This window comes from Onychostruthus taczanowskii, unplaced genomic scaffold, assembly GCF_017590055.1.
Source record: "Onychostruthus taczanowskii isolate IOZ18803 unplaced genomic scaffold, ASM1759005v1 scaffold59, whole genome shotgun sequence".
NCBI lineage: Eukaryota > Metazoa > Chordata > Aves > Passeriformes > Passeridae > Onychostruthus > Onychostruthus taczanowskii.
Genome location: NW_024503568.1, coordinates 2,684,702 through 2,755,308, shown reverse-complemented (window position 1 = coordinate 2,755,308; position 70,607 = coordinate 2,684,702). Strand labels below are relative to the sequence as shown.

General features: G+C 36.9%; 1 protein-coding gene across 1 annotated transcript; it reads right to left on the bottom strand.

Annotated features, from left to right (window-relative positions):
- Nucleotides 1-9,863: 9,863 nt before the first annotated feature.
- Nucleotides 9,864-61,827, bottom strand: MEOX2 (mesenchyme homeobox 2). Its single transcript, XM_041418244.1, has 3 exons — nt 60,882-61,827; nt 22,757-22,929; nt 9,864-11,174 (listed from the first exon to the last, which is right to left on the bottom strand). The coding sequence occupies exons 1-3, from the start codon at nt 61,390-61,392 to the stop codon at nt 10,950-10,952; spliced, it is 909 nt and encodes a 302-aa protein (XP_041274178.1). The 5' UTR covers nt 61,393-61,827; the 3' UTR covers nt 9,864-10,949.
- Between the last annotated feature and the right edge of the window lie 8,780 nt (nt 61,828-70,607).

Here is a 70,607-nt window from a genome sequence, read left to right as displayed (position 1 = left end):
TTTGCACTGTTTGAAATTGAGACCAGTAATCTAGTTAGAGGTCCCAGTGCAAGATAGCATATGATGACTTAATTAAAGACTACTGTAATATATAATTGCTGGAAATGGCTTTTAAAGATAAATGTATTCAGTCTTTGAGTGAATTTCATTTTGCAAGCCTGAAGTTTATTTCATGCTGCACACTTTAATATACCAAAAGCAAAAATAACCATAAAAGTTATTTATAAAAACAAATTATTGAAATTAGTGTGGTCAATCAAATTACAGGTAATATATATGCCACATTTTACCATAGCAAAAGCTTTTTTCTTGCTTTTATTGGTCCTCTCTTTTATATGATGACTGCAAGTGAAAAGCAATATGAAATTTCATTTATGGATGCACATCATTTTGAGAGAAGAAGGACTACTTGCTAAAAAATTCACTTAGAGAATGGCTAATTTTTCCTCCTTCATTCTAGGTTCCCATATATTCATTAATGTTTCTAATCTCTTTTTATGTTTAGGGAATGAAATAGGCTTCAAATTCATATGTCATAAGTATGGAATGTATTCCCTGATATTTAGTTGTGGGGAATCCTTCCTGTTGCAGAGTAACTTATACAGCAGCTGTGATCAAGATGTTTGTATGGTTTTCCTTGCTGTGTTGTTTACCTGTTCTCAAACACTTACTGTTGTAACATCTGAGCCAAAGCCCAATCAGAATCGTAAGGTTTGTATGCATAGTGTTTTGTGGGATGTGTAGGGGTTTTTGGGGATTTTGTGGCAGTTTTTCAAGATAGTGGAAGACAAAACAGTGGAAAATTAGAAAAAGATCTTCAAGAGTCCAGATGCAACTATCAAGGTCAGTTCTGTCTACTTAGAGTAGGTTTGCAATGAGTCAGTTCCAGAATTTTGACATGAATCAGCTCTCTAGATTTTAAGGGATTCATGAGGTACCTGGGGAATGTGTTCATAGTTAAAAGACTACACAATCTACCATAATCTGAATAGTTGAACTGAATCAATTAATAAAATTCTTTAAGTAAATTATATTTAAAATACATTTTTCAGTTTAAAAATAGTACATTTCAATTTTAAAAAAATGTACATTGACCTCTCAACCTGTGAATGTGTGAAGATTTCAGGCCGTGGTTCTCAGTCAGTAAAACTGATGTTGACATTTTAGCTACTTTCATAACCTCCTTAGCGCTTTTCTTTGGGCCATGGATAGGTATATCTTTGAATCTGGCATGCAGTGAGTGTAAGAAATGGGAAGAGGAAACTGAGAATAAACACAGGCTTATCTTTATCAACTCTTCAGAATTTAGAGGAGAAAGTTAATATTAACATCTGGTGCATTGTGAAAGTTCCACTGAATATGGGTGTGCCTTTTGAGTTCAGGTGTTGTCACAAAGCTAAAGAAATTTGAAACACGTAAATCTACATCCCCAATTTAGTTCACAACACTTTTTTTCTTATATAATTTTTAAGTTTTTTTAACTTAACAAACTGCAAATTTTGCTCCAAAGTAGGGAGAAAATTAAACTGCCAGTCTAAAGGCTTCTTAAGGGAATCTTTCCCTTTTTTCCATATTTTTTTTCACAGGCATCTCATGTTACTGACGGTATCATATTAATAATGTCTTTGAGCTTATGCCAACTGGCATGTCAGAAGCTGAGCTTTCATTTTATTTTTTCAAAATATGAGGACAACGAGCTCTACAATATTTTTCTTGGCCATTTTGGGCAACTGAAATTCTCTGAATTGCTCCTTTCCCCTGTAAGTACTTTATCTGAGTTTGTTTTTCTGAATGATACCTATGCAGGATGCCTAAGCCACTGCAATAGTGTGGAGACAGAGCAAAATCTTATCAATTTCCTAATTGGAAAAAAAAAATGAAATATGCAAATAGCATTCTAGCAAAGTGCAGGTGCAGGTGGATACATCATCATTCATGTTCATTTTTTCCATTGCCATTCTCTGAATTGTTCTACAGTTGTGAAGTTTCTCCTCAGAAAGAGCTTCACAGCAATGATAGGCAAAAGCATAGATAAGAGGTGCATATGGTTTGCTTAAAGCTGCATATACCTTTCAACATGATTCCTTAGATGCCAATTTAAATATCACTATGATAATATAATCTTTTGGTGGCAAAATTTTTAAGACAATTATATCTGTCTTTGTCCTGAGAGTTTTATCAGACTCATCAAAGTCGACTCCTTAAAGAGTGCAGTGAAGAAGCCTTTTTTTAAACCATTGTGATTTTTTGTTACTGTGAGGCAGTGGAAGGTGTTTGCACATATTTGCAAATATGTGAGGAGATCATAGTCTGCTTCTAGATTGAAAAGAAATCTTTGTATTGAACTGTCAAATGGTCTATTCTCAAAATCACTTAAAATGCTGTTGTAAGATGGGTTTGATCACAAACTTATAGCTTCATCCTCATTTAATTTACTGTTAACAAGTATGGGATGGGATTTAGCCATTAATGCGGTACTGCACAGAAACAATTTCAGTGCAAATTTCAGCTTTGTTTTCCTTTTTTTTCTAATTGGAATGTGTTTATCCAAGCCTCTATTCTGCAATGAAGAACCCACTCTACAAAGTAATACTGGGATTTTGATAGGTATTCAACATGGGCCAAAAAAGGGGCTTAGGGCTTTGTGGCTTTGTTGTGTAATGAAATTGCAATGGTATATTTCATAAATGTATTCATACAAAGTCTGCTTTTAATTTCATGAGAGCCTAACTCCAGCTTCATCAGGCTTATCTTCGTGCCATTGCTGGATCTTTAATTCTTCTTTTGTTAGTCTCTTAAGAGTCCGTATAACTTTTAACAGGAATCTGGCTGAGCCAAAAAGGAAATCATCTCAATAATGCTGCATGCCAGTGCTTTGTGTACATCTCATTATCACAATATGCTAAGGCCGTTAGAGGCTAAGCCTGATATTGAAAACACGAGAGGAAGTCCTTATGGAAGTAAAACTTTTCTTCATAGTAGAAGACCAGTAGTTCAAAATCATCCAGATGTCTCAGGACTGATCAAAAATGTAACAGCATTACATTCTCTGTTACTTACAGGACTGTTCTTTATCTCAGCATCATATCACAGTCTATTGTAAATATTTTGTCAAGGGTCTGCTTAAGGCAGGAGAGAAAGTGGATTACTTTCATCACTGATAAAGCAAACAATGCAAAGTCTCACTGTCAAAAGGAGTAAATGTGCCTGTGCTTTCCTCATCCTCATTTTTCATAACACTAACAATGTCAGTCATTCTGAACACCAAGATTACAAATAGTGAAAGGACTGTTTATTAAAAAAATCTTCTGGAAACGACATAGAAAATGGGAAGTCTTGCATTTATACTAGTAATCCCTTACCTCCTAACAACACTCATCTGTTAGGGAGAGAGAAGTGTTGTAACATCTGGCTCAGTGTGGTGAGTTTTCATCTTCATTTGGGAGGGCTGATGTCATGTATGGAACAGAGCAGCACACTAACTGCTGCAAATGAGAGGCAGCAGCAGTGCTTATCCAGGGAGCTGAGGCTCATGGATCAGCTGAATGGCTGCCTGCAGCCCTCATGTGTTGATTCTGGCCCATTAACCATCCTATTAATCTTCAAAAAGCTTTAAGGCATGAGTGGTTTGGAGAGTGAGTGTAGGTGAGAATTTGCAGGTGTCATTCACACAAAACAGCCATCTTCCACACTCTTTTCATCAAACAGCTTTCTCAGTCTTCCAGAGCACAGAAGGAAATTCTTTCCTCCACCTTTTACCCCGTCTAAAATTTCTGAGAACATTGGGATTTTTAACATTTTGCAACGTTGCAATGCAAATGTAAAGGACCAGTAAGAATCAGAAGGCCATTTGTTTTGGAAAATTTATACACTTCATTCAACCCACATCCTTTAACTTTCAGTTTTTGAGTGTCACCACAATATATACTGCTGCATGAGTCATCTCAATGCTGTATCAACCCACATTTCAATTCTCCCTTATATTCCTTTCTATTCTTTTGGGAAAGAACAGTACAGAAGAACAGAGCAATTTTAGTCAATTTAAAGTTTATGCTATGCTTGACACCTGACTTCACTTTAGTAACACCTGCCTGAAGAATAATTAGCAGGCCACTTTTAAAGAAAGAACTTCCATACACCACAGATGGCATTTTTCATACCAGACAGGCAATGATGTATGTTGGAAGTGAGCCAAACTGTCTGCAAAAACTGTGAGAAATTCAAGACAGACATCTGAATGGAAGGAAAGTTTTACCTTCCTCACCACCCCTACCCCCCACACCATTTGGGAACATCTGTTCGAACCTACCTTTCTATATAATACACTTTATTTTTCTTATCTACTAATACCACAAATTGCAGAATGAAAGCAGCATAGCAAGATTCTTTCATATTGCTTATGAAACCTACAATTGAATAACATAATGTGACGATTTGCCAGCTATACAAATCCTGCATTATGACTTCTGTTAGAACCAAAACCAGAATTTTCATAACCCCATAATATGGGGTTCTCAACTCACATTTCAATAAAGTGGTCCTAATTTTCACTATGTACTCAAAACTTTGTTGAAATCAGGATACTGTGTGTCATAATGGAGGCACAAAGTCAGCAGTCACTTTGGAAATTATTGGCTAATGTCTTAATCCTGGACTGCTCACTGATTTGTATGAACTTTTGTGTGTACTTTGGGCTAAGTCCAAATCCTTGTGAAATCAATCGTAATCTTTCCATTGCCATCTATAGGCTTCAGATGAGGTCCTTTGCTGCCTTAGAAGAACCTTTACTTCTCTCTTGCAAAAATATTCCATATAAAAGGAATCCTGAGATCTCATAATTATGTTGTCATCAGGATCAAATGTCTTACACAAATATGCTGAAATTAGAAAAGTGGCAGCTCTATGTTGTATTTAATATCACTTATGGAAGAAAAGTTGTGTATTTTAGTTCCACAGTTCCAGCAAATAGATATCTACACAAGAATTATAGAAATGTGTATACAGAATTATTTACAATGTGTTGCAATTCCAAATTTGGCGGCTTTTTTTCTCCCTGGTAGATTTTACTCCCTTAAATGCATGTCTGTGGTGATTTCATAAATTTTTTCTAAGCACACTTTTCAAGATACATTTTTAATTTGGGAAAATGCCCATTTTAGTATTTTCTCAGCTGTGCTTGTGACTTTTTTTGGCAAACAATGTGGTAAGTATTCAGAATAGACATATTTCTAAAAACCCTGAAGTCCATAAGCAACCATAAGTTACATATACAGTGTCCATATGTTCATGGTGACACTAGGGATGAGAGTCCATCCCTAAACACTAAACTATTCCTACAAATATCTGCCATATTAATTGCTTCAGATTGCTTTGGAGCATGCTTTTATAACAGAAATTACATTATATTATCATGTAGTTATGAGACAATAAATTCCTACAGAAAACAATTCTTGTGATGTTTACTTAAAGGATGAGTGAATCTCATGAGTTTGTTGGTCACCAATGTAAATAAAATTTCACAAAATTTTTCTTGATGGATACTAAATTTTCAAAATTTGCCAAAAAAATATCAAAACATTAACAGAAAAGTACTTGTGTACAAATTTTTCCTTTCTTGAGAGATGCCAATCTGTGAGCTAGTAATCTTATTCTGTTAGACAACAGAATTCAATAATTGAGTTTGAGTATATAACCTTAAAAAACATTATGCAGAAAGATTTTTAAAGTTTTTAGTTCACAAATTCCAAACAGGAATTTAAAAAATCATTTACGGAATGAACAGGAATGTGGCAACACACTTTATTCCTGCTAATTAGTACTCTGAGCAGAACTAGTGACATTTTAATAATTATTTAATATCCTGAATCACATTCTTACACCTTACCTTAACTATATTCAATTCTTCTTTGAAGAACCACATATTTGCTCTTTTTTTATGAATCCAGTTAAGGGAAGGAGTGAGGGTTGCAAGAGTTGGAAGAGGTTGTCATAGAAGGCATTCAAAGGACAAATAATACTTTAAAAGAAAGAACCATCGCAGGACATTTGCTAGAGTCCTGAATCTAATCCTACAAGACTTACTTGGCCTGTCATACAAGGTGGCCAGTACAAATTTCTTGATTGCCCTTTTAAAGCCTTTGGAGTTTCCCTAAAGAAAAATGCTGGGAAGAAAAAATAAAATAAAAAAAGAAAAGAAAAAGGAAAAAAAAAAAAAGGAACTATGGTTATTTCCTACTACAGCATACTACAGCATCTATTTAACAAACTCTTCATTTACAATGCTTTGTGGGGTCTTCTCTGTTTATTGATCTCAACCAAGTGTACTGTTCAGGTGATAGTCTGGCATGCACAACTTGGACAGAGGTAATAAAGGACTAAGAAACTGATAAAACATTTGCAGTTTTTACAGATGAATGTGATAACCTCTTATTATGCCATAAGGAGACCCTGACTAACAGCCAGGGGCCTCAGATTACATTGAAACTGATTCCTACACCACAATTATCAGCTGTAAATGATGCCAAAAGACCATGGGCTTAAAATGGAAAGAAATGTGTAAAAGCAAATGAGCTCCAGTGAGTCATTATTAATCTGAGGTTGTCGTGTCCATCGCTACTAAAGCCCTATGCCAGTTACTGCCAGTTACCTGTTACGCTGCCTTTTTTAAATGAATGTAGACATCAGGTTGTGTACCAAATTCTCCTTTTCAATCCACACGCATTACATAATGATATTAAATTACAGTTTGTAAATAGTTAAGTGTTATTCTCTAAAATGTCTTTAATCTTGTAGTTGATCTTAAAGACTGCATGTACTTTCTTAAATACAAGCTCACCCAAGAGACACCAAATGACTGAAGCCAGAAAATTCTAAATGAAGGCTTAAACTGACATTTTGTCCCTAACTTATATGTCTCCTCTTAGCTACTAAGAGTGCATGTCCTAATAGTGCTTCTTTCTTTATTTGTATAAATAATATTATTGCAGCAGTCAGAACCTCCACTTAAGAAAGCAGGAAACATAAACTAAAACTTGGCCTATGGTAGAAACATATAGGTATAGAGTCTCTTCTTGTGCTTCTTTTTCCTGACTACTTTTGGATCCAATGAAAAGTCAAGAAAAGATACTACTTTCAGCATGTGGTTAAATAAGTTCAGGCACCTTGCAATGGTATTATTTTAACAATATCTCAATATCTAAAATAATGAAGCTAAAATAAACAAAATAATGAAATAAAAAACCAACAGTCATAAAGGAAGAGAAAGAAACCCTGCAATTAATGTGTAGCTTTGTATCTGAGAGAAAAGAATTCTTATCATCCATTATGTTGAAAATTAAACTGTTAAACATCACTGTCTTTTTACAGTCAATTGTATTTTCTGTGTATATTTCCTGAGTACATTTTTATGTCTGGCTCAGAGACACACCAACCGAAAATCAATGAGAGGTTGACTCTGGAGAAATACGACATCAAAACTATGGTTCCTCAAAATCCTCATTATTCATCAGAAGCCAGATTCATTGACAACAACTCATGAAAAGTAAGTATCCACTATTTAATAACAGTAAATAATAAAGATAAACCAACCTGACTAGGTTTCATCACATTTACATTTCACTATATATAACCAAGTGTTTTCACAACTTCGGGCAAGTCACAATCTTAGGGGTTGATTTTGTCCATGTGTTAAATAGTAAAGTCTTAGCTCTACCACATGGTTAGACTGGTAGAAGACTTAACAGTGTACAGACAGATATAAAACAGCAAAGATAAAACAAACCCTCAAGTTATAGTTCAAAAGCCTTTAACCTATCTGTTTTCAGTAACAAAATCTGTGCTACAACTTTGATACAAATCCACGGTATCTTACCACACATGGTTGATCCCAGGAGCTTCCATAAGAGAGTTTTTGGGTAATTGAAGTATTCAGAAGAAGATGAGACACCATCTGCATTGATGAGTCCTGAGCAGACCCGCTGACCCGCAAAGAGGTACTAAAGCATGGGGCATTTGTTGCTGCTCTACGTGGCTTGAATACAAGCTAGCTGAGATCTGGAAAAAAACATGTTTGTATTTCTGTGGATCTGAGCATGCAAGGAAGTTCATTCAAGAACCTAGCAGGATGATCACTGTGCCTTCATAGGTTCAACTGCTGCCAGTGTAGGATCTCTGTACCACAGCGTGCGCACCAATGGTGCACCAACAAACAGTTGTTAAAAGCAAACAGAGGTCTTTAAGTAATCTGAGAAATTAGAGTTAGCACTTACAGCCATTTTCAAAGTCTGAACTGCTTGTAAAGCATAGGAAATGTTACATTTTTTTTAGTTGTCTTTTTTTCCTGAAATATAAAATTACATTATTTGGGCCTTTGTTTCAAGTACATTCACTTACCTAAAGAAAAAAACCCACCTCCTAGCATTGTAAATCTATTTGCACATTTCTCTCTCTTCTTTGTGCTCTAAATCTCAGCAGATTCAGTTAAAATTAGGAAAATGGAAAAATACTATCTTTCTCAGTAGAAAAAGCTGGCTGCTTCCCCATGGCAAGTAACCCAGTCCAATCCGTGTGCCACTAACAGAGTAACACACTTTGCAAAATGCCTTGGGCTAGGAACACATTGGTGCATTTCAGGTAATGTAAATAAAGCACTTCCATTTGTTTTGTAAAGTGTCAGCACAAACTTGGTTGATCTGTTTTCAGATGCAGTTGTAATTTTTTCATGAATGACTGCAATAAACAATTCTGCAAACCTTGAAAGGTATTTTTGGACAACAGAAGATATCTTCTCTTCCCTTTATTCGCAAAACAAGTCACATTATATTTGACTAAATCTCTGTGGTTAAGAAGTGTTATTTGAAAATTAAAGATACTTATTTTCAGCTTTCCATTGTAATTTGTCATTTTGAAATGTAGTTATATTTCATATAAGGAGAAGGAAAAAATAGCCAAGAGTGAAAAGCTTTAGTATGAATCACTGCAAGTTTTTTTCTGTTCTGATAATCCCTGCAAACCCAAAAACCTTTCCCATCCACACATAAAATTAAAAATATAAGTGTTCACAATAGTTAGCTTACTTCTCTTATCCCATTCCTGTTCTCAGCACTTTTGTATGACAAAGGCATTTGAAAAAGAACTGAGAAAAAAAATGCAAAGCCCCTTAAGTGCTGGAATCAATAAAATGCTGTGAAGTCTTTTAAGAAATTAATTACCCATTGCTTGGATATTTTAAACTAAAATGGTCAAGACAACAATTGATGTACAAGAAAGATAAAGCTTATGGTGGAAAGGATTTGGAAAATAAACAGAGATTTCTTGATTGCATTTAGTTTGCATGGTGCTCTACTGCTCCACATAGCAGGGTTTCAATGAATGCTCACCAGTAGCTGCTAGGATGTGCACATTTCTTGCTCCTTTTTTTTTTTTTCACCCACTTCCTACCCAGTCCAATTAATCTCTGAATTTCTGGGGAGATGCTTTGAGGTTTTTCTATTGAACAACTTTATTGAACAAAGGCATGATTAATGCAAGTATGCATTCCTTCCTTATATTTATTCCTTCTCATCCACTTCAACAAGTTCTACAAAATAACCTTTATATTTGCTCTAAATCTGGAAAAATGGTGGAACAGACTCTTGTTGGTTTTGGCTGAAGACATCATTAGCTGCTAGTTAAATTTTTCCTGCTAAAGGAAAGAGTTTCCCAAATGGATCGAGGTAGAAGGTTTGTCCAAGATTAAAAGCCTAAATTTGAAAACAGCTTTGAGTTGTCCCCAGATGAAGTTCCAAAAGACACAAAAAGAGACAGAGCTGCTTAGGCAAAAATCACTTTTAGAGTCCCATGAAATCACTGTGGAGAGACCAGCATTATTTAAAAAGGATTATTTATTAAACATATTTCTTTACAAAGTACAATCAATAGTTTGCATTAAATTTTGGGGTTTGGTATTTGCCTGTATGTACACAAAAGCTTATAACAGAAAATATGTCTTGATTTTACACATGGGACACAATATAGAGTTACCTTCATATTTTGATTCCTACCAACATAAGCACTTGATAATAACTTTCAGTTTATCTGCTGTTTTTTCAAACTGAACATGAAGCAACAACATTTCTGCAGAGTTTCAGCATTTATCAATGTACTCAATTATGACAAAGTAGAGATGAATAATCCTTTGGACAGTTTCCACTGAGCATGAGTGGAACATGACATTTTTGGCAGGTTACTGGTCTATCCTTATGATTGTAAAAATCACTTTTTGCAGTTATAAGATAGGAAGAATTGAGGAGCTAGGTAAATTTAATAATACCCTATTAGCAGCAGTTGATAGTAAATGCAACATAAGGTTTGTTTTGTCTGTCATACAAGGATGTGTCCTAGCAGACACTATTGTATTGTTCTCTACTTGAACAAAAGTATCTGCATGTATTGTATGTCTTTGGTAAAACAAAACAAAGATATAGAGACAAAAAGCCATTTATTGTCATGAGTGACTATTGCCATCAGCTAATATGAATGCATTGCTAAAAATTAGTGAAGACAGGAAAATGCTGTAAGGTAAATATATACAGAGTTAAAATACATTTCTTATCCACTAGATAGTGATTTTGTGGCACTGTGGTTTTCAGAATATAACGTCTTTGAGAGCAATGTAATTTTCAGTGCAAGCTTAAGCAACAATACCTGCCCCCTGTCATAAAAACGACAAACAAATCTGGAATGTTCAAAGTAAGTTTGTCTTCCACTTCTCCACTCTTGAGGCACCTTTAAGACATGGCACTTACTGTAAACCATCTAAGAATCGAGAAAAGCAGACACAATAAGCCTGAATTTTCCATAACAACTTTAAAGATCACTGCCAGAGTCACTTGCATAAGTAAACGATGCCTGTGTAAGGCTTGCCAGCAAAGCATCTTTCCTGAGAACGGAGCTGGGACACTCTCTGTGTATCATAAGTGTGCGTGCTCAGAGCTGTGGTCGCTGTCGTGGCTGTCGTCGTTGGCTAGTGAGTCCCCCGTGTGCTGGAGCCCGGCGGCGCCGATGCCGGAGAGCTCGGAGGGGAGCAGTGTGCCCTTTTTCACATTCACCAGTTCCTTCTCCCGGGCTGCTGCCCCTTGCTGGCCCCCTTTTACACGCTTCCACTTCATCCGTCTGTTCTGGAACCAAACTTTTACCTTCACAGAAGAAAGACAAAACAAGAAAATAAAGATGAGGTCACTGAAGGTAAAAATGAACTTTCTACCTGTAGCGCAGCACTTGGGGATTGTATTTTCCTAACGTGCCTTTCTGTCTGGATGGTAAAGAGCTTAGCAAGCTTTCCCTGAAGACCAGGTGATTCAGTTTTGGATAGGATGTGGACACTGGGGATAATGACTGCAAAGGAGGAAAAGGGGTTACTCTTAAGAAGACAGCAGGGTTATCTGCTACAGACAGTTCTGTAGGAACATCTCTGAGCCCTTTAGAAAACATTAGAAAGGTCACATACCCTTGAAAAACATATTAATGCCATTTGTCAGAGAGAGAAACAAAGTCAAAATGTTTCCCATCAAGGGACTGTGCAAAAGAACACACATTTTGAGTAACAGAGAACCCTTCATCAGAGGGTATTTACTCTGCAAAACAACTTGCCTGAAATTTGGCATTGCTTTCTTCTTTGTTTCTGTGAGCTGGTGATGAGTTTCAGGTGCAGCACTTTAAAGGTGCCTTTTTTTTTAAACTTGCTGAAAGACCATTTCTTACTATAAGAGCTTAAGACTTCCCTGTCCATTTCACAAATGTTTTCAAATCATTCTAGTCAACTGGTCCTTTATGCTGCTGCATTTAACCATAGACCCTGATCAAATTTTTTAGACAAATAAATACCCTCAAAGTCAGAAGGCAAGACATTTATAAATTGAGTCAAAATTAGCAAATAATTTCAGATAAGAATGAAAAAAAAATTTGTAACATGGAAGACTAAAAATATATCTGTGTTTAAGTCATATTAAACCCCAAGATTTTACGCCATCTGAAACTCATTCCCGCTCCTCCCCATCTCTGTATGGAAATATATGAGGGAAAAGTGAACCTAAATTATTTGCACTGCAAACCACAATATTTTTCAATAGCCAAAAGAAAAGTAAAGAAAAAAAAAAAAAGATGTGCGTAGCAGCTGTCAAATATATTAGACCAGATTAAAGGCTGATTTAAGATCAGCTTCAAGTACTGTCACTGAGAACAGTATGAATAGAATATTGTTCGGTTTGATTCATTTAGAGTTAATGTTGCTGAAAAATCTTCTGTGTGTGTGTGTGCAGCTCTTCAGATGAAGGTTCCACAGAAAAATAAACAATGCCTGCAACATTTAACTTGGAAAAAAAGCAAGAAAGCTTGCAATGCTGGTATATCCTCTCCTGTGTTTAGCAGAATGTGTTTCAGAGTTTTAAAAGAATCAGCAAGCAACAGGCACAGCAGGACATATTGTACAACATGAGTAATAGAGCCACAAAAATGCTGTTTTGCTGAATCTGTCTTACACATCCAGAAAACCTCAAAGTTTTTAACCTTTACTATTGCTTTGAATTTTACATTAAAATTTTACTACAATTGAACTGATAGATAGCGTCACTATCTTTGTATATGTATATAGGAAGGAAGAGAGTTTATTTATTTTTTTAATACTGTATATTCCTGCTAAATCCAAAGTGAGCTGTTAAAGATAATCACTTGGGAACAGAATAAAATGATTCCAGGTTAGTTAAGAGCCTTAAAGCAGAGCACATCTTTTCCTCTAGTCAACTCATCAGAGCCAAAAAAATCTCGCTTGCCAAGTGAAAAAAGTGTAAAAGGGAAGGTATTTAGTACTGGCTGCTGTGATATTGGAAATTATCATACTCAGAACTGGTATCAGAAGTGTCCATGGAAACATCTTCAAAAGGGTACAGAATTGGCAGCTTTCTGGGAGAAGTGATAATGCTATTGTGTTTAATTTTTGGGGTTTTTTTGAACAGTGAAGTTTCCCTTGCAAAAGGCACTGCTCTACTTGTGCCAGATACTGCAGTAGGTGCAACTGCAATCATTATCTGAACATCAAAAATAATACACTTTGGAGTGGACCCATTATCACTGGATATTATCACACTTCTTATGAAATAAGGGCCAAGATAACTTTCTTTGGTAAGAAGAAAATACCGGATTGGAGTAATTGTTGAAAGGTCTAAGCAATTCTCTGGATATTTTTATGTCCTTGAATATTCACAGAATATATCACATGACTCAAAGCCTAGAACAGAGTAATAATGTACAGAAAACATGGTTTCAAGAAAAAGACAATGGTGAATTTAAGTAAAAGTTTCAGTGCACAGCCTGGATGCAACTACTGGAATAAGAGATATCCAGGCCTTCTGGATGCGATCAATTCATTTGAGGATATTTGAGAAACTGAAGCTAATACTCCTATGACCACTCAGACACTGTTCTGCATGGGACAGGAGTGAACAGGGTGATTATGCCTGGTTTCTGTTACAGGTGCTCATTTCTGTTCTCTCACAGACAAAACTAATTCTCACATCTGCTAAGCTGACATTTTTTGACTGTTTTCTACTGTAATTTAATAAATTATTCTGGTTTTTCATTTTTTATGACAATACATTTTGGTTCTGCTTGTTATAATTCAGGTCACTTTGACAACAGCAGAGTGGAGTCTTGTCTCCTTGAGCATTAAATCCAAAACATTGACCCCAGCTTGCAGGTAATGAGCAACTGAATTCAGGCTGGGGAGTACTTCACTCAGATCACCAACCTTCAGATCAGCTCATAAGATCATGCCTTAAAGTGCCTCCATCAGGGGTTAGTAGAGGTCAGCATCTGCATATTAGTTAATATAAATCAGTTAAAGGAGGATGACTTCCCTTTTCAAGAATGAGTACGAGATACATTTGCATATTCCTCCAAGGATCCAGCATGCAACGCTATGTCTGCATGTGACCCATTGTATGGGAAACATGGAAAGTTGGGAGGAAATTACTCCAGCTACCTTTGCATGCACTCTCTTGAGTGTAGAAGGAAGAAAGTAACCCTGACAATCTCGTGGGAGGAAATATACTACTGATGAACATATAGCCTTCCCGTAAAGAGAAAATTATAACAATGGTAAAAAGGAGGAAAAAAGAGTTTTTTGTTCATTATTTTAAATAAACTCCGTTTGATTTACTTACAGAATATAAAATAAGCAATTGGTTTTTTGGTATGTCAAAGATTATTCTCAAAAGCTCAAAATCATTTATAGTCAAGTTGATAATTGAAAATATTGTGAGTTTGTTTTGATGCCATTTGCTGTGTTAATGTACAGCAGTGTTCTTATATAAGGGAATGCATTATAGATATACAAAATATTTTTTACTGTATATTTAGTAATGTCCTCCATTATGAGGACATATGACATTATGAGTCCATTATGAAGTACTGAAGTCTTTGATCTGATCTGTACTTTTGATCTGATCCAAAGTACACTAATGTCAACGTCAGTTTTTTTCATGCAGCTCACTAGACTTTAAATGAAGACCTTAATGCTCATGTGCTAATAATATGAGACAGGTACTTCACTTGTTATTTCCTCTAGAGATCAAATTTAGATATTGGAATTCTGAACTTCCTTTGGAGCTGAAGGTCAATTATAAAGGGTATAATTGTTACTGATATGTGATCCATCGATATTTTAGTAATGGAAAGGAAGTGAAGCAAACTGTGTGAAGTAATTCAGAGCATTAGTTTATCTTGGTTTATGGAAAAACATGCTTTTTAAACACACAACTCATTTAAATCTTTCAGGTCTTGCATAAAATATGAATCAAAACAAAACACCCTGAGAAACATAAAGGAGAGAGGACAAAGAAAGAACATAGAAAATAAAAGAAGTAGAATAGAATAGAATAGAATAGATCAAGAATGACAGAAAGTCACTGAATGACTGGATGACTGAAAGAAAAATAAAGAAAAATTGAAATAAAAATAGAGAGAAAAAATCCTTACTGACGTGAACTTTAAAAATTTTTGAAGTTTCCCCCAGTGAAAGAACTAGTAGTGACTTTCACAACTTTTGCAAAAAATTATATCCATTAGAGAAGTTTAAAGGTCTACTGTGACAAATTTAATAAGATTTAGAAAGCTGTTAATGCTATTTTTCAAGGCTAAGTTAGCTCTAGCAGGATCTGAGCGTGCTCACCACCTCCCAGAATCAAGTCTGGCTTGTCTACTGTTTATTGAAATGCACTCCCTCGTCTCCACCCTTTGACTAGCACAACTTAACTGTATAGAGCAAGCATGTGTATGCACAGAAAACAAAGGAAGTGGCAGGAAATGAGCTGTATTAAAGATGATGGTAGCATTAACAGCTGTTTCTAAACCAGCGCTTACGAGCCAGTCTATTGAGCACATCTGCTTACTGGCACGAAAGCCCCATTTCTTTTCCCTTAGTCAACAAGTTGTTTAGCATCTGCATCTCCACATCTGATGATTAGACTGTTATTTTAGATATGAGTAAATTATTTCTCATCGCGTATCTTCTGATCTACACGATAAATGTTTTTGCTGTGACCAATTTATTTTAAGGTCTGCTCTGTAGGAATCATAGGAGGGGAGTCAAAACAGTGAGGTTGACATTGTTTGTGTCTACATTGCCAAAATACTTATTACATACTTAAGATATATAAGTCCTTAGTAGTCTTAAGGGCCACATGATGGGCTGTGTTGGATGTGTATCTTTAATATAACTTCCTTATGTGGACATCAACAAATCCTTTTGATTAAAAATGTAAATATTTCCTAAACTTCCGATTTAATGCTCCTTCTTCAGCAGAGCCTTTCACTCATGTTACCTTTAAGAATAATTGAATGAAAAAGTAATGACTGAATTCAAACTGTATTAGTTCTACTATCAGGTCCCTTTCATCTTTTAGAAAAAAATACTTTCTCTTTATAAAATCTATTTTCTGGAAATGAAAAATTCTTTCCTAAAATCCAGTTTTCTATTCCAGGTTTTAGTGGCATGAGCCCCAAACAAGATTAAAATTTGAGGCCTGATATCTAGAGAGCCTTAAAAATTAGAAACAAGAGTGCTGTGCCAGTTGTAACTATTCTTTTGTTTTAAAGGATCCATATTTCTAAGCAAGAGTCTTTGCAGTCAGTATCCTAAATTCCATGTTTTAATATACCTAAATGATATGTCATGAAGACCAAAGCATCAAGCCTTTAAAGCATTCTGCCTCAATCAGCCACTGTCCATTTACTTTTGCTTTTATTATTTTTAAATCTTTCAATTTACTTTCCTCTGGTACAGACAAAACATATGAATAACAAAAATAACCCTAAGTTTTCAAAATTAGAAAAAAAATTAAGTTTACTTCTAAACTTTCTTTGGCCTTGAAAACATTCCTTTTATTTTTAGATAGTACATTTATGCTGCCAAGCTCTAAGGAAAGTCAAAGTCCTGAAAAGTCCTTTCTAAGGAAAGTCAAAGTTCTGATTTACAGAAATCCCTAGTGTTATACTGCTGAAGCTTGCCTTTTTTGCATGCATACAGATAATAATTTCATGACAGTTTATTCAGTAACTTACAACCTACAAATAAATGTAAATGCTTGTAGAACATAACTTGAAGGAATTCCATTTTCTCTTCCAAAGAAATTCCCATGAAGATCTCAAATATATTTTAGAGATTAAAACTAATTTAAATAAATCTTAGTATTAAATGTCTTCTTAGTTATTATAAAATATTTCCAAAATCCATCACTTGAAGAAAATTGACTTATCTTTGGAAATTAAGGAGTGGTACCAGAACCTTGTGATTAAAATTACTTAAGTCACCTGCTCACTTATTTAAAATTATCTGCTCCGTGTTACATTACAGAACTTTGCACTGAATGTGTACAAATACTTTGCAGCAGCTGCTGAGTAAAAGGGGAGGTTTTGGCAGGTGCACAAAGGACAGCTGGAGCTTTTGGCACCCAGGAAGGTGTAGGAGTGGGTTCTGGTTTATGGTTACATAAAAGTCAGTTGAGATTTTGGTACTGCTTAGGTGATAGATTCTCCTTTCTACCTCCCACGTTTAAACGGGGATGGAATAGACATATTTCAGAGGACAGCAGTGATAGCAATACTTCATTCCAGTTTCAAAAATCTTTGTGAGCACTCAGTTTACCTCCCTCTACTCAATTATTTTTAGAGCCTACTTTCATCAATTTCTTTACATATGTAAAGGGGGGCTTACAAGGATGGCGAGGGACTTTGATAAGGGCATATAGTGACAGGACAAGGGGGAATTGTTTTAAGATGAAAGAGGGTAGGTTTAGATTAGATATTAGGAAGAAGTTCGCTACTGTGAAGCTGAGGTTGCCCAGAGAGGTTGTGAACTCGCCATCCCTGCAAGTGTTTAAGACTGGAATGGATAAGGATCTAAGCAACTTTGTCCAGTGAAATGTTCCCTGCCCATGGGCATTTGGAACTAAATGATCTTTAAAGTACTCTAACCCAAGCAATTCCATGATTCTGTTATCATGTTATTCCAAATCTACAAAATAAACAAATGGTGAAAAACTAATTTGTGGGGAAGATGACAATTAGCTAAACTTTCCTCCTCTTTGTGTAGACATTTACCTCCATGAATTATGGTACAAATCAAAATTATGCATTAATTATAACTAAGTTTTGTAGCTGCATTCTTTCCTGAGAAAACAGAGCTAGCACAGTAACTCTTACTGCTGGTATTTATATTGCTCAAGACAATTATCAAAGTTTTATTTTATTAAGAGTGTTACTTTAAATAAACAAAAAATCTAAAGGATTTCAAGCCACACAGATTCATTATTATAGTGTGGATAGAGTGTGCTTAACACATGGAAGTGTGGAATGAGCAGCTGCCTTTCAAAGATGTGACAGCATGACAGACAGATATAGTCTAAGCCTGTCCTATCAATGCAGTTGGATTTTGTTTGATTTTTGTTTGAAAATATTCACCACCTAACATCAGCAAACTAGCTTCCTAAGGTAGAAAACTAGTTACGCCATGTAATGCATGAAGAGACATTTATACTTCCAGAGGCCGTGAAGAACAAACACATGATGAAGGAATATTGAACTCCCCGTTTTCTTGCCTGGGTGACCAAGTGAAGCTACTATTACCTTACCAGTGAATTTTAAAAAGTGCAGTGATTTGTGTCCCTTGACCTTTGTAATGCTGAAAAGTGTTTTAGTCAAGTCACTTGTGATGAAATTTTCAGGTAACCAGGTCTAGAGAAAAATTCTCTAATGTAGTATTTTCATGGTCTTAACAGTGCAGTGCTACAACGTTGGTTATGGTACTATACCAAAGTATAATTTAAATAATAGGGCTTCTTGTTTCCATTTCTGGCAGAAAAAAAGGCATCACAAAGCTTCTTTGTGACTCATTCCATGTTGGTACCACATGCATGGAAGTCAGACACTTGATACAAAAATATTCTTCACTTGAACAAAATTTTGTCCTTTGCCTATGCAAAATCAATAGCTATAGGCCTTTTATAAATTATTGGAAGCTTCCAGGCAGATATTGGAAATTAAAGTTAAGAAGAAATAAGCCTCTCGTTGCCATCAGCAGAATTTAATCTGACTAGGTAGGATTTTCCGTTTGTGTTGGCAAACTGAAGCATTACATATTTGGACTGTTTATTCCGGTAACCTTAGCTAGCCTGAAGAACTGCAATGTTACTCTTTTGATTAGCTCCATGCAAAAAGATCTTGTGAGATGGAAAGATCTCCTACTCTTTCTATATTTGGCAGGATCAACTCCATAAAAATGTCCATTTTGCCACTCCTCTGATACCCTGCTGCAGCTGCTTCCTCCCCTCATCCCACGGTGAGATATTAAAAAGTCTGCATGGAACCTTCTCCAAGTTTATCTGGAGGTACAAAAAAGCCAAGAATGCGTCTGTCAAGGTTACAAATATCTAGGGAACTCAGATAGTTCTTAGTCTAACTAGCTCTTCAAAATATAAGAGAGGTTTGCCAGATGAAAATTATTAACTGCTGCCTGATCTGGGATTGTGAGTGCACTCTATAGGAGAGGGAGCAAGCATTATATGTACCTATATTTCTGGAGTTCTTACAATACCATAATAGAGCCATCCTACCACCAGATGTGCTTATAATGCTCTCAAAGTGCACTCTTAATATCTAGGCAATTGAGGCACTTATTTAATGTCATCCTCCTGTCTTGTAACTCAGGTTGCCTTTTTAGGGAGTGATAGGATTACCTCCTTCTCTTGAGCCATATGTTGCTAGGGTTTGGGTTTTTTTCTTTCTTTCTTTTTTTTTTTTCTTCTTTTTTTTAATTTTTTTAAAATTTTTTGGTGAAATAGCATTCCATGAGTCATTTATGTTTGAATTGATCTTGTAAGTTATTTCAAAAGTTGAATGAAGCCTTACTTTGATGACTGCAGAAAACTTTAATACTCTTATATAGCTTTTTAAATATGGCTAGACATATGTTTTTTTCTACAGCTTGTTTAAATGCCAGACAGGTAATTATGAAGTGTTAGTTGGTCAGTGCCTCTTTTAATCTGTGGCGTATGGTACAAATTATCACTATAGTCAAGAGGAAGATAGAGATTTTTTAAGATAATAGGCTACATGATTTTTCTCACATCTTCAGGAACAACTGAAAGTTGTAGCTTTAACATGACCCAATAATACTTTCCCCAGATTATTTTGTTGTTCTTCTTTGAAAATATACTTGTCTTTTTTAAAAAATCCTAGTGAAAAAAAAATGTTAAAAACATTCCATCAGGGGTTAGATCTGCTCTCAAAACTATTTTCCAAGCTGACACATTATTTCACCCAATAGCCAATGCTACTATTTTGCCATTGTACTTTCTCAAGGAAGTTTCTATTCTCTGCATGCAAATTCAGTGTTTCATGAGAGACCAAGAAATCTCCCATCACCAAGAGATCAACAGCATGTGATGAGATCAAGACTATCACTTGTGTGTTCACTTATTTCAAACAAAGGAACTACTACTACTTTCAAACAAAGGAACTATCAGCTATTGCATTTTCTGCAATGCAGCTTTGGGGAAAAATACTAAAGAAAAATTGTTCTGCAAGCAGCAATTTTCTAAAAATGCTACCTCATGGGAAAGGGGCGGGGGGGGGGGCATGGTAGATAATTCCATCAGTATATTTTAGATAATTTTTTTGCATCTGTTTAATTTGGTACCTGTAAGTATCAAATATGATCTCCTCTGTAGGGACAGCTAGTTTAAAAAAAAGTAATAAAGCTAGTAAGAATGAAAATAAGTGCTGTTATCTTGCTCAAGGGTAATGATTCATTTTGGTAATGATGGAAAGACAGGGCCTGAGAAGAGTTGCCTCTCTTAACTGGAGAGAAAGTATTAACGTCACACCACGCCCACCCTGAAGTACATTTTTTGTCACTGGAGGAATAATGATATAAACCAAGTATGCAAGAAGAGCCAAGTCTTTTGATTTATGGCATTCAGCTTCTGAAGTCTGCCATATACCATGGAAACCCATACCCAGATCCATGCTATTTACACTATTTTTCTATCAAAGCAATATTTGGTTTAAAAGAGATATTTTTACTTTACAACACTACTTGGCTTAGTATGATTCAGAAACTGAAAAATATGTCCAGAATTTCCCCTCAGTGTTCACTTGTTGATTAACAATACAGTTTTTATGGGTTTTTTTGTTGTTTCTTCTCCTTTTTTCAGACCATTTTACTGTGGGAAGATAGAGAACTGGATTCTATCAAACTAAAAATCTTAATGGTTTCCTTTTCTAAGGTGGTGTGAAGGAAGGAAGGAAGGAAGGAAGGAAGGAAGGAAGGAAGGGAGTTATCTCTAGGAGCTCAGTTGTCACTCTGTGGTAATCTGGGGAAGCAGAGATTACAATTAGATTACACAATTAAATAGACTAATGACAATGCTATATAAATTATCACAATAATCTGCAGAATGTTTAAAACTGATGCTTTGTGACTGCTGGAGAACAGAAAGTACTGCCATGATTTAAATATATCTCTGTACTTATGTAGCTGGACTGTGTTTTCTCCTCCAGAAACAATATTCAATATTTATCTGTCCCTTTTCAGTATGCTAAATGCTTTTAGATTGACTATTCCCTTCAGGATAGTGAACTGTCTCTTCATTTAGTTGTACTACTCAACATGATCTTTGAAGAAAAGAATATCGAATTTATTACGGACAACACTTAAATTCTAGGCCAAATTCACCATTATTAAATATAGGGATATATCCAGCTGACTGATTCCTGTTGAATTGGCCATCAGATATTTTTCAAATTTTATTTATCATTGTTCAGTTTCATGCCAACTCTACCTTTGTCACCAAGACAAGAATTCATTCCTTCTCCCCTTAGCTGTCAAAATCAGATAAGAGTCAAAATAGCACAGGCAGTGGAAATGAAAAAAGGCAAAATTGTATCCATTGTTTGTTACAAAATAATGTGCTTCAAAAACGTAACTACCGTACTTAAGTAACTGAAAATTACCCCAGTGGAACCTGGCACTATGGTCAAATCAAACAAAAAATTGCTGTTTTTCTTGAAAAGCTCAAAGGCACAGCCATTCTCTAGAAGATTTCAAAGCAAAAAGCAGTTGCATTTCCTTTTGTGAGAAAAAATGTGCTCATTTTTTTAGAAAAGGCTGGATTTTTGCTGGATTTGATATATATCCCTATGGCAGGTGTCAATGAAACTCAAGAAAATTGCAAATCTTATATGTAGATTTCACAAATCATTATGCTATTTTGATACCTACTTTTGACTATATCATCATCTTACTGATTGCATCTAAAGCAATCCCTCAATCTCATATTGATTCCTGAAAAAAAGAATGACTGTCTACCAGTGGGTAAAAGTCTTTCCATTTTAATATTAAAACTGTAGGAAATATTTAATCAGATTTTATGTACTTGAGGCCAGTATTCTAAACATCTTTACTAAAACACATTTTCAAAATGTGTACATTGATGTAATTATTATTTGAAATGTGACTTCGCTACCTATTTAGTGTATAGAGATGAGATCCTAAAACACTTTAATACATGTGTAACATGGATATTTCCATTAGAAATCAATGTGGCAACATGCATGATGAAACTTAAGCACATGCAGAAGTGTTTCCTGGAGCAGGGTTTGGTGAGCAGGAAACCAATAACAGTGATAAGAAATTCCATCATCTCCTCTGTTTTCACAGAGCAGGGTAAGATAAAGGGGTTTAAAATGCCTGTATCCCAGTTTTGCTGGCGTTCCCATTTTTGCTGCCATCTGGAAACAGAATGTTCAGAAACTCTGCATTAGTGGCCACTGCATATGCTTAATAGACTGAACCAAGTTGCTCGTATTTGTTGCATGCAGGCAAAGCAACTACATGTGCATACAGTGTTTGGGACCTACCCCCTCTTCAATGACATCAGTGTGGGCAGATTAGAAAAGACATGTACCCATCAAACACATCTATTACTCATGCTTTTATCTTCCATCTCTGCCTAATAGATGAAATTAACCTGTAAGTGGTATATATAAAAGTATAAATTACTTTCATAGCAGAGAGATAATAAATGTATATAATTTTGCTAAAAACATTCAATCTGATGTATCAACATAGATATTAGTATTATAAACAGGAGCTTTACTGTGAGGAGCTACTAATCACTGGTACATATTGGGCAGACATTTAAAGTCCATTATTTTTCATCGGTACCTGTCTTTCAGTGAGGTCAAGATTTACTGCTATCTCATATCGTCTCAGCCTGGTCAAATAGTTATGATGAGCAAATTCTGCTTCTAGCTCTCTGATTTGCTCCTTGGTGAAAGCTGTTCTTTCCTTCCTGGGTTTACTGTTGACCTCTGTCTTGTAGTTTCCTTCTTGGGAATCTGAAAAAAAAAAAAAAAAAGGCAAAAATGAATGTAATGACAAGTGTACAGCTAAACAGAAAACAAGCCCAAAGACAACAACAAGCTAAAGTTGCATTTTTCAAACTTTCTTCTCTCTGAAACACACCCTTGCTTTCATTCCTATGGATCCTCTGCTGTAAATCAGGAAAGCAGAAGTAATTCTGGCAGACTTGAGCTGCTGCTTCCATTGACACACATCAAACTTTAGCTTAAAACCTTGCAGTGTTTTGTTTTCTAACAATTCTCTGAAGAATTTCTGCAAAGCTTCAATTCCTTCCCACTGTTGGCAACTCTCAGTGCATCCAACCAGTACAGGATATGTATAATTTGATTACTGTGTAATGAGTAATACTTCAAGAATCTCTCTCCCCTATCATTTCACTAATACCTTAAGCCAAAGCTGTTTTACAGCAGACACTTTGAGGTTTAGTGCAGTTGCACTTTCAGGGAAAGTTAACAGAACCCAGCTAAGAAACTGAACACATGTCAAAAGGAAGTTGGTCCTATCCCATGTCCCATGGGATCTTCTTCTCATGCTATGGTGCAGGTAGGAGCTTTTTGGCACAGCTGGTATCAGTACAGGAAATTTGCTACCACCATTACCTGAAGAATACTTTGACTACAATCAGAGGAGCTTTGCTGAAAGTTTCATTATCACCCTCATAATTCCTTTTGCTCTCAGAAACAGGTATATTTGGTCCTGACCTAAACTACTGAACTCAGTAAATTAGTCACAGTCATTCTATTGCTGCCAGTGAAGTCAGCTTAAATAAATGAATGTTCAAACCATAAAGGAAAAAAAAAAAAAAAAAAGAGGGGAAAAAAAAAAAAAAAAGGAAAAAAAAAGAAAAAAAAAAAAAAAAAAGGGGAAAAAAAAAAAAAAAGGAAAAAAAAAAAAAAAAAGGAAAAAAGAAAAAAAAAAAAAAAAAAAACAAAAAAAAAACCCAGACATTTGTAAGTTTGGGTATGATACAACACCTATAAATCCAAAATTAGCAGGAGATGAGTACAAGTATCATTAGTCAAATTCTGGCCTCACGAACCATCTTAAAAATGTCACAGATTAATTCACACTTCAGCTGCTGATTTAAATAGAAACGTGCATCAACATCTAAATGAACTGGCTCACAAAATAATCACTCCCTGGGACTCTGTGTCGGATGAATCATCGGCATGCCTGAGCCTGTCCAACTGGCCAGTGAGTCTGGTTTCAAATCTACATTTTATAAAGGTATAAGAATGTTTTCACTTTTTGTCAGTCACTCTGTTACTTGGAAGGGAACTTTGGGGTTTTTGGGGTTTTTTTTTTAATGAGAACTGTTGATTCTTGACCCAGTGTTATAGTCAATAATTTAAAATATTTTAAAGCTAATGGCTGCATATCACCAAACCCCTACTTTTGCTGACATGACACACAGAACTTTGCTTCAAATGTGAAGTGTAGTGCTGGCTGTATGACTGAGGGTATCCACCCAAGTTGTTGAGTGTAGCTGGGAGTTGTTCAGCCACAAGGAGAGTAGGGCTTTCCTAGGGTAGGACGTTAGATGGCAGGCCCGTTGACAGTAGTGTGGGGCCAAGATCTATTTCCAAACTCAACATAGAAAACTTGATATTTCAAAGCCACTTTACCCCTAGAAATTCACATTTCTTCCTTTTTACTAGTAGGCAAACTAGAGTCACTAACTTCTCTCCACATTTTTCTGTTTCAGGAACATTCACTTTGGTTTTTTTCCTTTAAATTTCTCTGTCTGCCATCCCATTATAAGGCCCAAATACTAGTAGATCACCTGAATTTAAATACTTAAACCCCTTATATCCCCATTCCTTTGAATCACTGAAGAGGCATAACTAAATCATTATTCTTGCCATTTTGGCTTACCATTTTTATACTGCCAGATGTGTTTCACACAGGTTTGAAAGCAGAAGTGTGTGGCTAGTCATTATGTGCTGCATGACACAAAAATTAATTTTATGCAAGTAATTTCTGAAGTCCTCTTATAACTGTCCTGGTCATCCTCTGCCTGTGTGAGGTCATGAAACAAGAAGTTTTCCCATGTCAGTACTTGCTGTAGGAAAGATCCATGGCTCACTGCTTTCCAGAATAGAGGCTGTGTCCTAAATAAATGTACCTACATATGACACTGATACCATATCAAAAATAAAATACTAGAAATGAAGACTGGATACACAACAGAAAGAGGGGTCAAGGCTATAAAACCTTGTGAGCTACTTCTATCTTGAATATTTGAAGGGGAAAACTTAAGGAGCACCCATCCAAACGTCTCCCAGGAAGATACTGATCTCTCTGAGTGACTGAGACTTGTAACAGAGCAAATTTTGCAAGCAGACGGTTCCATGAGGAAAACAGCTTTGCTGTGCAGCAGCAAATGGTTTTTCATAACATTCAGAGCCAATGGTTCTTCGGATACTGAAAAGGCAAGGGGAGGAATACTGGGATAAGGAAAGGGAACTGCATGAGCAGCCTATGTCCACCATCTTTGCCAACAGAGAGGATTCAGAACTGCTATCAATGTTAGCCCAGACAGATCCTGTGCAAATATAAGCATTCATGGACTATTGGTTATTTAGACATTTCTTCCTTTGCTGGATACTACCCTTAATTCAATGCTGGATTTAAATTCCTGACAGCCATAGTTTTGTCAGCAGTAAGATTCCACCAGCAGACTGACACAGTGGGAAAGTTGCAGGGTTTTATTTGTTTTTGAGATTATAATTTATTTGATTTGTAATAGTTGAAATACACTAAAAATCATGTGGTATATTCAAACACTGCTGAAAGCAGAAGTTGGAGAGATACACAGAAACCTGGGACAGGTATAGAGAGCTGACTCCCTCTCAGTACTGAGGTAAATGCAACAGCGCAACTGGAATCCCAGGAAATCTATTTCAACAAAAATATGGCCAGCAAGACAATGGTATTTTGACTAATGCATTTAAGATATTAAAAATATATCTAAAAAGAGACTTAAATGGATAATAGTTAGGGGATCCTGAGTCTCTTGCTGTCATCTGACCTGCTTGCTGCAGTGTTGCTGTGGTTCATGTACAAGTTGCCTTTTATGTCCTATTAATGTCATACTGCTTGGAATTAACTTTTAAAATTTGGGGTTGTTTTAATTTCCAAGGAGAAAGAAGCTAGGTTTACTAATAGGTTGTTGTTTATTTAACAGTCTCTATAAAGCTAAGATTGGGAACTCCCATCTCTTTCTGACCTTCAGGACTCTGTTCATATCACCTGACTAGCTTCTCTTTGGTGGAAAATGGGTGGGAGACTTGGAAGAGATTCTTGGCAGAACTCACGTCAGCCTACATCTGTTTTGCAGCTGTTGCAACTAAGGCAAGAAAAAGGTCCCAAGAACCTTAGTTTTCTTCTACTGGCTACATCTTATGCCAAGTGGTAGGTGTAGAGGCAGAGAACAAAGCCTAGGGGGAACTCAGTTAGACTACTTGCCTCTCAAAAGGCACACATAAAATACATACAGATGGTACTAACCACTTGATGAAAAATACAGTAATCTATATTGTCTGTCTTCCGCCTTCTGCCAGACAAATTCTGGCACACTTTCAGAAGATGTAGCCTACATGCAGGTATTTGTACCTTATCAGTCTCTCTTTTGGAAACCTTTGTTCTTTAGATGTCAAGTAATGTAGGCAGTTAAACACTGCTTTGAGGGATGCAGGTCATGCCTTTTCTTAGAACTGATTTTATCACTTTTCAAAAACTCCAGGCAGCATCTTTAATATCTCCTGTTAGACCAAAATACTTGTTGGTAACTGATGTAAGAAGGCACTGTTTGGAAAGACATTCAGAGATAAATGGCTGTTCCACAAATCTTTGAAGACTAAGATTTTTGCCAATAACAACTCAAGATGTATTTTTAAAAAGTCATTCCTAATCATGCTATTCTCCACCCTCAAAAGTTGCTTCTGCTTTACTTTAAGGAATAGTTTGTTCTTAATCCCCATATTTGTATTATCCCACCAGAGTTTCTATTCCCTTCTCTCTACATCAAGAGCTGAAGCATGCCAAGCAAACACAGGATCAAACTCCTATGTGTAGAATATGAACAGTGATAATTTTGATGCTTTTACTTCTGATACATGCCCAAGGGAAAAAAAAAAGACTGATCACAGAACATGGAAAGAGACTGGTGGGGATATCTATGGTACAAAGATCTTCTAGTAACCAGGATGGGTCAGAATAAAAGGTAAAATGTGTAAGGCGCACCATTTTTTTTCTTGGATTAGTTCAAAAGCTGATATAATTTCATTTCTTAAAAGAAATGAAAATTCAGTTATGTAAATCCCCAGACAAAAATTTTCAAAAATAAATCAGATTTCTAGTGTTTTATTGGTAGTTACGAAGGTTTTTAGATCCTGATATCCACCCTGAGAGTGAGTAGTGACAATAACCACTAATGATTTTTGACAAAAAGGCCATAAGAATTTCACCTTTATTGCTCAATACTCAGGTTTTCAACTTTCATTAACAGTTTCTAACACTTACCCTTGAAAACACCCCAGCACTAGCAAACGATTTCTAAATTTATTTCACTATTAATTTATAGTGAAGTTGGGTAAATTGTATGTCCTTAATTACATATCTTCCTATAAATGATGATCAAGTGTTTGCAGAAAACAACTACTACATAGGTATCTACTTTGAAATGAAGCAATCTATGCAAAGTATTAAAAGCAAAAAATCTGGCTACTTCTGAGTATTTTAATGTTTTATGAAAGCATATTTCTTTCAAACATAAATCTTTGGCATTTGTTTAAATAATATGTAACAAAACTTTCTAAAAATCAAAAGAACAAAATAGTGATATGTGATTCAATTCAAAATGGTTGCTTACTTTTTTCTTTTGAGATACGAGCAATATGAACTAAGGGAAAAGTAGCAAGGAGATGGTGCAAAGGTCTCCATATGTTTCCTATTTTTTTGCCAGAAACTATGTGTGAGAGCAAGACTTACCCCAAAACAGTCACCTTCAGACATTTTTGACATTTAATACAGAATATTATGAAGTTTTTATATGATTTTTTTTCTAAATTTTCAATTCAAAGTTGCTCAGAATTAATATGAAAACTTACCCTGTGTCCAAAATACTGCTCTTTGCTTTGCAGGTTCATAAGTTAAACCCCTACTCCCTACTTTTGTGTATAATCTTTGTATAAAAGAAAAGTCTACTTATCTATGTTTACTTTGACGCACCTTCTCTTATTTGCAACAGATGTTGCAGACTTTATTAATCTATTTTTGTCTCATAATTTTCCTTCTCTTCACAGTCATTTAAATAATGATCTTAAAAGACTTTGCTAGTGAAAAAGTATACTTCCAAATCACTGAACGCCTTCAGTCTGAGTGCCTCTTTTGAGAATGTCATTAAAAGTATTTTCTGGAGCTGCAATTCACTAAATATTGGAACAGATAACATCATCATTTCCATAATTCACAATTCTGTGCATGCAAGTGAGCAAAACTGCACAGTAGCACAAGTGCGATGTCAAAATGACATGAATCCTTCTTTTCAGTCTAATGAAAGCAAACTTTTGTTTGCTTATTGAGTTAATACTTTCTAACAGTCTGTGACAATTAACAATTTAAAACAGCCTCATATCCGCACCCAAAAAAAACACTGACCTGGCACAGCAAAACCTGTGGGTATTCTGAAACACACTATATACTGTCCTAATCCATTACCTACTGGCTGTTGCTGCCAACATTTTGTTATTATTGCCTTCTGAAAGTAAAATCTAGGAATTATACTGCACTATCGGAAACATTGATTCATAACACTGTAGCAGCTAGTGCTGCAGGTTCTTGAAGACACCTTCATCTACCTTCTAACTATATAGCACGTACAGGTCACTGCTTCTTCAAACCATGCAGATATGGAGGACAACATATGTATTCTCTCATATGAGTGAGAATAGTAGTGATCTAGTGAGTAGATCTTCATGTGGGAGACACTAATCTCTGTCCAAAGCATGTGTATAATCACAGTTTATCACAGGAACAGAGACACAGGATTTCTCTGAAAATAACTTTACAGGCTCCATTTTAATACGACATTTTATCCACTGGGATTGACAATTCCCATTCGCAGGTACATTCTGCAGATACATTTCTTACATGCAGCAACAAATAACACCTGCTGGGTTTTTTGCCTTTTTACCAAATGAGTTTTATAACTTGCTTTCATGCAGAAGAACTTCATTAAAGGATGTTGAGACCTGTCAGGACCATCTTCCCAATAATTAGGAGTGAATCTTCCAGAGTAAAAGCTAACCTGTAAAATTAAACCAAAAGATTTTCCATACAGGAGCTTCTTAGAACAAAGATCAACAAGTGACAAAAACACTAGTTGAGATAGAAGTTTATATAATTTCTCTTTCCAACCAAGAGGAAAAGAATAAAAATGAAGAGCAACCAAACCCAGCCCAAGAGCTGTGCATTCCTCAGTCATCATCATTCTGATGAAAGTTCTTCCCTGGAGAGGAACTGTATCAGAACTCCAAGGAGGCATTAAAAGATTCCTTTTGGTGCTACATTATTGTATAAAAATGATACTTGGGAAATATGTACTTGGGAAAATAGGTCTTCTCTGCCAAGATGGTATTTGAAAGATCTAAAGCACTACAAACTGTAGGGAAGTGGTTGCTGGAGAAGAGAAATGACTGTAAGACACACAGAATTTACTTAGATAATCCCCTCTCAATAAGTCTTATCACCCCAAAATCATAGGTTGTAGTTTTTACTTTAGCTTTACAAATCAGAGACCCTTGTCCTGCCAAAAATACTAAGCAGTGTCCTGGGACTCAGGTTAAACAGAAAGCCATATATAACTCACATCTAAAAAAAAAAAAAAAAAAAAAACAAAAAAAAAAAAAAAAAAAAAAAAAACCAAACAAAAACAAAGGAAACCTTTTTAAAGGAAAAATACATAAGTGATAAAAAAAACGACCTATGGATCATTTAATCCTTTGACCAGTAAACTTTTTGAGAAAATGCTTTCTCTCAAGTACATGTAGATTTGCCTCTTTAGGCAAAACATAGTTGAGGTTGCTCCACTTTCTATGACATCAAATGCTATACATCTAGCTTAAGATATTGCCAGAAAAAACTGAGATGTGGGTAAGGAATTCAAAAAAATGTTGCAGTGACTTGCTGCTAAGAAAGTCACCAGTAATATACCAAAATATATCAGTATGCTTCCTGCATGTGCTACATAGCATTTGAATGTCACAAAAACAGATATATTACTTTTTTCTCTGCAAAGCCAGGCTGCCACTGTTGGTGTATTAGAATCCAAATCACAGTGGGATGGGAAGTAATGCTTTTTACAAACCTTTTTTCATACAGTAACTTCTTTATATAAATGGCCATTAGTTTTATGTACTTTCACATTGGCATTAAAAGTCCCTTATATTTAAGAAGCAGTACATTCCAATGCAAAACTAGCCATGTTTGCTTCCCAAATGGCAGTCAGCACTTGATAATAATTCTGTTGCTTGGAAAGTGCAGATCTTGTGGATACTATTCTTTGAATCAGAGAGTAAAACATTTTTAATGCGGCTGCTTAGCTACTCCATGGAAAGCTGTCAATTATTTAATTTTCTGCTACCACTATAATAAATCTGCATTGTGAAATTCCAAATATACTTCTAATAAACAATTGTGTTTTACCTTTAAGCAAGTAGGCTTCATTTTTTTTTTACACATTATTCACATTATACGTAGTTTGCAGAAATCAAGGTGTAATTTGATTACAAACTTCACTAAGTGCATAGCCTAGAGCTCTTTTTTCCAAAGTTGGTGCGCTCAAGATAGGCAGTGCCATTGCCTCCACTCCTGCCTCACACACAAGACCTTACATCAGAAAAAATAAAACCCTGAATTTATAGTAATACTTGTAGGTCTTGCAACAGACCTCATCATTGTGCCACAGTATGTACCTTTACTAGAGCAAATGCCCTAGAAAAGAGTGTGCCATCTGGGCCAGTTTCTTAGGATAGGCCCAGTTCTTCCCCAAATCACAGTGAGCAAAATGGAGAAGCTCAAGAATTTCAGTGGAATCTCTTCTCAACCACGAGGGTGCCAGAGCTGGTTTTGCTCCCATTGTAAGTACCAGTTAACTTTGTGCAGGATCATGAGAAATCTTGAGTTGAATAATGAAGGGTATTTTCTTAGGCTCCTTCATATATATTTTTTCAAAATATACAGGCAGACCCTACAGTCAAAATTATGCTGACTTCTAAGTTTGCTTTTTTAAAAAAGTTTATTGCAATTGCATAACCTCCTGTCTGAACAAAAAAATAAGGACTTTGCACATAAGCCAAAAAATCAAGGATTTTAGTTTTCCATACTTAGCAATAAAAGTTGAAACACTTTACAGCAGCTTAATACAGTTTCTTGATGGCTCCATATTGCCTAACTCACTCATCTTTTCAAAGCTTCAGGATACAGTTACACAAAGGAAAATATAAATGGGTACCAACCATTCCACTTTAACGCTTTCTAAGAATTATTTTGCTGCTACAGGAAACAGGAAGCCATTTCACAGTGGTATTTTTAATGTAATTCTTCCACGTGTGTTACACTAGCTAATTTTTTTTTCCATTCATCACGAAACAGATTTATTTGGGACCCCTTAGTGATGTAGTGAAAATTTTATATATGTTGAACATATGACAGAATAAAAGCAGTGTCTGGAGCAAATCTAACATCCAATACTTCTGTTTAATCCTATGTTAGTGTGCCCTTTCTCCACTTTTTTTTTTTTTTAATTCAGTCTGCTTGAAATGTTTTTACTCTTTCTAAAACCTGTCTTTTTTAAACACCCATAACTGGCCTCTAAAGTGTGTGTAGCACCTTGCAGAGCTGCAGGATCACAAATCACCTTCCATTTCACAGTCTTGATGAGTGTCACAACCCCCACACACAATTCCATGTGGTCATTCTCTGCCTTAGTGGCTGTCCCTAGTGGACATGGCTCAGTGAGTGTGGCACTACAGCTTTCAGCATGAGGCACAAATATAATCTCTGTCTGGGTCTCTAAGAAATATGGATTTCTGTGCAAATGTATTTGCCTGCATATGTTTTAGTGACATGTTTTGTAAATCTTATTATCCCTCAGAAAGCATTAAAATGAAACCAACAGGCCCAGCTGTGCTCATAACCTACCTGAGCAGATATCCAGACTTTCTTCAAAACAGAAAAATACACATACACACTCCCTCATACCCAATAGAGTTGCTTTTCTGGGTGTCTTCTATTATTTCATTCACGGTTTACTTTACAGCACTGTGCTGAAGTATAACACTAACTATAAAACTGGAAAAACAGTGAAAAGTACTTCCCCACATACAATTAAATGGAATTACCTGTCGTACAGGGAAAGCCAAAATAAAAAGCATTGTAAAATAAAATTTTTCAGATGTTTTACCTATTTGTACCATTGGCTTTCAGGCCAACCATGAAAGTTTCATTTTTCACTTAAACCTATTACTGTCTGTTAATATGAGATAGAAACCCTCCTAATGACTGCTTTGGAAGTTCTGAATATCAGCTGGTTTTGGCTTACCCTAACAGTTCCCCTATTTAGCACCATGCCACATTTTCCTTTCTTTTTGTTTTCTTGAATAATTATCCTAAATGGCAGAATCCATTAAAAGAACCCAAAGGATTTGTCATGTTTGATGCTAACACAATTTAATTTTCAACCTATAGTACAGGTTAGTTATAGTTAAGGATGGAAAAATGCTCACATAATTAAACTGAAAACCCAAAATACTTCTCTAGATAGTATATTGGGTGAAGGAAATAAATCTGTAAAAGAAATAAAGTCTAGCTAATAATTCAGGTTTAAATTTTCTTCTAGGTGTATTTTACTAAATATTTTACAGTCTGGTCTTTTTAATGACTAATTTTTCTTGATTGCTAACAATCAACTTACATAGTTAAAGCCTGTAGTTCATAAATGAAAGCTTTGGTAGAGTGCAATTTAAAAAGTCCTTCAACTTCCATGTGAGCAAAAAGATGTAGTATAATTTTTGGAGGCCTGCCTGTATTTTAAGATTAGTGTGCAAGAAAATACTATATATCCAAAGGGGACGTTACTTCAAGTATGGGTTCAAGTACAGCTTTTGAAATGGGAAAATTTTAATGCTGTACTTGTACTGTTCCTTTTTATATTATATGGTTAGACTATAGTTACAGTAACTGAAAACTGTAAACCTTCTTTTAATTTTAAAAATGGACTGCTACTTCCAAAGTATATTCCCTACAAAGTCTCAATTCTTTATTTAGAAAACTCAGTAATAAGGGACTGATTGTGCAAACATGTCAGTGTGTACATAAAGTTCTGGTCTCAAGTGAGCTCACTGTGAAGAAATACGCTAAAAAAAAAAAAAAAAAAAAAGAAAAAGAAAAGAAACTAAACACTCACAACCCAAAAGCACCCAATAATCAAACCCCGTGTCCACAGTATTTTAGTCAAATTAAAAAGTATTTTTTTTTATCCAGCTTTATTTCTAACTCCTTGTCAGTAATGCAAAATCTTTCTGTGATCACTAAACTCATACAAAAGTAAAAACTTTTTTAAAACTTTTGTTTTCTCCAATCAGGGAGACCATTTGGCAAACAAATGTTAAATAATAGGGCCTGTCTCTTCCATCACTCACCTCCCACAGCTTGCTGCCTACAAGCTGGAGAATAAAGGCCCTCCTGGTAAAGTACTGTGCTAATGAAATAGTCTGGCATTGCATGTCAAAGCCAAGTAAATCCTATAAATTTTCTACAATCCTATACAGTATATGTTTTACTCTTCTTATAAAAGCTCATTTTAAATACATACCTCTACTGGGATAAGAAAATTTAGAAATATTAATAAATATTGAACATAAAAGTTGGATAGGTATAACGTTTTTTCTTCATCCTAGAAGCTATAACACCAAAAACAAATTAAGAGGTTATTTAATTGTACAATTAAAACATTTCAAACCAGTACCCATATTCTTTAATGTGATCAGTTGTCACCTCCAGTAACAATTGGCAGCTGGGGGTAATACATTGTCCTGCCTTTTGACTTTGATAAGTACTGAACTACATCTTTCTAGGAAATTAAAATTGGTGTTACATTTCTTTGCTCTTCTTCCAACCCCAGACAGGGTTGGATCTCTGCAGTAAGACTGGACGTAACACTTGAGATTATCAGATCCCAGAAACAGGGGAAAAAATATCAATAAATTTATTAGCATACCTACTTGATGAAGGAGTACACACTAAAAAGCAGAGGCTCGAAGCAACAATGAAATCCCAATATTTATACTGGTAACCAGCAGTTCCAGGGCTGGACTTCATGCAACAGTAATGCATTCTGCATTTGCCCATGCTAACAGGGTGAGGAGGGGTGGTAAGCAAATCTGCCTCTAAACCTCAAAAAATACCTCCTGAACTTTGGTCTGGCAGCTTCAAAAAAAGAGTATGTAGCAGCTTTCAAAATCAAGAAGAATCTATAGAAGTAGAACAAAGGTCTGAAGCTTTAAAAGAAAAAAAAAAAAAGACTTATAGCAGTGAGGCAAAAGCCCTGGGGCATTACTCCTTTCAACATAAAACTTTATTTCATCTACTTCTAAACTACTCAGTCATGGAAATTCCACCCAACTGAATAAAATTATTAGATATTACACTATTTTTATCAAGCATATCTTATTTTAAAATTGCACACCTTTGAAAGACCATTTCCAATCTTTTTTTGCACGTTGATCACCAGCCTGAATATGGGCCTCTTGCTTTTGCTGCTCAGGATCTGGAGGCAAAGGGGACACCTATGGAGAAGGGAGTGTTTGCTTCTCATAACCACCCCTGCAATGTACTGACTGGTAGTTTCTATTGATGCAAAACAAAACCTGAACCATCTGATCTCAACTGTCTGTTGCATGACAAAGTCTCAAAAGGCAGCTGTAAAGTGCTGAACTTCATTCCCTCTCTTACCCACTGTTCTGCTTAGAGCTCCTTAGCACCACAGCACATTTAGGATTCATCTGCTTGCTGTTTGGCTATTTAAATTGTTCAGCTAGCATGACTTGCATCTCCCTTCCTTTCTGCATTCCCTAGTGACTCCAGTCAGTAGAACAAATCTCACTAAGGCTTGGAGTTATCATAGAGGCTGGACTGAGCATGCTCTGGTACGGCACGGCCCTACGAAAATGTTTTCTGTTGAATAACTGCACTGGTTGTTTCACATTGTTGTGATGTTTTCCAGGGGATTTATAGGCCTCTAGGGCACTGAAAACATGGAGCAATGTCTACTCTCACAGATATAAACACTGATTTGAGTAAATAGTTAATTTTTGCTGGTGTTAGAGCATTTGGCAGATATTCCTAGTCATAAACAAAAATTCTCCATCTTTCAAAACAGAAAGAAAAATTGGATATTGACTTTCTCTATGATCCAAAAATCCAGCCTTCTCCTTAAGCAAAATTGGATCCAGTTCAGTTCACAAATCTGAGTCAAAAATGAAAAGGAAGTTAAAATGTTGGTCTGTTATGCTTATAACTATGCTGAACTCATATGAAAAATCAAATACCATAACGTGCTGATACATCTGATGTTTTTATGCAAGACTGCCTTGTTTCCATTAAACAGCAAAAAGACAGCTACTGTTTAACTGATGAAAACTGATGGAAAAATCCTCATTACTATATAAACAGTGGTATAAGCATAAAAAGTGTTTAGTTTATGCATCTGTGCATTTAGCTGAACATTAAGCTTTTTCTAAACACAATTTGGTGCCTTCCTACTCTCATACATTTTCATTTTCTTTTTGAAAGCAGGAAATCTGTGTCTTCTCATGCCTTGAAATATAGACAAACAAAAAAAAAATCAATTACTTTTGTATTATGTATCATTTTGTGTCAACTAACCCACCAGAAAAACCATGTACATTGATTCTAGAATTGTAGATTTTTTTTAAAGTCTGACTTTTCTCTATTTTTTTGTTCTTTTGGTTTGGTTTGGGTTGGGTTGGGTTTTTTGTTTGTTTAGTTTGGGTTTTGGGTTTTTTATTTGTTTTTCTTTTTTTTTTCCTTTATTTCCAAGGGAGACTTGGGTCTACTGTCACCCTAAAAGACCTCATTGGCTACATCATTTAGTTGCTCTGCTTTGGAGTTTGGACTGCTTATTCATTTGGTGTTATTCAAAAATGCACAAATGAACCCATTTTTCAATGATGGCTTCCATTCCTAGTTCACTTCTTTAAAACTGATCTAGTCCTTATTAAAAATTTCACTATAAACTCCTCTCTTTCTTCACTCATTTTCATGATGTCAGCCCAGTAAACCCTTGACATAATAAAAGTTGTCTTGAGTCAACTGCCATGCAAGCTAATCTTCGGTTTTGTGGACAAAATGAGAATACATCTATATAGACAAGGCTGAGAACATCAACAAACCACCAGTCATTCCAGCTTGAATTGCACCAATAATGACCAGATAAGAAGCTCAAATTAAATATCCTTCAACAGGACATTATTTCATCCATTATTTAACATGCAGGCCAAATGTGATCATTTGTGTGGACGGTGTCCTGTTTGTAAATGGAACCTGACCCTCGCAAACTACCAAATAGATCCACACTCCAGGTAGTAGAGCTCATTTCAGACAGTTTGTTACTACTTGAAAATATTCATCATTAATTCTCAGAGAAGGGGCATTATCAGGACCCTCATGCATGACCCTACTGAGACTTAAAGGGAAGCAAATTAAAAAATATTTTTTTATACTATGACTTGGAAAAGACAGCAAGTCAATCAAAGAGTGAAGCTAGTAATGCTAGTTCCCTAGGTAGGAGGACATTTTTTGTTTCAAAAACTGTAGAAAGAACTCAGAAACTCTTTTTTTTTTTTTTTAATTAAAGACATGTATGCCCATGTATGAGACAAAGAAAGTTCCAAATATGTTATTCTTTTGCATTAGTGCAGCAGTGGTGCTTAAAGGGCTTCCTCATTGTACTGGACACTGCATGCTATCAAAGGAAAGTCCATGCTCCCAAGAGCTCATAGTGCATTTATCATATGCTGCACCCCACTTCCTCATGGTGGTAACAAACATGTGAAAATGCTAAAGTGTATCCTAGCTGTTATCCTCCTGGGCATTATACCAGAGAAGGTTTTAGGGAGAGATGGAAAATCTCACAACCTCCTTCAGCTTGGTCTCACAATTCATCAACAACAGCTCCCATCTTGGAAAAGACTTTGATCCTTGTTCAAGAAAGGTGTGGCAATACTGACCAATTTTTTATGACTACAGCTGTTTTGCATATAAATAGTATTGGAAAAAAATCACATTTTAAATAACAATTTGGGGGGAAAAAAAGAGCAAAGATTCAGATTGTGCATGATGTACTCAAAGATGTACCGACAGGGTGTAAAATGATGTTCATGTCCCGTGCCACTGAGGCACAACTACAGAAGCAACAGCACCACAGTCTGTTTCTCCAAGTCATCAAGGTTTTCTTAAGTTTCTGAAATTTCCTATAGTATGCTTATGACCAAAAAAAGTATTTATTTTTCTCTAAAGTTGAAAGAAATTAAAGAATCATAGGAAAAGGTCAAAATATGCAATATCCTCAGAGTTAGGTTCAGCAAAAGCCTAAGGAAAGGAAACATGCTAGGGTCTAAACCAAGAATAAAAGTAGGCAAAAGCAACATTAATACGGCATATAGCCCTTAGCAAAACTTTGTAGACATCTCTGAGAAGGTGAGCAAACCTTTTGTGTGTGCTATGCCAATAGATTCCCAGATCTGCTGAGCTACACAGTAATTTAACAGCTGAAAGCACCAGTTTTTGTAGGTATAATCAGAGTATCTTCTACATGACAAATTGCTACTATGCAATGTGGGTATGATCTATTCATTTCATGAACTCTAAGAATTTAAACAGGTGAAGAGATCATTATAGCTTAAAATCTGACAGTGTACCAGAAATATATTTAGGAAGTAGAAATAACAACTATCCAAAGATGGTTCAGGGCGGCAGCAATTTCTGAAATTATACAGGTGTCATTGCAAATGCAAGATAACCATTTGTCAATAAGATAACTAGGAAAATCAGACATTTATTTCTAGGCAATTCATATGTCAAGTTGCCAAGGAGTAAGATCACTGATCAATTTTTAGATTTTCATCTTCCTAGGTATATTGAGATGACAGGTATTTTGAAATTCCCTTTTCACACAGGAGATGTTTAAGGGAATCAAAATAATTTTTAAACTTGACAAAAGAACACACATAGTGTACAAAATTCATTACCTCAAAACCAGTTCTGAAAACCTGTTTACAAGTCACAATCCCACAGAACACAAATGCAGGATATGAACAATAAGTTGTTCCACAACTCCCACTGTGTAAGAAAGGAAAGTAGTATGAAGTGCTCAGAAAAGTACATTGTCTTTTGTACCCATTTTTCTAAGGAAAATTACTTTCGATGAAACAAAATGCTGTTCCATTTTAGCAATTTCTCTACATCTGCTGCTATTGATCATAAAATGTACCTATCCCATTTTTACTGGTTATTACAGAATTTTCTCTCAGATACAGAACCTTGTGAGTCATTGAGTACAATGTCCTGGACTATCTATACCATTCCTTTCTCATTCAGTATTCAATATTTCTATTCAATATTTCTAAAAAAGCTGTTAAGAAGCAGCAAGACAATAATGTTGAAGTGTCAAAAAATATGTTCAGCTCCTCGTTTTCTCTAAATCGATATTAAGAGAAATGTAGGAAATGGCAATGTTCTATCTTGACTTTGTGCAGGTCATCACTTGGACAAAGCATAGCTGACTCTAGACAGGACCAAAGTACTTGTCTGAAATGCATCCTTCTCTCCGAATGCCTTCCGCCTCACTCCCCCTCCTCCTGATGTTAAGACGTGCGGGCAGATGCCCTTGTCACTGTCTAGCCCCTGTGTATTTGCTTGGATTGATGCTCACCGTGCTTAACTCTCTCTCCAGATGATGAAGATTATGCCTTGTCCTACCCGAAACAAAGCAGGCACCAATGAGCAGAATTTGCTAACTGATGTAATGCATATGCAGGTATTAAGTCACGCATCCTCAAAAAAAATTTGAGTTGTTACATAAACACTCAAGTAGCCTGCTTAGCGTGAAGATTCACATGACCACTTTCCTTTCCTGCTCTGCACACCAGCTCCCCTTTGAAGTAAGGAGTCTGCCTCAAGGTCTCTCTCCAGCTGTTTAAAGACCCCAGCAGAAATAGAATAAGCAACCTGGCAGCTTTTTCTCTCCAAGATAAGACTTTTCCAAGACAACTGTTCTCTACTGAAACAATTCTAAAACTTAGGAGTGTGAGAGGTTTATAAATGCAGAGCCAGGTCTTTTTTCCTGCCAACACTGAATCTCCATTCTCATAAAAGTGAGGCTTCAGTATTCATAGTTTATAGCAGCAGACCAAAAGCTCTCTTAACTCTGATTTAATAAGTTATGCACATATACACAGCACAAAAAAAAAGGTCTATGTATTACACACAGGAAGAAGCTAATTCTTTTCTGCCATATTAGTATATAGAATTCATGAACATGACACCTTTCAGTTCTCACAAAGCATCTTAAAAACCGTTTCGTTCTCATTCTAAAAGTACTCAACTAGCAAAAATATAAACAGTGAACCAGCCTTGAAAAACCAATTGCAGTTTTTCTTCTGAAAGCCTGAACATTTTTGATGTTTACATGGAAGTCATTCAATCATTCCAAACTTGTATGTCTGGAGTAATTCTTAGAAAATAATCACAGAATCACAGAATAATCTGAGATGGAAGGGACACACAAGGTCCAACTATGGATGTGTCTTTTTGACTGGATTTATGCTGTCTGCACAATAGTTATTTTCATGTCAGTTTTTTCTGGAAGACAAAGTAATCAGGAAATTCACAACATTTAACTGTTACAAAACTAGCTATCAAAATAAAAACAGAAGTTTCAAAGTTATGAGCTCAGTATTACTTAAAATGGTTTGAAGATCCAATTTTACCACTACTTCATCCAACTATTTTTGATCTGGAAAAAAAATCTACTTCTTCACTGCATTCATTACAACTTCAGAGGCTTTAAATGATTCAATAGAAAAAATGATCTCTTCCTTGCTCAGTCAAATGCAGAAACATTCTTTACAGTTGTTGTATAACTAATATTCCTTGAAGTGCCTGTAACATAGAGCTAACTGTTTAGTGGCCCTCAAATTTTCTTTCATCCTGTAACAAGGTGCTTTAGCACTAACACAAATAAATAATCTAAGGACATAATCAAATAATCCTTATGCAATTTTATTCACACCTCCTTTTGCTATACCTGAGTTTGTTTAATCTCATGGGGGTTTTCCCATCACATTTTGTCTGTGATATATCAAGACCTGAACAGTTGTGTAGTTTCAACAAAAGGGCCTTTCCAAGACTTAAAGCTACCAAAATCACTTTGGAAAAATCATCTGTAAGCACATTTTCAGTTTGCACATGGATTCATTTCAGAATATTTTGGCAATTGTAATTTGGAAAACAATTCCATTTTTTTAAATGAGTAGTATATTTTGTAGGAATTAAACTGTCATATAAATGGCAGACATATACATGCCTTTATTTTCCTTGCTTTTGTTTTGTTACTGACAAAAAGACCCACACAGGATTAAAAATGAGCTAGAAAATATATATGATCAACTGGAGGCCCAATTTTTTTCCAAAATCAGATTTAGTATCTCCCACTATAGCAAGTGCCATACTTCTTTTAGTGTAGGTTTACACCATTTTACTATGGATCTGGTTTATATCTCCCCATCATTAGTGCAATCCATTATTAACACAGACAAAAGGAAATAAAAGAGAAAGCAAAGCCCCATCCCACTATCACATGAGGTTTTCTGATGGGGTAAGATCGTGAGTCAGGACAGGGTGTGATACTACACAACTCACTGGTTCCACACAGCATTTTATCTTCAATTCCTTTCAATACTTCCGTATATTAACACAAAGGAAAATAGAGACACTTCAGCACTGTGCTGGGAGCATGCAAACACTTCGTCCATGGCAGGAAAGGGACAGATACCAGAATGGCTCCTTAAGTCACTTTTTTGTAACTTTTCAAAATCCATACTAACTTACAAAAATCACTATATGCTAAGAGCATCAGAAGGCAATCTGAATACAGGGCTTAGAATAAGCTTTGGACAGGGTATAACTGAAGCCTGTGGTTACATCTGAAGTAATTACAATAACAGTTTCTACTGTACTGTGAGTTCAAAATGTGAGGTATTAAGTTTGCTAGCAATAAAAAGTAGAGTGGAAAAACAAGTAGTTTAAAAGGAAAATAATTAGTTTAAATGGATTTGTTCCTATAAGAGCAAATTTAATATTTTATTTATGGGACTAACAGAAAAAAAAAAAAAAAAATTACTGGCTGTGAATCCAAATCCAAGATAGAACTTTTACTGAGCATATAATAACACTGCTTTCCAACAATAACAGTGTTCCAACAAAAAAAAAAAAATCACTGGAAATACTGATGTCAAAACTCTTAACAAGATTTAAATTATTTAGAAAAATGGAATGGATAAAGCAATGTGAAAGGTTTTTCAATGCTATTTATAAGCTACATTGTAAAACTGTCCCATTTAAAATTTCTCAGCTTCTGCTACACCAGGGGTCCACTCCTAACAAAGATTCATTAGATTTTCCTGAAAATGTTGGCTTTCTTCTATTTGTGATTTTTCCTTCCATGATTTCACCTTCAATTAGAAGCTTCTTGCAGTTTTTATAGTCACAGATATTTGTACAAGTAGAGTCAGTTTTTTTATTGGCAAGAAAGCTTAAAGCTACTTTGCTGAAAGTAACTGCAAACTTTTAACAACAGCTTTTTTTCTTCAATTTTATAAAGAAGTAATAAGTTAAGTTAACCTAAAAATGAGTTACAGAAGCAAAAATCAATACCTTTTTTCGCTTCACAATGACCGTACTTGCCTATCAGAAGCCTAACTTCCACAGTCTTTTTCAGCAGAAATAGACCACCAGCAAACAACTAGATTGATTTAAAGATTTTACTAGCTTTTCAAGACTAATTTTTCAAATTGAAAATAGGTAGAAGATAACACTTAAGCCATAGGTTGTTGGGAACAGAGACTGCAATGAAATAAATATCAGCTCAAGAGTAAAGAAAAAGCAGATGCACACTTACACATGAGAACACTTGGCACTAAAGGCGGTCAAGGCCCAGAGGGGTGACCTGTGGGATGAAACACAAAGTGCAGCAAGCAGAGGACCATCTAGTTGAAAAATGGAGCCTGAGAAGTGTGGAAGTCAGAAATATGGACCAGGAAAACAACAGCTAATGCAATGGATATCACAGACCTAGAAGAGTTTCCTGGACTCTTTCAAATTTCCTCTGTCCCTGTGAAACTGGCTTGCTTTAAGTAGTTTCCAAGGGCCAGCAATTCATTTCTTGGCTAGGCAAGCTTACTTTCACTGAACACAGTGATCTGAGGTTTGTTTGAATTCCTGCTCTGTGGAAATCTACTGTACTTTCTAGCAGGTGTGAGAACACTGAGGCTCCTTCAGTTGCAGCTCATTTCCACTTTCTAACTACTTTATCTCCGTGGATGAAGCAAAAGTGACTTTTGTGTTTCCTGGCAGTCTGCTGCTTCAAAGAACCTTATAGTGATTTGTTTATTTCAGAGGAAATGGAGACCAGTCAGTGATGACAGATTTATTGGTTAAATGGACATCACAAAAAAAATTTCATGAAGCACAGGCTGGCTCTAAGCACACTGTGAGAACTCATAGTAAGGGGTGATGTGCATTCCAGGAGTCCAGTCCTATTTAATCCACTCCACTCTAATCTGTACATTTATATTACACCTTTCACACAATTTCCAAGAGCTCTGTACAGAAATGTAATAACCACTGTAGTGAAACATATCCAGGTATGTTGATGGCCTACATTTAGGCTTGAAAATGCAGCAAAAGGAACCAGACTGTTGAATATCTCCTGGCAATGAGTCAAACAGTGACAGGCAATTAAAAATTGGGTGCCCAAGTTCTTCCTATTGCATCTCAAGATAGAAGAGAATTTCTTATTTCTGGGGAGAAAATTTACAATTTGGCAATTCATAATAGCTCCTAGCGGGTGAGAAATTTACACTGGAGCAATTAAACATGAAAGTTGATATCAGAGTTATTGACACTCAGTATTAAGTTGTACAATATAGTTGTACATTATAGTTGATCAAACACAGTACAAGAGAAAAAGGAGTTTCAGCAGTTGATAGGTTTGCAATGCATGAAGGATTATTCCGAGGATTGCATAATTTCAGTGTGGGAAAAAAATTAATTAAAATATTATAGAGAAAGATATTACCAGACTTATGTTGCTATAGTCTTCCAATGATAGCTGGTTGTGATAATTGCATCTGTCAAAGAAGGTAAAACAGATTTATGAATAACACACAGGAGCCTGTTTTGAAAATCCTAGATGACCAGTAAACTGCTGGTTCTCTGTTAGGGTGAAGAACACTGGTCAAAGCAAGCACTGGGACACAACCAGCAGGGCATTCCACTTGATCTGGATTCAATTTCAGAAAAATAGCTGGCTGAGGTCATGCATCAGCCAAACAAATATACCATTTGGAAAGAAGCTGGAATATTTGTTAAGGCAGAGAAATATATCTGTACATCACCTCAAGACATATGGTTGGCTAAAGCACATCTGCCAATAATTGGCTCAAAAAATCATCAAAATGTTAAAAATGCCTCTATTTAAGATGGTAAAATAAAGAGTGCTATTTATTCTTTGGAGACACATACCTTCTCAAAAATGCCTTGATAGGTAAATTAGGCAGCTTTTAGTAAAAGGCATTGTCATTGCATTTTGAGTCCTCCTATTTCCCAGTCTAGTTTGATATCCTGAAAGTTTTATTTATGTTTATGCATAAGGAAATGGAAGCTGGTTTTGTCCTCTGTATAGACTGAAGATCTGAAATATGGAGTACCTACAGCACTGTGTCAAGATTATTGAAGGAAATTAAACTAGAAGATCTACACAGGTATTCCTGTATTCCCCCCTGTAGGGGGCATAGCCATGGAGGTCTGCCCAAAGTAATGCACTTGCTTCTCTGCAGGGGCAGTTTGCCTGGCAAAATCATAATGCAAGTTTTTGGAAATTAAACTTTTTCTCCTTGATTTTCTGACACTGTCTTAGTTCAAAGCAACCCATTTGCTCTACTTTTGGGTTGCAGGGTATCATGAGGGCTTTTTTTATTAAAATTTAATCTTCGTATATAAGTCTACTAATAGCCTCACCCTTTTAGTAACTATTTCTAATTTTTTATAATTTATAACCCAAGAATGAAGCCCAAAGGTGCTTTTGAATCATAGACAACATGTTAAACACCCCTCAGCACAGAAACATTTCAAGTGGTACTTTTATTGTATGTGTGTGGTGTGTGTGTGTGCATGTGTGTGTGCACAGAACTTAGGTGAAAATAAGAGCTAATCTTTACTATCGTGTTCTTAACTGTAAGAAGGCACAGTAGATATTTTGCTTGATCTTGATTTAACCCAATCCTGCTATTATGTATTTAATGATCATCTATATCTTATTAACCCTAATCTATAAGCACACTGATATGCAGCCATCTACACACTAGGCTCAGTTGAGAAGTTTTCTAGAACAGAAAGTGCAAAGCCCTCCTTCTTCTAAAATATTTTGTATTTTACAGGATAGCCAGCCTAAAGCAAAAGAAAGCATATGAATGTACACCATTTTAAGAGTCCACAGTCTGCTTGAACTCCTTGCAAAGGTATTACCAAAGCAGTTAGATGCAGAGAATGAATGTCTTCAGGATGAAAGGAACATGAGGGACATGTATTTTTAAAATTCAGGACACGTTGAAGGGGTTGCAGCCTTTCAATATTAACAATAGACCTCCTAATAATAAGCAAATGCTTAAAGGATGTAGATGTGGGACAATTCTGGAATATAATGTTTACAGTTAAGTTCTATAGCCAAGAAGAGATAGGCTAAAACCTAAAAGCTGCCTCAACACAAAAGGATCAGCTTTCAAGAAAACTGCACACCCAACTGTTACCATTTAGGCACCTAAATGAAGAACAATGGGGGCTTCTGGGTTCTGAGCTCTTTCAAGCATCTGGTCCAAATTCTTTCCCTCCATATGAATCAAAACAAATGTTTAGGCTACTAACTTTCCATTGCCCTTTAAGTTTAATGCCAGCTTTTCCAGCTTTTAAATTCCTTAGTGCAGTTAGATGAATAAAACACTAACTTTGCAGAATACCCAGTTAGGGACTATTTATCGTATTTTATTTTTATTTGTAGCTGGCTTAAATTTTGTATAGAGTCATTGTAAAACTGTATCTTTCAAAACAATATCTTTTAGAACAAATTTTTTTTGCTTAATACATTTAATGTTTAATGTATTTATACATTATTATTTGGCTATCCGAAGGTGGTCAAACATTAACTCATGGATTTGAAGATGCAACAGACTGAAAATCAGCATAACGCAAAACATAGCAGCAGAAACAATAAAAAAATACCAAGTTAATTATACAAGAAAACAAAAAAGAGATCACATCATGGTGTGGAAATAGAATATAAGTCTATGTGTGCATCAGCACATCCTGCTAAGGGAAGTTTTAAAAGTGCAGAATTCCTGCTGCTCAAGACAACTATGTCCAGCCTACAGTGGCATGGATCCTGATAGAGGAGCTGCAATGCTCTGCAAGGGTACAGGATACATCATTGTGCCTGGACCCTGATACATCCTCAGATGTTAAAATATGTACTAAGTAATCATAAGAATGTATTTAAATGTTAGAGGGCAACTATTAAGACAGACAGGCATTACGGTAGTGCCACACGTCTGCAACTCAAACAGATCTCGCAGGAAATGCACAGCATTACCTGATACTGACCCTGGGGGAGTAATACTCCATTTCCAGTCCTCTTCCCCCTGTGGGAAACCTGGTCTGCAGAAAAGTCTGAATTCAAACATATTAAGAAAATCTCTGATTAAAGAACCAGAAATTTTGCAGGCCTGTTACAGAGAATACTGAAATATTCAACACTTTCAAGCAAGTTCATAACTGGACAAAAGGAAATAACACCTGAGTATCTCACTTTAATTTTACAGCACATACAGCAGCAAAGGACAGAACAACTAGTGAACACACAAAAGTATGAATAGAAATCTGGGCTTTCTTCTGACTTGAAGCAAGAACAACTTTTCCTCAAGAAGCACATAAACAGAGTTAGCAGAAAGAGTCTTTGCTAATTTACATGAGCTAATTTAATAAAATATAAAGTGTGGAAAAAACCATAAAGTGGATTTTTAGCTTTTCCTCTACTGAATAAGAGCCCTTCCTATCAGTTTTTCTTTTCCGAACTAGGTTGAAAGTTTCTACTGCTCTATAATTCTCACAAAAATTACGTCTGCTAAATGATACTATGCTAAATGGCCATTATGCCAAAGCTAACTCTGAGCTTCAGTTGTAGAAAGAGTTTTTATGAAGAAAAATAGACCAAAAAATTTTGGAATGAGTGACTTGAACAAAACAAATACTCCCCAAACTGGCTACTCCTGCCTATAAGAATGTATGAGAACTGTCTTTTAAATCTGGATAACAAAGAGAAGGGATAAGTTACTGAGTACTCTAGTAGAGTATGAGACGAGGCTCAGAAAAAGAAAATTCAGAGTTTTTTTAAGATGAGTAGCAGGCAAAAGTTCCTGCAACTGAGATTTATTACACCATGGAGTCTGATTCCCAAGATAGCTAATGAAGGCAAGTAATTTTCTAAAACCCAAATGAGCATTTAATAAATGAGTACCACACTCAAAAACCATCTATATAACCCATTTTGTCATACTGAATTGAAAGGAATCAACCCACACTCAAGCTTTTTAGTCATCACTATTTCACTCTATCTGTCATTCGTCTAATAAAAGAATATTAATATGGATTGCTGTTTGGCAGGGGTACCTCTTTCCCTATACATAAGATTCCTCTAGATAAATCAGCCATACAGAAATGTAATTAATTATCTTATCATTAATCCTCTCAGGGGGGTTGTTCAACCACCGTCCACTGTATTACCTGACCATCATCCACGTTCATTACACTGGAAATAATGTCATCATTAATGGACACTGCAGAGTCTGTAATTCTTTGGAACCAGAGTAAGCTTAGCCTGGCATAGATCAGCATGGAGAAAAGAAGAAAAGAGAGGGGAAGAGATGGAGAGAAGGGTTTTTACTCTTCTGTGTAGATTGGAAGTGAGGTGAGGTGAGGGGTGATGAGAGTCAGTATGAGTATGACCAAAATACTTTTCAGCTATGGAAGTTTTGCTGCATTTCCTGAAGAGGAGCAGCCTCTTGATCCTTTTTAATATCCTTATTAGTCTCTAGTTCAAGAAGCGTGTGTGAGGACATATTTAACTCTCATTGAAGTCAATGGCTCTTAAGCATATGCTCAATTTTTTTCACAAATCAGGACTTTAATCTGTTCCTTATGCACATTTAGGATTACAGAGAGGTCTTCTGTTTTTGAAGTTGCTGGAAACATCAGCTTGCTGATGAGAGGTGGGGGAAGGGAAAAGGACTCCATCACTGTCAGAAGTCTATAACTTTTCTATTTTTTTTTTCCTAAATTTTGACCAGAAGATCATTTGGTTTTTTTGGGTTTTTTTTTAAGTCTTCTCAAATAGTTAGATTCTTCTTATGTGTGCTCCAGAAATCTGAGATACCGACAAAACACACTTATAGGTTTGTTAGCATCTCCTCCCTTCCTCCTCTAAAAGTTGATAGAGCTCTTACCAAAAACTCAAAGAGATTTACTCCTAGCAAGGGAAGAGAAGAGTTGAGACAAAAGCTGTAAAACTGTCTCCGTCCTACTCTGCAAATGCACCTCAATTCTGGCAACTACTGGTTTTGTCTACTTTGGTCCTCGAATAAAACCCTCTTCACTGAGCCTGAAGGTTGTGCCAAACTGTATGTTGATTTTTTTGATATGGAAAAAAGCCCACTGGAGACTAGCCCTCAAGCAGCCAATCTTGTGAGCTGATCCTCATGTGAATTTTTGCCTCCAGAGTTTAGATTTGATATTCTGTAATTTTACCATCGCTTCTATTTGCTGGTATTATGCTGGAAAACTCTAGACACTGAAAATAACTGAAAAATTGTCATGCCTAAACATTCAAAAGGTATCATCAGAACTTTTCTCTCCCTTCCTGAAGCCTCCTCCTCTTTCCCGAACTGGTTTTAAAACATGTTTAGAAATAAAATAACACAGTGTAACCAAATGCTGAACCAGTCAAATCACATGGACTATCCAGGTCCCTATCTACTGTTATTTTAGATTTTATATAAATACATTTATATGCATACCCACACACACCCCAGATATATGTTCATGTCTATTAGATCAGTGAAATGGAATCACATAAAAATATTTTACTGTTTTCAAAATTCTTGTTACAGAAAACTGGAGTAAAAGAACAATTTGCCAATGCTATTTAAAGATTTTAGAGGCCCCTTCAAAATGAGATTTTATTGTCTTTGAACCACATTCCTTCTGCCACAAGTGATTACCTAAATTCTTGAAGTTAAAAGAGTGCATTTTAAGAAAGTTAATTTTTTTCTCCACACATTTGGCTTAGTTTCAAGTACTTTGTTTTTACACACAGCTCTGCTCAACACTGGGTACATCACTGTTATTTGATACTAAATGTCAGTATTGTCAGGTCTGGGTCATGCTTGACTTTTGCTATAGCTGTTTACAGAATCTTCTCTGTGGTGCACACCCTTTTGGAGTAAAAACCTCTAAAGAAGAGAGGACAAATGAAGGAACTTATTTTCTTTGGGTTTTTTTGAGGGTTTTTTTTTGTGCTCACATCTTGTCTTGTGCACTTTTCTTACAGACCATGACCGACAGATACCAAAAAGAAGTTCATGGTAAAAAAAGAGATGATAACTTGGTGACAATTAACAGGGTAATGACAGAATATTGGTTTTAGATGTTTCTTGCATGTATGTGAACCATACTGAAGACAGAGAAAGGTGTGAATGGAAAAAGGAAGAACACGGTTAAGACAGCACGGAGAAAATGTTGAGGTAGGTAAGAAACAGGATCCAAAATGTTGACTGAGGCACTGGGCAACACCTTGAAGCGAAATTAGTTTAACTCTGAGAATATAAGGTGGAACCAGAAGAATGATTCTAGGAAGGAAATTTCAAAAGGATATGATTGAAAGGTATGATCATTTCATCAGCTTTGGTTTTGGCAGGCTTAAAATAAAAGCCAGGAGAGGACGAGGGCAGAAAAAACAGGATGTAATTTCTGCTAAGTAGTATAGAAGTCATTTGCAAAACAATCTGAAAACATGTTGGAAAGAGAGAAGAGAAAAAAAAAAAAACTTGCACAGTCTCGCAGCAAAATAAGTTCTTCTAAATCATAGCTCTCAACCTGGTCAGAAAAAGCAGCAGCCTATGGTCTTGCACTGGGCAAACCAAGGACAAAGGTTTTTTTATGCCTGTAAAAGATGCTTTGTGCTCACCCTAGGTCTCTTTTGTGAGCATTTTTTCCCTACATCTGTGCATTCTTGCCCTGGAAGGAAAGGAAATGCTGTCTGCTTTTGTAAAGAAACCGACCTTTACCACATAAAGTTCGGCTTTATGGAGAGCAGAGATGTATGAGCCATTAAATGACATGGCAGGGAAGGTGCAAAGGCTGACTAGTGAGACCTCCTTTTTTGTGCTTGTTGTCCAAGAGGATACACATATTCCCTAGACATGTTTCAGTTCCAAAACTCACAGAAATACTCTTCCAGAGGTATTTAGGGAATATGTACTCCTCTCCAAATATCTTCTGAACTAGAAAGGCTCCATGTAGGTTTGTATTAACACCTCAGATAGGAGCAATACTTCTTGCATTTTCACCTCATTGTAGATTTCAGGTCTGCTTTTCATAGTAAGACTCTGCTGTTATGTTAACAAAGTCCTTTTAATTACAGGCCAGCAATAAGATGCAGCCAGACTCTACTTAATGGGTAACACCAAGCTTTCCAGTTGTCTACATAAGAAACCAAACCAAATGTTTCCCGGTTAACATGGATGTGTCTTTCAGTTTGTGTGTGAATTAAGACTATCAATTAGCTGTGGAGACATGCTTGAAACACACAAGATAAGCCAGAGCCTCCATAAACAGTATTTTCAGAGTGTCTGCCCATACGTGGTGGAACTATGAACATTTCTTAGCTGCACAGCATCAAGCTGAAGGAATCAACAAGAGGGTAGTAACTGACATGCTTGTGCTTAACTTTGTCAACACTATACTGTTAATTCCAGAAAAATTATACTTTATATATTATAAATATATATTAAGAGTAACAAACTGGCAAAACTGTGACTACTGCAGGAGGAAAGGAAATGGTTTTCCCAAGAACTTTGAAGGACTGGGTCATTCTCTAAATTATATTTCACCAAACGTAATTTAAAATGGCTGGACATTTTTAGCCACTGTACTTGAAACACACAACCTCTATCCAAAAAAATTGTTTGTTTGGGTGTCATGTCTGGCAAAGCATTCTCAGTATGTTTTCAAATACAAGAATCTGAAATCTCTGATATTTCTCATGCCAGCAGACTGCAAACTCAATTGGCGCCTTCTGTCTTTGTCTACATTTCAGTTTGGAACCAGTGAAATAAAGATTGGTTTATAGGGTTTGAATACTGTTAGATTTCTGTACATATCCTCATATTAAAGTAATAAAGATGTTTGCCTCATAAAGTTTTAGCAATGTACTGAAGTGTAAAAGCAAAGGCGTCAGAATGAGTGGAGTAAAAACTAAAATGCAAAACTAAGCCAAACTACAAGTTCAACAGAATATTGCTTCATAATATGGAGCAATCAAAATTGTTTGCACTCTTGTCTCCAGAGTGCGGTTTTTCTCCTGTGCATGTTCACATAATTTTTTTAAATTTAGAATTTAAGATGTTGCATTTGCCTCTTTTAATACCAATATATTGTTTCATAAAAACAAATAATACTGACAGAATTGTCGCTCTCTTTATTGACCCAATAAGCTATTAAAAATAATATAAATTAAAGCGCTAATAATACCAAAAAAAGAGATAATTCTGCAGATTCAAGATGGCCCATGAACAACTGCTAATGAAGCCCTCTATTTTTATCTGACTCATAACTGTTTCATCTTGCATTGCCTAATAGAACTCACATTACGTTACCTTATTTAGCAGATCAGTGCAGTTCTTAAGTTATTGTAGGTTACATCTAATGGAAATCTGATTAAGGTAGAAGGTCGTATTTTTTGTTTTGAAATTACGAGACTGTTCATTTTGCATGGGTGAATGGAAATTGAATGGCTATATAGTCACACAGCCCTTCAGAAATAGGCTTGTGTAAAAAAAGAAATAGGGAGAGAGAGAGGGAGGGAGGGAGGGAGAGGAAGCCAGGAGTGAGACCATTAGTGTGTATTGTTCTAATGTCCCCAGGAACGCAAAGACTTAAGACACAGCTGCAGCTTGAGGTCATTGTGGTACTCCCAAAATAAGATTATAGAAACAGGGGGGAAAAAAAGAGCTTAATATTACTATGTCAATTCCGAGTCAATCAAACCAAACTGCAAAGAACTTGTAACGTTCTCAGCTCTTCCTAAACCCTACATAAGGCGGGTATGAATTGCAGACTTTTACCAGGTTTTAATGTCTAGTTCTGAAAATATAGCTTTGAAAGGCGTGAATGTGCTTAAGCCCCAATTACACTGCTGCTTTCTTCTGGCAGAAAATACTATTTGGCATTCTAAGCACAGTTTTACAAGAAATCTTTCAGTGGTCAATATCGCCGTAGCTGCCCAGTCTTCTATTCACACCATTTTTAGCAAATCAGTGTACCAAAGTCTCACAAAAATATATTGTCATTTAGTTTAACAACACATCTGACTTAAATTCTTTCTTCTTCTGTAAACCAAACCGATACTTTCACAAATTTGGGAGACATCTAGTCACTGTTCCTACCATTCTTTCTACAGTAATAAGCACATTTTAATGAGTAGTTTTTACTTGTCCACATACTCTATGAAGCCTACAGCATTCTGGTATTCTCCACCAGAAGAAAGAAAATGAAAGGCTTGAAAAGCTATTGAGACCAATGTGCCTGAGGAGCCTCACTCAAAACACCCCCTGCCAAAGAGGCCCCCGTGCACACTCAGGATATATTGCATGCATCTAGAATATGCCATTTTTTGCTTGGCAGGTAGAAAACCCCACAGTTCATTCAACTCTCTTCAGAGCTATATTGTCAGCCCACATATGTCTAACAGATTTTTTTAGTATCTATTTTTAGGAGGACCAAAGTGGGAAACAGTTTTTTCCGCTTGGTAAATTTAAGTGACTAATGCCCTCAATTCACCAAAATGTGTAAACATACACTTAACTTCGGCAGTGTTCATATCAAAGTACTACTTCATGACTACTTCAGCTGTGAAGTCCTGGCTCCACTCAATAGCTAGTTTTGACTTCAGCTTCCCAAGATTTCATTCATCTCCCAACATACAAAATTAAATGCATACTACAATCATAGTAAGATCATAGTCTAAGAATTAAAACTCACAATAGTGGCAGAGGATACTAAAGTGCATCTAAGAGTTTATGTAAGGCAGCATTTGTCCAGACTTACTCGCTAAAAATAAGAAATAGCTATTAGACATCTGAGAGAATGTAGAAGGAAGAAGGACTTTTAAAAGATTGCAGTAATCTGTTTCAGTTTTAGTTTTTCGTATCCTATTTGTTATAAAATAATGTTCAATAAACTAGTTCTTCTTTAGTCCAAGAAGCAGCACAGGAGATGAAAACAGAAGAGAAGGAAAGAAAAAGGAGGAGAGGAGAGGAGAGGAGAGGAGAGGAGAGGATTGAAAGAGCAAGAGAAAGAGCACAATAGAGAGAGAAAGAGAGAAAGAGAGAAAGAGAGAAAGAGAGAAAGAGAGAAAGAGAGAGAGAAAGAGAGAAAGAGAGAAAGAGAGAAAGAGAGAAAGAAAGAAAGAAAAGAAAGAAAAGAAAGAAAGAAAGAAAGAAAGAAAGAAAGAAAGAAAGAAAGAAAGAAAGAAAGAAAGAAAGAAAGAAAGAAAGAAAGAAAGAAAGAAAGAGAAAGAAAAAATCCACCGGATTTTCATAATCCACTGGATTTTATTGGTTTAGTAAAACTATTCTCTTCTATCATAAATTAAAGATTTGACTCATTGCTTTGAGACTTGCTTCTTTTGGTTTCGTCACTTATTTTGTTTCATTTATTAAAGAAAAACAGAAGAAAACATAGAATCTAGTACAATATGACTTTGTTTCACATGACCATTAACTTCTCATAGATGTTTTCTTGTGAGGCTTGTTCAGCACAGGTAATTTTCAATAGAAAGTTCAGACTACTTTTTTCCATTGCATTGAGTAAGAAGCTCCAGGGATTTCAGAATGCACAGGATTCAGTGATTACATCCATCATTAAACAATAAAATATTCAGTAGCAAATTTCCAAATATTATTCCAGATTTCTCTTTTGGCATATAATCATATGTGTATTTATTAATATGTACAACTTCCAATCAAGTGACCTATGCCCAAAACTATTTATAAAAATTTACAGTTCCACATAGAAAATCAACTCACATTATGAATAGTGGTGCCTTAGTATCTTCCATAGGTCCAAGCTCTTAAAAAAAAAAAATCCTTTCTAATCTACAGTGAACATTGCATCTTTAATATTCTGATGTTAGCAAGTAGAATTTTGACAACCTAAGTAGTCTATTTATAGTGTTTAATAGAAGACTTCAGTAGAAAACTTTCATGTATTACAGTGCACTGTCTACTACTATATCCTGTTTTTTTAATGTGGATTTTTATCACTTTGCATCATTCATTGAATGTTAGGATGCAGTGATGCAACTCTGCACTAGTGAAGTTACAGATGCATGTATAAAATTTGCAGAGTAAAATGAATAACATCATTGTAATTTATACTATTTTCTATTAAATATTATTTTTAATGGACATGGTGTAGGTAAACTTATCAAAGTACATAGATTTTGTAATGTGTGTTAATAAATAAGACAATGTATAATAAAATGACAACACATAGTAGAAAACCAAGACCAATGGCAGCAGTGTTTTTTTAAACAAGCATTCCTTCACCGTATTTGCCGTTGGAAGAATTCAAGACACCATATAACAAAGAAAGCACTACTATGGCTAACTGGTCTATCTCCTTCTCCCAAGTTAAGCTACGTCTAGAGTAAGAACTCACAACTTAAAATCTGGTGGTCCTAACAAAAATCAGTAGGAGTTTTGTCATCAGTATCTTCCTGGTGAAATTTCCCCTAGCATGTCTGTTTATGAACCATTTATTTCAGTATCTTTCTTTTTACTGATTGAAATATTTAAAACCTAGGACTAGACTGCATGTACCCAGCACAATTACATCAGGCTATTTTTGAATTCAGGTTTTCGTTAAAGACAACAGAAAAGCATCTACGTGCTCATGGAAGACCCCAGACACTCACTGCAGAAGTCAAGTGACTTCTGGCCATGTGTGCAGTCACACATCTCATGCTGGTAAAGGTGATGCAATTGCCCTGCTGAGTAGCAGGAGGAAGGCTTTTTCTGCAGGGTGGCTGCACACCATCTTGCTCGTACCCCGCAACTAGCAGTACTAGAGAAATTCTGATGCAGATCTGTAAGTCTTTAAAGCCTACTAAAAATAAAAAGCATGTACGCACACACACGCACACAAAGCTTTTCGTTTCATAAAAGTTTACAGTACTTTCCAAATGGAAGGAAAGCACTGGTATGGCCATTATATAAGTTGGGCAAACAGTCATAAAAGGACAGGGCACAGGCTCGAGACAGATCATAGGACTGGGTTCAGTGCCCAGCTGTGCACTGATGTAATGAAGTAGCCTCCAGCACTGTTTATCAAAATTCTCTAACACCACACTATTTCAGTTAGAAACCTTATTAGCGACATATGCAAGTATTTATATTTAAAAAATATGACTTTCCTTTCGCATCCTTTCAAGTTGCATTCTTAAGTATATTAGAACAAGGACACAGGGTAGCATAGCAAAAGTAAGGGTTGAATCCTACCCCACCATAACTACATTTTACTGATGGGTTTAAACTTTGCTCAGTCTAGCAGATGAAACCAGATTTATTTTGCTTCCTTTCCAGAGACTTACAAAACGGCTTGGTAGAGTACATTTTGCTACTGAGAGAAACATGCTACGGCGACTATTCATACTGCCAAGTAACAGTGTCTTTGAAAGCAATAATCCAGTGAGAAATATTAGGGCATCAGCAGACAGAAGCAAAGATAATGTTACCTGCCCTTGAATTTCAAGACACAGAGCTCAATCCTACTCTTGAGGAACTGAGATAGAGCATATGAAGTCATTGCATCACCAAAGAACCAGTATTTCTACACGGCAAACAATATGAAGATTAACAGGCTCAATTAAAAAACATTTATTAAACAGTTGGCATGTCTAAAAATGGCAAAAACACAAAAAAAACCCCCACTCAATCTGATTACTTACATTAGAAAATACTACAGAAGTCACACTAGATATGTTTGGACAAATTTTATCCTAAGTTGTTAAAACTAATGTAGTTAAAATTCAATGTTCATATAAAATGCTCAATTGGCAATTTTCAAACAATCAGGCAATCAGAACATTTTATCAATAAATATCTACAAGAAGTATAAAGCATTTTTCTTTAATGCGCATATAAAAGAATTAAACTCTGATTGCTTAAAAAGCCTTGAGCACTTCAGTGGTTTCACTGGAGTCAATGGACCTTCTCACAAAAACATTTGTGATCCCGTGAAGGTCTGGATCGGCCCTCCAGTGTTTCTAAAAGGGTGGATTGACGAAGAGGGGGAGAAGGAAAAGTGTAAATCCTACTGAATCATTTATACAAACAGACAGAAATGCATAACTAGGAGCCATACATAGTTCTTTTTTCTTACATTTTTTTTTGTCCACACAAAGTTCTTCTTTGGCTAGGGGCAAAGAATTTTGAAAATTTATCAGCAAAAGAGTCTTTCAAAATTTTAGTCTTAGAAAAGTTCCTGATTATATTTGCTGAGAAGAAAAGTGAATTTCTTGCAAGTTTTCCTCTATTAAAACAATTCAGCAAGTAGCTCACTAGTAAGCCCATCATTTGATAAGCAGTCTTGAAAATTTTCTCCTAAAAGTGTGTGTGTTATTCATCAGATTTTGAAATAGTTTCATTTATAAAATCTACAGAGCTTTTGTTGTTGATGTTGTTTTCTTATGGGTAAGTGATGCTTTTATAGGAGATACCAAACAAATTAACTCTTTCCAGAAAACCTATGCTTTATTATGTATTTTTTCTTGTTTCCATTTACAACCACACTGAAAAGCAGAGACATATTGATTAATCAGTTACACAGTGCTTTTTGACTACAAGCGTGCAGCTCATTTTTCTTACTGACATGTTTCAGAAACCAATCAAAAGTCCTCAAAACTCATGATTTCACAGTATTTATAATCATTTATCAAAATGACCTGCTTTTTAGAGACCATTTCAAACAAGTATGTATGATTTATGATATTTAGATGTGTTTAAAATAAATTCCCTGGAGATACAACTTTTTGCTGTTTGCATGTTGAGAATAGGGTGATAAAATATTAAAACTTGGGGGCGGGGGGGGGGGAAGCATTGTTTTTATTAATGGGGGGGGGGGGGGGGGGGGAAGTATTGTTTTTATTCATGTAATTTGTCAATTAACAAAACCCACCAGAACAGGTATTGCAACACTTGGCCGAACTGTTGAAACCGTGGATTCCTGAGATGCTTTTCTAAATACTGCTATTGTCAATACATTCAAAAATATGAATAATTTTTATTACCTGCTAGCCTTTTCTTGGAAACCTGTGCCACACAGAAATCATTTTCCCATGGCGAAATTTGGTTTCTTTTTTTTCTTGAAAAGGCTTTTCATGCCTGAGGGCAAGTGTTTAATTACATTAGACTTTAACAGGAATGCAATTTCCTTATATATTTATCTGTTTCAATTTAATATTTGAATAGCTGTATTGCTTAGAATAACTCCTTCAACCGTACTCAGCCTCCCCCTGGTCCTGTACTCAGCCTCCCCCTGGTCTTTCCAGCATAGTACAGATGTTTTTTTCACCATAGCATTTTAGACTTCCTTAAGGCTACCAGAGTCACTCTTTTTTCATATTCTCAGTAAATCTAGATAGAACTTCCTATATAGGCATTAATATGCTTTTTTCCTGACTGAAGTGTTAAGAAAACTTGGACTTAAGTAACGTAACTTAGGAAATCACAGACGTAACTTTGCATCTTGTGTGTTCTGCATCATCTGAGAATCAAAACCTATATAATCAACAAATAAAATGGCCCTGAAACTCACAGGCAAGTAATGAGAAGGGGAGGCATTAGAAAAATCCAAAATATTCTATATAGAACAACTCATACCACAAAGCAACAAAGCACTCCAAGAATATGTTTTCTATACACTCAGCATGGTTTTCATCCGCACCTCATTAGCACACAGATAATTCTGACCATTAGGGCACTTTAAAATAAGTGATTTCATTTGCAACCAACCCTCAAATTTAGCATTGTCTCTCTACTCGTACAGCCTTGACATCCGAAGAGCTGAGTTACGAAGGTGAGGATGCAGAAGCCATTATTCACTGCAAAACGTTAGCATACAAAGATTTGTATGCACCACTCCTCAATGCACAGGCAATTTCACTAACCCACTTCTGGGCCTATGCAGGTTGAAAGGAATGTTCTGCAGATTATGAGAGAACAACTACAAAACGTGGAGACACTGACAGCTGCAGCAAGCAGGGGTTGATCTCTACATAAGCAGTATTTCCCAGTCCTCTGCAGCGAGAACAGCTGAAAATTTCACCCTGCTCTGTAGCAGTCTTTTCAATATCTTCAAAGGGAACTTCCCAAACTGCTTAAAATCTGGGTTAGGGCTAAAGAAAACTGTAAGTCAGTTCATATAACTATCATGAGAGCACATTTCACCTTGTTTTCTCAATCCCAAATGAAACTGCAACAGATTAGAGAAGAATGTTTCCATGTCCTCCCATTCCCTTGCAGTATGTAAGTTTTGGGGAAAAACACACAGTCCGTCATACTAAATTCTGTTCGTCCCCTGGATTTTTCTTTATAATTTTAAAACATTGAGCTCCCCTCACCATAACAAATAAGTAAAATGGGGTGTCCCTTCTGGTAAATTTTCAGAGTTGCTATACAGCTAAGAAACAGTTACTTGTTTGGAAGGTAAATGATACAAGGAATGATCATGTTTTACATTCTCCAAACTATCGACAAACTCAGTTTTGTGATCTTAAACACACAGAAACAAAAGCTAAGTAGGGTAGAAGAAAGGGGTAGCCTAAGGTTAATTCAGCTCTGAAATGTGGAACAGATTCAGTGCTCAAGAAAACGCTGAGCATTCTGTGGTTTTAAGTGATATGCTTAAGAAGAGGAAATATATGTGTAAATAAGCAAGAGCATTAATAATTGTCTCAGAATGCTGGCACTGAAACTTAAAGCAGTCTCTCTCTCTCTCTCTTCACCTCATAGTTATTTACTATTAGGATTTTTTACAAATGTCTATTGAAGTAGTTCCAAGTCTGATGAAGGCATGGAAGAAATTCTTTCAAGCACAGTCATTTGTTTAAAAAAAAAGATTAATGAGAAATAAAGGCGATGATGTTTAATCAAATGAGGGGCAATTATGGATGACAAATATAGAAACACAGCAAACTAAAATAATTCTTGCTGCCATATATGAGAATAGCATTAAATATCTAGTACCAGAGTTCAGGACTAATAAAGGGGTGGGGTTAAATATTTAGTCCAAAACACAGGCTTTTCCTGAAGAAAAACCAAACATACAGCAGCTATGCAGTTGTTGTCAAAAGACATCTATTTTCAGTTTGAGAGATATTCACAATTGTGTGAACGGTTGTATTTTTTTCTTAGCGGAAGGGAGGAGGAAATAGTTACCTGCATTGATCTTCAGAACGTCTTAGAAAGTGAGGATCGAAGAGCATTGCAAGATAAACATAACCATGCCTAAAGGCTCGAACTCTTGTCCACTAATCCAGTGGAAAACTCCAGTCACTTCAGAGTAAGGTTTAGGACATTCCTCACTGGTGTTTTTTTGGTTTGCATTGCAGAATGAAATAAACAGAAAGTGATTCAGATACTTCCCTGACAGTGAAAGGGACCAATTTCCTTTTTTCCTTTAGCTTTAAATAGACCGACAAATACAATAAATCCTTACACCAGCAGGCATCCAGTTATTTTCTCAGTTGTAACAGGGACTGTTCATATACCTCAAAAAATCAGATAATTCTTTTTCTCATTAAAAGTAAAGAAGACAAAACAAAAGATTTTACTGGCAGTGTTTGAACTAAATACAGCTTTAAACGCAAGAAGAGTTTTCAGCAACTGTACCAGCTATGTAAGACGAAATTCAGATAAATACCTTCTGAATTACTGTAACTGTAAATGTTTGCTAATATAATGGACAATGAAGTAAATAATGGTATTCTTGAGGGTTTTATTTTAAAATCCTTTGTGTTGTTTGCACTCTACCAAGCTTAGAGTATTTTGAGCGAAAGAGGTTATGATTTCAGTTGCGAACTTCATACATATCTGGAAAAGCCTTTCACTTTCTCTTCTGTGATAACAAATAATTTGCTACGCCAGCTCTTGAGTTTTCAGTCTGTTGAGCCCTCTCTCTTTCAGTGCCTCCTGCCTGTCTCACTATATTTTTGGTGACCCCCCGGTTCATGTGTGCCCTAACGGAAGTCCCATCAGTTGTGTTGCCTTCGCCGAGTGGCTTTTGTCAGAGCAGGACTTTGACAGGCTTTGCTATTTTAGAAAGCAGAGATAATGTCAAGGTTTTTGCGCATTCATTGATGTCAAATCATCACTCTGGAATGACTGCGGGTCTACATGTTTTTATGCTTGCCTTTAAGTAAGAATTACCGTGATTTTAAAAGGCAGACTGCTCCTTCCTTTCCTCTATCCCTGCCACCAGCAACTGAAGTGAAGCAGCTTTCTGAAACTCCCATTCACCCGTTTGCTTCACAGAGTCCAAATTTTGCCCCTTAGCACTCTGAGGATTTGATGCAGGCTCACTCAGATCCTACAAGGTAGCAAGGCATCAGCTCCTCTCCCGAATCCCCGCTTCCAAGGCAGAGCTTCCAAGCGTTGTGCAATCGCCTCGGAGCCGCAGTGAGCTCCACGGCGAAGGGGCGGAGGGGAAGGAGCGCGCTGGATTCTGAATTTTGAAGCAGAGGTGTCGTATCGGGCAGGGGGGAGGGGGCCGCGGGACCAGATGCTGAAAACCGCACCAAAACTACAAACGTTTCTCTCCTTGGCTGTAGGAAACTCTCCCCCACCGCCACCTTGATTTCAAACTCTATCACGTGCTGATTTTTTTCTTTCTATTTCTCCCCCCGTAGCCTTAATAAAGCTGGCGTTAGTGATGGAGATCCCGAGAGCGCGTTGCTGGGAAAGAGCAACCGGGCAGCCCGGTGTCAGCCGGCGGCGAGAGCACCGCGGCGGCCGTGGCCGGGCCGGCCGAGCCGAGCCAAGCCGAACCGAGCTGGGCCAAACGTGCCGAGCTAAAGGAGCCCAGCCGAGCGGCGGCAGGTCCGCGGGGCCCGACCGCGGCGCTTCCCCCGACACCCGCCGCCCGGGAATCCCGCCCCGCTGGGGAACGAGCGAGCCTTTACCTGAGCTGTCGCTTTTCCTTTTGCCGGACCTCTTCTCTGTTTCCACCGGGGACAGAGCCTGCCTGCCATAGTCCCCTGGCGCACACGCTGCCCCCGTGGGGGTGTTGGTGCCCAGGCTGGAAGAGTTCGAACACAGGACAGGGGGGCTGCTGCCCAGCTCCGGGGGTCCTCCTGAGTCAGGCTGAAGGCAGAGGCTGTGCCTGGCCGCGGCGGGAGGAGACGACATCTGAGGAATGTGCCAGTTCGTCTGCAAAGCTTGGTGCTGCTGTTGCTGGTGGTGGTGGTGGTGGTGATGGTGATGGTGATGGTGCCCCCTATGATGTTGGCTGGCAAACATGCCCTCCTCATTGGGGTATCCCGCTATTATGCAAGAGGAAGAAGAAGAAGACAGATCAGGGTAGGACATGTGGTCAGATCTTCCATGCAGGGCAAGAGAAGACTGGGAGAAAGGGTGCAAGCTCTGCGCAGTGGCATGGGGGCTGCGCAGGCAGCCAAAGAGTGTGTGATCCATGGCATGCAAGTCTCAGGTTCCAGGCAGGAGAGTTTAGGAAAGATCCAACTTCACCACCCTTTGTCAACTTTCACTGTAAACAGATCGGGGCTGGGATTTTTTTTTCCAAAACGGCACCGACAGACTCTGCAGCAGGCAGCTGAGCTCAAATAATCCAGGTCTTTAGCCCTAGTGGCCAGTCTCCGCTGCATAAACACTCGGACCTAGATGAGCCGTTCTCAGAGCTGCTCAGATGTCAAGAAGTGGGAGAGGTTGAAGCCAATAGAAGGTGGTCCCAGAGAACTGCTTGAAGGGGGAAACAGCTTCGAGAGGTTATAAATACAGTAGTGTGTAATGTGAGCTGGGGGCTGGCTCAGCAGCACAGCACTGACCACATGCAAACTCCCTCCAAAACGCCAGCGCCGTCCCCGCGCCGAGCCGCTCCGTCAGCGGGCGGCAGCGCTGCGCGCCCGCTCGGCGGCGGTGCCCCCCGGCCGCACGGCCCCCGCAGGGCCATCACCGCCCCGTCGGGGCTGACGGGCCGCTCGGGGTCCTGCCGCCCCTCGGGGGCAGCGGGCGGGGGAGCACAATAAAGACGTGAGGCGACATGCGGGGGGTGACTCTGGGGCGGGGGGCGCGGGGGCCACCACCGCCCCGCATCCCCGGGGGCTGAAGCGCTCTCGCCAGAGCCTCACCTGCGAGCCCAGGTGCGAGGCGGCGGCGGCGGCGTGCGGGGCAGACCGGGCCGGGGCCGGGGCCGCCCGCAGAGCTCCCCCTCTCCGAGGGTCCCGGTGCGGGTCATCCACCCGCTTCGCCCATCGCCCACCGCCCCGGCACTCGCGATGGGCCACGGCGCTGCCCTCAAGAGCCTCACGCTGTGCCCCAGCATCGGCGGCTGGTTCTGTGACCAACCCACAGGCGCCCACCGTGCCAGCAAGGCTGGCTGCAGAGAGAAGCTTCCCCTCTTGCCCTCTGCCCCTTCAAAACAAGAAGTCGCATAATGTTTATTTGCTTTATCTTCATTTGCTTTGTTGCAAATGTCTTTAGTGGATTGGGGGCAACCTGGAAAGTCTGGGTCTGTCTTTTTTTTTGCTGTCGCTTTTCTTTTTAAGAGGAATTACAGTAGCCACCAAGGTGGCTCTTAACTGGTTTAAATCGGGATAACGCATTTAGCGATCAATGACCAAAGAGGTGCTCACTGCACAGAGGTTTTATTCTTCAGCTCTTCCTGCTCGATCTACCTTGCTCCTCCTCCCCCCCCCAAAAAAAAAAAAAAAAAAAAAAAAAAAAAAAAAAAAAAGGAAAGAAAAGGAAAACTATTTCTCTTATTTCTCTCAAGTCTAAATTCTTGGGTCCATGTGCTAAAGATAAAATGAATTTCAATTGCTAGTGGAAAAAATCAGCAATTGTATGACTTTTGCAAGAGCTAGTTTCTTAAACGGAAATTGAGTCCTATTTTGTGGGAAATTAGTTTTGCAGACTTTCTTTAAAAAAAATCTAAAACTTTTGTTCAGCAGCTGCTCCGCTTTTCACTGCAGTTTCAGGCTGAGCTGGAACCTGCAGCAGTCTTTCGACGGTAAGATTTTTTCCCCCCTTTTCTGACATCTAACTCTTTTTAATAACTATCTTTAGATTTAACTGTAACAACGCGGTCTTTACAAAGAGAGCGGCGTCCAAAGCAGAAGTTGCTGCCTCTGTGCACCGTTCAAAACTTGATATTTCTTCAGAATAAAGGAAATATACAGTTACAACACTGATGAAATACTTCGTGCTTTTCATTGTGTTTATCGTTTCAATATGTGTTCTAATATTAGAAGGGAGGAATACAAAGAAATCTCGATGGCTGAACCCCTCTTGAGTTTGGGAACACGCCGGGCTGCCGGCACAGGGGTGCTGCTGCTGTCCCTCACAAACAGGCGCTGCCATGGAGCAATAACTGCGAGACAGCGCCAGGCGCGGAGCGTCGCGCCCGCAGCGGCCCCGGCGGCGGCCCGAGGGCTGCGGGCGGCCCCAGGTGGGAGCGGGGCAGCGGCGGGGCGGCCCCCTCCCTCCGCTCCGCACCGCACCGCACCGCACCGCTCCGCACCGCTGCCGTGCCCTCCGCCGCTCTCCAACCTGCTGCTGTCCGCCCGCCCGCCCCGGCCACGGGGGCGAGTCGCCGTCGGGCGGGCCGGAGGGGCAGGGATGCCAGCACCCCTCCTTCCAGGGCCGCCGCAGCCCTCGCACCGCCACAGCTGTGAAGAGGTCGGGGAAGTCCAAGGCGGTGTAAAATTGCCCTTTCTTAATTCTAGGGGATTGCCAGGCAGGATTTCTCGCACATGACCCAAAAAAAAAAAAAAAAAAAAAAAAAGGAAATAAATAAGTGAAGCACAGTGAAGAAAGTGAGAGGGTGCAAGGAAGAGGGAGAAAGACAGGGTTTCCAAGAGAAAAAAAAAAGATAAACCAAAGAGGACATTTTAGGGAGAGGTAGAAGAGTTTCCTAAGGGTGAAGAAGAGAAGGAAAAGAAGAATGCAATAGCAAAGCTATAATGGCACAGCTCCTTTTAGTCAATAGCTTCATACCCAAATCCGTCCATTCAGGAATGTGCTTCCCTGGGCTTCTGAGTTCCCAAATAAGTTCACAAGTCCTACATCAAGTGCTTTTATTACTTCTTTAAAAATCAGTTTTAAGCACGCATGAAATGGAAATGCAGTTCACTGCAGAGCTTTATGCTTTCATTTTAAACTATATAAGGAGAATGCAAATATAGGCAACTAATGTTAAGGCAAATAAACAGCTTCAAACACTTTCTGAAATGATTCAGAAACTTTCTGTGCAGTTACCAAATACCTATGGCTATATGACAGCATCCTTTGTAAAAAAAATATATAACTTTTTAGTTATAGCTTCAGCGCAAATCTTCTCAGTAATAGCAGAATAATTACTGGAAAAAATTGTAAGCAGTTGCTGCCTCTCAATATTAATGATTGAATTCTTGTTCGCATTGTACCTTTTCAGAATGTGTGTTTAACCTACATGTGGTACAAAAGCATAACTTAAATCAATGCCAGCAAGTTTGCCCAAAGCTTATAAACATCAAGTGAAAAAAATAGAATGTTTTAAATATGTGAAAACAGTAAACTGTTTAACTCATAAAAACATCTGGAGCCAACACAGTTTGGAACATCCTTTATATTTTCATGTATGGGCTACTATTTGCATTCACTTTGTGTTTCTTGGTTTTGCTGGTGGGTCGTTTTTTAACTCACCATTTATGGGGAAGGAGATCATGTAAAATTGACCTGAACGAACCAGTCCTCCTCTTCAGGACTTTTGTAGTCTTTCTGATTTTTTACGTTGGAGTCTGAAAGAACCACCTTCCTGAATATTTACAGAATGTAAGTAGGATTCTTGTCAGTTCTTTCTAGTGTGTGGTTTGCATATTTGCAATATGCGTATTACAGTAAAATCAGATAGATAAGTCATACTTGGGGACCACCATTTGAGTGATATAAATTTTCACAACTTTGCTGAAGTCAGCGAAAGGATGGCAATTTACACCATTTAAGAATATTTTCCTTACTGTCAAAGGGAAAGCTTACAAATATGAATTCAGTTTCTTTTAGCCAAAGTTTTTATTGTACCCAAGAGCCTACCAAACAAGACGACAAAGTTTTATTCTGCTGTAATTATGATCAGTTCGTATTTTTCCATGGCAATTTGGTCAATGCAGGCATCATTTAACCTTAGAGTCAATCCAGATTCACAACAGATGTATATTTATTTTCAGCCTTTTCTTTTTTCCCAAATTTTTGCCAGTTTAACTCCCTCTGAAGCAATATAATTCTTTCTCTTGGTACCTGTGCTGCAATATAAACCCACAGATATAAGCAGCAATAAAGTCTGGGGATTATGCATCAATTCAGAGATGCTTGAATGCCTTAACTGAAAATCCTAGCAAGGAAAATGAATAATTGTTCACTGACTAGTCAAAAATACTGAATCCCTGACTAGTTAAGATTGACAATAATCACATTTACTATTCTAAACCTATGGTGTACCAGTATCTTTACAATACTTCGTCATAGAAACTTTTTCTTTTTTTTGTCTGAGAAATTGCACTACCACAATGTGTACCTCATAATTTTGACACTGCATTTCTGTGGTGTACTTCCATTTCACTCTCTATAGCGCTTACATGTGCCATGGTTTAACACTTATCAGACACAATTTTTGCTTTAAAGACAACTACAGATCTGTAAAAACTTTTAAGCCTGACTTCATATTTTCAGCTACTTCTCCCACATACATATGGCTTCTGTTCTTATTTTCATGATCTCCAAGCATTACAAATTTTAAAGTTATGCCAGCAATTTAGTATACTACAGAAAAGTTGTGCTGAGCCATGAGGCCCTCACTGAAAATGATTTACAAGTTTGCATTACATCATTAAAAGTTATTTGAATTGCCAGCCCACTGTAACCAGTAAAATATCTTATGCTTCCTATTTAATTTAAATAAACTGATGAAATATTAAAATTCTGAATGCACTTGAAGCTTCACACCTGAACTATGATGTTTCAGGAATGCTTTTAGAATTTGGGAAACTATGTCTTTCACTTGCTATAGGAAACTTGCATTTCACATTAGATACCCAAAAATCCCAGAAGTCATATTCAAAATTTTGGGGTGTGTTTGTTTTAAATAAATTATTTATTTGAAAATTGAACCCTCTTGCACAATATTATTTGTTTCCCAATCTGCGTGTTGCATTGCAATTTAACATTTTTTTATTCTTTCTAGTATTACCTCCACTTAAGAATACTTAGACTAGAAAACAGCTATGACTAGCTTTGTAAGGTACTTCAATAATACATATCTTTCATTTTTATTTAGAAATGTACTCAAAATGCATATGCAGGCAAGTCAATAATGTCTGAAAAATATGTTTTCCATTTTGTTGTCTCCAGATCTTGACAATTACACGCTACACGCAGTCCATTTTCCTCATAAAAATACTAATCACAGAGGGAAAAATGGCTTAAATTTTACACTTTAATAATTTTATTGTTTGATACAATTCACATTGTGGATTTTGATCTGTATATGTATTTAAAAGGCATTTCACTGGAGTTCCCACTGAAAATACAGACACTGTTGTGCATGGAAAAACGGTGAAGGGCATTTTTATCCTTCTGTATTTTTAACAATTCTTGCTTCTAACTGTGTTGCAAAATTAATATTGTGCTGATTGTACTTCAAGTCTGAGTCACCCAGAATAAAAAATAGAGATGGTTGAAAACTTTGAGCATCAGAAGATTTAAGCTATGACTTATATCCATTGACTGGGTAAATACACAGTATGCTTACAGTAACAAGACCGAAATAGAGACAAAAGCATACCACATATCTGAAATATTTATTGTCTCCTGGCTGACATTTCCAAGCCCTTGCAGGACCAGCAGCAGGGGGCATATTTCATAATTTTGCCTCCATCACTGGGAGAGTGATAAGTCACTAATTTTTGTCATCTCTTTTACCCATTAATGAGTATAATACTACTACAGTGTGTGTTTGTAGTAGTTCCTGATTTTCCTTGCTCAGAAGGGAGAAAAAGACACATGGGTGTGTATCTATGCAGCAAGAATAAATAATTACAATATCTCTAGGTTTTAATAGCTGCTGGGATTATGTTATTTACTTTGCAGGTGTGTTTGCTATGATTTATAGTGTGATGAGCCCTAGACTTGGAGCAGAAACCCCTAACTAGCTAGTATTCGGAACAGAAAGATATTCACTGCCTCGCAGAGCTCAGGGTCTATTCATTCTGCCAGTTTCACATGGGAGTAATCCTGAGTTTTACAGAGTCCTATTTGTCTTCATGGTGAGTTGCTTGACTAGAAACATTTTCAGGATTGCAATATTAATTAATAATAGGTGTAGGAAACAAAGACTTAAAAATTGCTAATGCATAGCAGCATTATGCACCCCAAAGTCTAATGTCAGATAATGCTAACAACAGATGCTTGATAGGAGAAATTAAATACAAAATAAAATTTGTTAGGAATTATTATTTTAGACTAACTTGGGACATTTTTAGATGGAGATATTTTGTCTTGTGAAAGAATGAGAAGAATTAAAAAAAAATCCAACAAGCTAGACTTCCCTAAAAAATATATGCCAAGAAGTGCTTAACTTGCAGATAAAGTCTCAAAGATTCAGGAAACTATTGTAAGGCATCAGTGACACTAAAAAAACATTGGTAAGTTCTTAAATGTCATGAAGAAGGATCCGAAGTGACATACCTTGAAAATTACACCTTCCAAAGCTGTGTTTGCATAAACTAATTTTTTTATTTTATTTCCCCAAAACAGAACACAGCTCTACTGATGAGCTGTGAATATATAATACCACTTGTTGAAATAAACCTTTCCAAGATATTTGTGCTTGTCATGCTTTATTAAGCATTCTGCTTGCATGTCCTTTGATACAATGTGATAGATCTCAGGTTGGGTTCAATAAAGTATTCCAGAAAGAGACTTAGGCACTTTCACATCAACTAAGTTTACATATTGGACTCTGATGCACCAAATCACTTTAAGTAGCCATCTTCCTCTCTTCTTTCATACATTTAATTTAAATTAGATGCCCATAATAAAAGTGTGAAGTTCATTTATTTGTATCCTTTTTTTTCAAATGAAAAATATCTAGCACTGTGGGCTCAGTGAAGGTCAGCTGTAAAAAGGGGTGTATTATTTGGCACACTTTTCAGCTGACTGAGACACATGCAATGTACAGTATGTGGGGACAGTCTGGATTTGTGTAATTCCCTCATAGGTAATTTGTCCATGAACTTTAAGCATTTGTACATTTGAGCTGTAGAACGTATCACTTAGGGATTTAGATTTTATTTAATAACCCAAGTATATTTCAATACAAGATGGTAAACTAAAAATATTTTCCATTTCACTGTTTCAAAAAAAGCCATGTGCAAAAGAACACAACAAAACGAAATTAACTCATAACATATGCAACTCTTACTTGTGCAAGAGCGGTATATGCCCCTAAATCCAGACTGCAGCATCTGGAGGCATAGCATGTCTCTAATGGAAGAGAAAGGCACGAGACATGTCAGCTTCTTGGCTGTGTTACTCTCAAAGTCGTGCCTTTTCCTTCCCAGTACCCAATGCAACTCCGATTAAAACTAATAAAACAGACACTGTCCAGGTAAACTGCCTTTGAAGAATTTTGCCTTTTTTGTCTCACTAATTGTAGGCAATAAGTTTAAGCTGAGATAGGGATTTATTATTGAAAAGTAAAAAACTTCTTACATAAACTCTTTTGCTTGATACAATGAAGTCTGAATCAAAACTAATATCCCACGGTATGAATCATGTGTTCTTAGTGCATCCAAATCTACACACTCCCATTTGTAGAAACAAGTTTTGCTGTTACTAAGATGACTGGAAGTGCCTCTTTATTATTACTGCATTTTTACCCCTAGTAGTATTAGAGATAATGTATTCTTCACATACTTTTCCTATTGTGATCAGCTTGGTAGAGACTCTGAAAACATTTTAAAGAAACAACTCGCCCTTAAACTGCTTTACAACAAGAACTATCTTCATACTTGACTTTCAGGAAGTGCTGAGTCTCCTTTTCCCAAACAACCTCACAGGATCAATTTCTTTGTTAGGCTGTAATAGCAATTTAAAAAAGTGCAGGGAAGCTTAGATACTATTCTTTGTGGTTACAAAAAATCATTTAAACAACCAATACTACTGAAAATTGTATTTTGAAACAAGCCTGATGGAGAAAATATTTTACGAACTGATTTTCAAAATTTTATTGCACTAAAACTGTTAAATGATCTGCTATAGAAGTTGAGATGTCTAATTTTAAATGTTCTTTCCTTGTTATTTTTACCAGCTGGTCTCCTCTGATATATTCATAGCAAGCGAGGGGAAAGGTATGTCTGTCTATTGTAGTTACTCTTATTTGCAGAAAATACAAGTAGGAACAGCAAAGCTGTTGTTACAAGCTACTAAACTTGAAAGTCCCATCATGAACAGCATGCTGGATGTATAAATACACATATGTGTATGCTGAGAGAGGGTTTTCAAGCGTAAAAAATGCAAGCTTACCTCCAGGCTCAAACACTTACTGTACGATTAAAATAAATTAGGTTAGTGCCCACTGTCTTTTAATAACAGGGAGAGTTATTAGATGGATTATATTAAAATAGAAGCCTCACATAAAATCAAATGAAGGCACAAAAAAACCCTCTTTGCACAGATTACCAGAGAAAGTTCTGACTTTGCTTCCTAGCAGAGAAAAATGTTTGGGAATGTGTCTAATCTAACACACCCTATAAAACTGTACAGTAGTCCCTAGTACAACAGTGAGTTACATGGAAGACAGAGTCACATCCCCGAGCAAAATTCCAAGATTCCTGTGATCCAATACTGCCTGCTTAATTTCCAAATTGTGAAGCTATATATCGATTTTGGTAAGTGGGTAGATAGACTTCTCTCATACATCTACACTAATTTCATTACATATGACCTCCTGCAGCTGTGGTAATGAGCCTTTTTTAAAAACATACCTTGAGTTGATGATGAGAATATTTGGATCTAAAAATAAGTCATATATTTAACTTCTAATATGGAAGGCATGGCGTGTGTCCAGAGGTCCTGGCAATAAGTTTATACTGTACAATTTGTAGTCAATCAGACTTTCCCAAATGAAGTTCCATAAATATGAACATACATTGCTCGTTTATTTTCTTTTCTGCTTTTTTTTTTAAGTTTCCTTTATTGGTATCATAATAGTATGACCCAAATATAAGGAAAAAAAACCCCATATCGTATTAAACACAGGAATACGCTTTCACAGTCGTTTATTGTGCATAGCTAGTAAACATTTCCTGGCAAACAATTTAGAGAGTCCATAAATTCCACCCTAACGCTACTTCCGTAGCAAGATGCAGTGCACCGTACACGAGGGTATTAGCTCAGTCTCTCTCATCCGGAATGGGTGGATTGGAATTGAAAAATCCCCACCCCCCCATTATAGCACCATATGTCTCGAAAGTCTATCCTCTCTCAGGGCAAACGGCTCCTCTCAGATCCGCCTGATGGATCACGACTGAAGCACTGCTGTCCCTCGCTATTTCATCTAACAGCATTTCTGAAGTAGCTATCGGGAGAGCACAACGAGCCAAGCATCCCTTTGGCATTAGTGGCAGTTCCCCACG

What these genes read in the sequence shown, in the direction of transcription:
- MEOX2 (XM_041418244.1), bottom strand. Translation starts at nt 61,392, where the DNA reads ATGGATCACACACTCTTTGGCTGCCTGCGCAGCCCCCATGCCACTGCG. An exon ending in AAGGAAAAGCGACAGCTCAG is followed by an intron (nt 22,930 to 60,881) that starts GTAAAGGCTCGC and finishes TTTTTTTTTCAG; the next exon opens with ATTCCCAAGAAGGAAACTAC. An exon ending in TTGACCTCACTGAAAGACAG is followed by an intron (nt 11,175 to 22,756) that starts GTACCGATGAAA and finishes TCTTCTGTGAAG; the next exon opens with GTAAAAGTTTGGTTCCAGAA.